The 71,012-nt window shown below is 34.2% G+C and overlaps 2 protein-coding genes and 2 pseudogenes across 2 annotated transcripts; all 4 read left to right on the top strand.

Annotated features, from left to right (window-relative positions):
* Nucleotides 1-10,299: 10,299 nt before the first annotated feature.
* On the top strand, nt 10,300-14,367 carry LOC115986383 (annotated as a pseudogene).
* Nucleotides 14,368-41,812: 27,445 nt separating this feature from the next.
* On the top strand, nt 41,813-43,011 carry LOC115985216 (pentatricopeptide repeat-containing protein At1g12775, mitochondrial-like). Its single transcript, XM_031108182.1, has 3 exons — nt 41,813-42,106; nt 42,212-42,364; nt 42,575-43,011. The coding sequence occupies exons 1-3, from the start codon at nt 41,813-41,815 to the stop codon at nt 42,866-42,868; spliced, it is 741 nt and encodes a 246-aa protein (XP_030964042.1). The 3' UTR covers nt 42,869-43,011.
* A 10,119-nt stretch (nt 43,012-53,130) lies between these two features.
* Nucleotides 53,131-55,608, top strand: LOC115987690 (annotated as a pseudogene).
* Nucleotides 55,609-59,123: 3,515 nt separating this feature from the next.
* On the top strand, nt 59,124-63,097 carry LOC115987691. The gene is made up of 2 exons (XM_031111282.1): nt 59,124-59,399; nt 62,821-63,097. The coding sequence occupies exons 1-2, from the start codon at nt 59,237-59,239 to the stop codon at nt 62,910-62,912; spliced, it is 255 nt and encodes an 84-aa protein (XP_030967142.1). The 5' UTR covers nt 59,124-59,236; the 3' UTR covers nt 62,913-63,097.
* Nucleotides 63,098-71,012: the final 7,915 nt, after the last annotated feature.

Genomic DNA, 71,012 nt, shown 5'->3' with positions numbered 1-71,012 from the left:
ATAATGAGTGCTTTACCAGATTAACTATTCTTTTTAGGTGTGTGTTTCCAACTCCTTTCAATTTCTTTTTGGTCTTTTCCCTTCAGTTTTACAATATCTTCTAATATACTTTGCAAATTGTAGAATGGTAGTGCACACTTAGCTGGAGAAGAAAAAAAAAAAACATTTTGAGACCAACATTTGGCTTAATATCTTCTAATATATAATTGCTCATACAATTGACTTGATAATTATGTGGCTAATGTAGCTTTAAGTCAAAAAACAAATTAGAATCTAGTAAATATAATTTTCAGTTGCTTTTGAGACCAACATTTTAACTTTTTTTTTTTAATGAAAATTAAAATTTGGGTAGTTTATGGCTCAATGTCTTTTAAATATGTAAAGAAATAATTAAAAAAATAATAAAGAAATAATATTTAAATGAGATAAAAAAATTATAGAAAGTCCATTGGAAAGTGTATTTAAAAAAAGTAAGTATGTAAAAAGTAAATGCAACTGAAAATACTCTAAATGTCATGGCCTTTGAGTACTTCTCTTTGTATCAGCCTATTTTGTGTAAATAATGGTGTATTGATTGTGAAGATTGATCCCTGTTGATAAGTGAATGGACCCGGGCCTACAATTTAATCAATTATTCAGGGAAAAAAAAATCGAAGTCCATATGTTTTTTTTTTGGGTTAAAAAGTCCATATGTTTTCTTGGCTTCTTGATATGTACAATTAATTGCTGACTTCTGATTATAGACAACTGATTTATAGATAATGAGTGCTTTACCGGATTGACTATTCTTTTTAGGTTTGTGTTTCCAACTCCTTTCAATTTCTTTTTGGTGTTTTTCCTTTAGTTTTACAATCTATATATATATATATATATATATTAGGTGAAACTGAGAGAAACTCAAATTAAAATTCTAAATTAGACTTCCAATTTTCCACCATGTGTCTTAAATTATTTATTCTCAAAAAGTTTTATTTCTTAATTTTAGAATCAAATGTGAAACCACATCATAAATATTCATCCAAGTGAGTATTAAGTACAAAAACCAAAAAGTCTAAAATAAATGAATCGTAAAAAAAAAAAAAAAAAGTGCATCACAATAATTAAAAAAAATAGACAATTTACATTTTATCCATAATAATATCCTTATAAATTTTTTTAAAGAGCTAACAAAATATAAAAATGACTATTAATAATATTTAAATTATATATATAAGAATTATATTATGCATCTTATTGTATATTTTTAAGTGTATCCATGCATATGCATGGGGTTACAAGCTAATATCTTCTAATATACTTTGCAAATTCTAGAATGGCAGTGCACACTTAGCTAGAAAAAAAAAAAAAAAAACATTTTGAGACCAACATTTGACTTAATATCTTCTAATATATAATTGCTCATACAATTGACTTGATAATTATATGACTATTGTAGCTTTAAGTCAAAAAAAACAAATTAGAATTTGGCAAATGTAATTTCAGTTGCTTTTGAGACCAACATTTTAGCTTTTTTTTTTTTTTTTTAATGAAAAATAAAATTTGGGTAGTTTTTGGCTCAATGTCTTTTTAACGTGTAAAGAAATAATAAATAAATAATGAAGAAATAATATTTAAATGAGATAAAGAAATGATATAAAGTCTGTTAAAAAACTTATTTGAAAAAGTAGATAAGTAAAAGGTAAATGCAATCGTTCACTCTCCAAACAACACAAAAATTTAGAGAAATTACTAGAGATGCTCTAAATGTCATGGCCTTTGAGTACTTCTCTTTGTATCAGCCTATTTTTGTGTAAATAATGATTTCGGGGGTATTTTTGTAATTTTTTAGGTTTCGGGGGTATTTTGGTCTTTTTTAGGTATTGGGGTTATTTTGGTTATTTTTTAGGCTTTAGGGTTATTTTGGCCATTTTTAGGTTTTAGAGGGATTTTGGTAATTTTTAGGTTTCGGGAGTATTTTAGTAATTTTTAGGTTTCAGGAGTATTTTGGTAATTTTGTGGGTTTTGAGGGTATTTTGGTCATTTTTTGGGTTTTAGGGGTATTTTGGTCATTTTGTAGGTTTTGAGGTCATTTTGGTAATTTTTAGGTTTTGGGGGGTATTTTGGTCATTTTTTGGGTTTTGGGGGTATTTTGGTCATTTTCTGGGTTTCAAGGGATATTTAAGTTTTGGGGTTATTTTGGTAATTTTTAGGTTTTGGGGGTATTTTGGTCATTTTGTAGGTTTTGAGGTCATTTTGGTAATTTTTAGGTTTTGGGGGGTATTTTGGTCATTTTTTGGGTTTTGGGGGTATTTTGGTCATTTTTTAGGTTGAGGGGGTATTTTGGTAATTTTAGTGGTTTTGGAGCATTTTAGAGTTGGGTGATTTGTAGAAATGATAGTTGGATCATAATTGGGTACCCAATTAAAACCCAATAAACATTAATGTTAATTGGGTTAATACCCATTTAAACCCAATTAATAATTGGATAGGTTTGGGTCTCATTTAAGTAGGCGGGTTTGGATGGACAAATAGATTTGGGTTGATTTTACCATCCCAAATTGATTGTGAAGGTTGATCCGTATAGAGAAGGAAAATGGGCTATGAAGCCTAATTCATACTGAAGCCCATTTTATGAAGTAAAATAATCTGTTGGACCAGTGTTAAGTTGATAAGTGCATGGATTCGGGCCTACTTGATCAAAGTGGATTGTTTGGGCTTCTTTGATAGCCCAATCAAGACCTCCTAAGAGGAAATAAAATCCTATCCATTTTACTTGAAATAAGTTGAATCTAATTTACTATTTAAATTTTATTTTTTGAATTTAATATTGTATAAAATACTATTTCAATTAAAATTTTGAATAAAATGGCAAAAGAAACATCTTTAAATTTTTAATATTAATTTAAAACTTTTTGTTTGATAATTATCACATGGAAACAAGTTTCCACTAGTACAATAGTTGGGTATTCATATTATCCTTAACAAAACAAGAAATATTTTTAAGGAAAGTTATGAAAACTTTTAGAATTGACATTTAATAACTTATTTGAATAGTAATTTATTTTTTTTTACCATTCATGTTTTATTGACAAGGCAATAAAAGTTACAAATTAGTTGATAAATATATATATATATATATATATTTTTTTTTATGAGAAACAAACACACACACTCAAGGAAGAGAGAACATAATTTTAACATAAAGGTACACTACAAACTCCATTCAAAAGTCATGATAATTTTTAAAGGATGGTGTGACAAGTTATACTACATATAACGCATTTTTTTAAGTAATGTGGGACAATTCTCCTTTTTTTTTTTTAGAAACAAACAAACACACACCCACACACAAGGGAGAGGGAAATGTGTTTTGACCCAAAAACACACTACAAACTCTATTCAAAAGTCATGTTAGTTTTTAAGGGAGGGTGGAATAAATGTTGAGTTAATATGTGTAGTTCACTATATCGATAGACTATCAAGTTACATGAAATATAAGCAATAATTTCATTAATTTACAAAATTTTAAGAAACTTTTAGTCTTGCTTAAATGATACCTAAATTTTTTTTTTTAAAGGTAATTGAACACAATGTTTGTACCTATCGCATTATAATTAAGTGATTCTATATTTGTAAATTGATAAGTCATATGTTACACATGTAATAACATAATATGAATTTATAATCCCAAGAGAAAATGGTTTCGCTACGAGTTATTTTAGTACAACTTAAATAGAGGGAAATGTAAAAAGAAAAAGTAGTATTAAAATTTAAAGAGTAATTCTACCTTACCCCCCTCAAAAAAAGGGGGGTACGGTACCCACTAGTAGGTAACCTAGTATAACAAGCTACCTTTTTCTCACATTTGATAGTTTCATCCTCACATTGTACAGTTCCAACATCATATGTGATAGTTCTTTTGTCACATTCGATGGTTCCCTTACTTTTTTTCTCACATTTGACAGTTTCATCCTCACATTGTGCAGTTCCAACATCACATGTGACAGTTCTTTTGTTACATTTGGTGATTCCCTTATTTTATTTCTCACATTTGACATTTCCATTTTCACATTCTGCAGTTCTAACATCATATGTGACAGTTCTTCTTTCACATTTGACGATTCTATCCTTATATTGTGCAATTCCAACATCACATATGACTGTACTTTTGTCACATTTAGTGCTTTCTTTATTTTTTTTTCTCACATTTGACGGTTTTATCCTCACATTGTTCAGTTCTAACATCACATGTGACAGTTCTTTTGTCACATTTGATGGTTTCCTTATTTTTTTCTTACATTCAGGTGTTGCATCCTCACATTGTACAGTTCCAATATCATATGTGATAGTTCTTTTGTCACATTTGGTGGTTCCCTTATTTTATTTCTCACATTTGACAATTTCATCCTTACATTCCACAGTTCCAACATCACATGTGACAATTCTTTTTTCACATTCGGTGGTTCCCTTATTTTTTTCTCACATTTGATGGTTTCATTCTCACATTGTGCAATTCCAGCAACACAAGTGGCTGTACTTTTGTCATATTTGGTGATTCTTTTATTTTTTTTCTCACATTTGACAATTCCATCCTCACATTGTGCAGTTCCATAATCACATTTGACAGTTCTTTTGTTACATTCGGTGGTTCCCTTATTTGTTTCTCACATTTGACGGTTTCATTCTCACATTGTGCAGTTCCAACATCACATTTGACAGTTATTTTGTTACATTTAGTGGTTCCTTTATTTGTTTCTCAAATTTGATGGTTCCATTATCACATTATGCAATTCCAATATCAAATATGACAGTTCTTTTGTCACATATAGTGGTTCCTTTATTTTTTTTCTCAAAATTGATGGTTCCATTGTCACATTAAGCAATACCAACATCGCATCTCACTCTATTTTTGTCATATTTAGTGGTACCCTTTTTTTATTCTCAAATTTGATAGTTCCATTATTACATTGGGCAGTATCAACATTACTTATGACCGTACTTTTGTCACATTGGTGGTACCCTATTTTTTTCCTTACAATTGACAGTTTAATCGTCATAGTAAGCAGTACCAATATCACATATGACCATAATTTTACATTTGGACTCATCACTGAAGTCACTTTTTTACTTACTAATAACCGTTCATCACAATAGTAATTTTTTTTAAGTTATTAAAAAATTTAGATCTAAAATCTAAAACCAATCCCAAGAAATTAGTCTAACCACAGTAATCACTCTTGTTCACAAAAAAAGAAAAAAAAGAAAAAAAAAAGCTGGAATTATCTTGGTTTCTTCCACAAATATTTGAATATACGAATTAACTTCCTATGTATCTCGCTTGGCAGCTTCCATCACATTTAGGAGCATACCTCCTTATAAAATAACATAGTTGAGGTCACTTTTTTTATGTTTATATTTTTATTATTTATATATACTATAAAACCAAAGATGTATAACCTTATGTGCTCTCTAATTGTTCTTATGCAACATCTGCAACTCAATCACAATTGTGTGTTTATTGTGGTGTCTAAGGTTGGAAATATGGTGACTATACAATTAGCAAGTTATGCAAAAAATCCAATACAAAGATTGTTGACAATTTTAAAATTTTCAGTAAACGCTTGAATTGAAACTATAGATCCAGTATGAAATAGTCATCAATCAAGGCCACTACACTAGGTTTTATATTTTTTAGGCATTTTCATTAGATCCACGTGTGCGGAAGTGTCAAATGACTGTGTCCGACACAGGTATAATCACCCTAACTAAAGTGTCTATGCAATTTTGTTTCATAAAATTATTATTACATTTAGACCCATCTAAAACAAAATAAACATCCCAAAAAATTTCCACAATAACAAAAATTACCAATAGAAAAGCTAAAAACAATTAAACACAATGTAAGTAAGACCTATTTACTAGGATTTGAGACTAAGCCATTCTCATATGGTGCAATTCCAACATCACATTTGACAGTACTTTTGTCACATTTGGTAATTCATTTTTTTCTCACATTTGACAGTTCCATCCTTACATTGTGCGGTTCCAACATCACATGTGAATGTTCTTTTGTCACATTTGGTAGTTCCTTTTTTTTTTTCCTCACATTTGATGGTTCCATTATCACATTCGACAGTACTAACATCATATTTGACAATATTTTTTTCAAATTTAGTGGTTCCCTTATTTTTTTTTTTCACACTTAACAGTTCTGTCCTCACATTGTGCAATACTAATATCACATATGACTTTACTTTTGTCACATTCAGTGGTTTCTTTAGTTTTTTTCATATTTTATGGTTCCATTATCACATTAGGTAATACCAACATCACATTTGATTGTACTTTGTCACATTTAGTGGTATCTTTTTTTTTTTTTGTCACATTTAATAGTTCCATTATTACATTAGGCAGTACCAACATCACTTCTGACCGTACCTTTGTCAGATTCGGTGGTAACCTATTTTTTCTCTCACAGTTGACAATTCTATCGTCACATTGGGCAGTACCAATATCACATCTGATCCTACTTTTATATTTGGGCTTACCACTAAAGTCACTTTTTTACTTATTAATAATCGCTTATCACAATAGCAATTTAAAAAAAAAAATTGTTGCTTTGGCTTTTTCCTCATTTTAAAAGCTATTAACAAAAATTTAGATCTAAAATCTAAAACAATATAAACATCCCAAAAAATTAGCCCAACCACAAGAATTACAAATAGTAAAGTTAAAATATGGTTTTCTGTCCTATGTTACACTTTCTGGTCTAGGCATATCAACTTCCCCCCCCCCCCCTTGGGATCAATTCAAAGATGCAACTTTAGGCCCTAAACTTTTAGATAAAGCTCTGGTGTTGTTGTGCTTGATCGTATGCTAGACAAGGCCAGTATCGTGCCTACGATTCATTATTACAGTGAAAACATGATAAAAGAGCTTCATGCATCAAGTACCCCACAAGAAATCATTAAGTTTAGAGAAAATTGATAATGTGGGGAAAATAAAAAGGAAGATAATAACAAGTTACATTGTGTTTGACAAAACCTCTAACCTAATCTCTCTCTCTCTCTCTCCAATGAGCTTTTGCTCATTGGGGTGACATCATTAAAATACTAAAAATTACACTTTCAAACAAAGGCAATCTCTTAGACATTTGTATTGCAATATTTCCCATCCATCTGGTTATGAACAGCTTTGACAATAGTAACTCTAACAGTAGTGGCAGCTCTACTTGCAACCAAGAGTACGTTAGGGAAGGTTAATAGCATTCTCTGCAATTTTCTCATAGCAACCTGCAATTTTATCACATAAAGGAGTGTGAAAGTGTGTTACAGTATTTACTCGGAACAAATTGGTGGCCATCCCACAACTTATGCCCTGCCACACACAAAACACATACAATTAAAAATTATTTACTCTGAAATTCTTTAAAAGGGTGTCATAATCAACTTCATAGGTAATGCAATTAAGATTGTATAACGAACAGAGAGATTCAATTTCCTTTGTGAAGGGCCAAACAGTTGAAATTCCAAATGAAAAAGACTCAGCTGAAAGATTTAGAGACAAACCTCTCCAAAATATAGGCAGGGCAGATCTTATTTACTTTTCTATTTAAGAGAAACTGCAAAACACAAGTACTGGGGGAGGGATCTTGAGGACAAACTTATGAACTTATGCTTATGCAAAGCCACAATGAGATCACCAAAAAAAAAGGAAAATAAACAACTAAGTGAAGCTCAAGGACAATATCATTTGGTTGTTATAACTTTTCCACCCTCAAGAATGGAGCCAATATCATCAAGGACAAAGCCCTAACGATAAAAATGGTTGGGATGTTAATACTGAGTTACTTCAGGAATCCGTCAATATGAGAGCAATAATCATACTCATTGTGACAAAAACGTTATTCCCAACAAATCAGATGTGTGAATCTGGTTCCAAAATTTGCCAAATATTTAATAAAAATCTCATAATTTCAACACTTTCATCATCTGAAAAATAGACAAGACATAGTGACATAGTCATACCGGCCTTTTGTTATCAAAGAGCAAGATCCTGGAACCAGCTGGACTTTAAACCTGGTATATGCTTTCCATCGTAAACCATATGATACAACCGAGCACAATAAGATTTACTTGAGTAAAATCCACAAATGCAGTGGTCATATGTTAAGCCTATTCTAAATAGGTCTTAAGGTCAAGATAGAGAATTGAAATACTGAAAAAATATCATAAATGATCAAGGGTCTCTCAGGCAATTGCAAGAGATTAAAATAAATAAATAAATAAATGAATAAAAACAAACAAACAAATAAGTGAAACACATGAATGATCCCAGATATTTTCTCTCAATACTTAATCATCTGCAAAAGTCTAAGTTGACAGACAACATGGATTCTCCAAGAGGTATATTCTTGGTGCCTCCTAATTATTAATAACTTCAATAATTGTTGAAGTTCAAAATTGCGTAGTGTCAAACTCGGCAGGACAAACAACTTGGTAATGCATTCTCATGACTACCAGTAATAACACCACAAAAACAGAATAGCACTAGCACAATATAAGAGCCTTAAACAAGAAATAGACAATATGCTTAAAATAATATCACAAGAAACCCCATGGTTTTGTTGATTAAATGCTAGATAACTGTATACAACGACCAAGCTAAAACCAGCCACAAAATTTGTATGTCTTTATATATAAGATCATTTCATTTTCTGCATTTGCCATGACAATGTTGAGCCAATCTAAGTTTATACCCTCCACCTCTAAAACAAAATCAACCAACGAATTGCAAAGCCCGCATTTTGGTGAGCAGAACTCAATCACTGTAGCCTCTTTCCCTGCTGCCAAGGTTGAAGCAAATGCTATTTGCTCTACCTCTGCTTGCTCTTCAGGAGTTAAGTTCAACTTTATCTGACTTTGGTTGGTTCAACATCGAATTGGAACTAAGCCATGGATAAGAGGATTTTGAAACAGAGGTGACGAGATTGAAATTTTATAAGTAAAAGACCTAAGATTTTGCAAGGATTTGAATATCCAAGGACCGTCAAACATGTAGAGATTAGGAATTTTAGGATTAAAAAGAAGAAGAAGAAGGACCCAATATCAAACACAAATTGATAAGATCATAAGACTTAAAAAACCTAAAAGTAAAAAGAATTGAAGAAAGCTCACAGTCACAGGTCAGTGACAGAGATCCACTTGAGAGTGGAGACAGAATCTGGGTCGTCAGGTTTGAAAGAGTTCTTGAAGGAGAGAATGCTGACTCCTCTCTCTTGGGTCACCGGTGAAAGAAGAAGAACTCTTGCTAGGTTTTCAGTTTGGGAGAGAAGAACGCGAGAAAGAAAAGACTGTTGTTTGTTTTTCGATGTGTTTTTGCTTTTATACATTACCCGCTTATTCGGTAACTAGTTTTCATTAAAAATAAATAAATGATCAGGATTAAGACATATAAAATATCCGGTCAAGATTTAAAGGGGTACGGTACCCACTAAAAAAATAGTGGGTACCGTAGAATGACCCAAATTTAAAATATCAATACAAAATATGAGATATTGAGACACAAAAATAAAACAATTTTTTTTTTTCCCCTTTTTTTGGGGCTAAAATGATAATATCATTGAGAAGAAAACCACACAAACAAGTAAACCAACCCTTTTAATTTTTTAAAACATGAGAACAGAGCTTCTTTAATGAATTATTTTCATTATTTTCCAAAAGAAATTTTAAATGGTTCTTCTATCAATTGGTATTTTGAAAACACAAAGAAAAATGGGGTGAGAAAAAGAACACTGATTTTGAAAGTAGTTTTCCTTACCACAAAAACAGGCAGATTCAATTCAAGAAACGGGTCCCATTGCCTCCGTTCGTCTCTGCCGTGACATTTCGTCCCAGAAGTCCCTCCGTTACCCTCTGTTTCTTTTTTGTGTGTAGTGTGTGTATGCATGTTTCTTTTTCTGCTTCTTGCTTTATTTTTGGGGTTTTCTTGGTGAATGATGAAATTGGTTTGTCGTGGTTTTCTTGTTTCTCAAATGGGTTTTTAATTTTGAAATGCTATAATTTCTTAATTTTAATTTCCAAGAAAACATTTTTCTTGGAAATTCAAGAAAAGGGTTTGAAGATTTTCTCTGGTGAGGGGGTTTTCCGTGGCGCCGCTGGCACGGAAGTCGAGGCCTACGTCAGAGAGGAAGACTAATGGTTTTCTTTTTTGGTGCTTTCATATGGTTTAGACTAATGGATTTTTTTTTTTTTTTTGCGCGTTCATATGGTTTAGACTAATGGTTTTTTTTTTTTTTTTTTTGGATTCTGATTTGTTAGAATTGAATTGCAAGTTCCTGTTGATTTGGTTCTTGTTTGTAATGAAAAACTTCTTTTTGGATTTTCTTTGGTCTCTTGCTTTTTGCAACTTCCTGGTTCTTCAATGTTATTGATTTTTATTAACTAGACTTTTGAATTTTGTATAATTTTGAATACCTTTCTTGGTTTTTTATTGTTTTTTTTTTGGGGGTAAAAAAGGGGATTACCGTTAAGTTTTGTTATTCTAGACGTTTGGTTGTCCCTATTGTTGAGGGTTGTTTGATTGAATTAGTCTTACCACGTTATTTTTCTTGTTTTTCAAGTTTTGCTCTGTAAGGCTATATAATATAGCCAAGTTTGCTCTTCAATCAATCAAATAACGGAGATTTCTCCCAAATTTCCTTATATTTTTCATAAGTTTTCCTGGTTCTTAACAATTCCTTCCTTCCTTTTCATCTCTCTAGCTTCATTTTCTTTTTTTCCTTTTCTCCACTGCCGTTCGTTCCACTCTTCTTCCACTTCCATGCCCCCAAAACTCAAGACAGTTCTTCCCTTAAAATAACGATCTCAAGAGCGAAGGCAGAAAAACCCAAACCCAAAAATCGCGATCACTCCACCACCATGATTACTCCTTTCGAAGCTAAGCCGAAACCAAACCCGACCCACTCGAGTTGGTAGCTGAGACTGACTGTCGTCATTGTGAAATGGGTAAATCAACACCCTCTCTTCTTTTTATATGAAATCGATTGATTATTAGAGTAGTAAGCCTTCCATTTCCATTTCGTGCATTTACTTCTTATCATTATTGTTCTACTATTAGAGAAAATGTGAAAACCCCTTATCAGAATCAGAACCGGAATCAGTTGTTGAAATCTGTGAGAGATCACTGCAAATCTGGAACCTTTAAGAATCTTGATCATGCCTTAGGCCTGTTTGATACAATGCTTCACATGCACCCTTTGCCTTCCATTGTCGATTTTACTTAATTGTTGGGTGCCGTTGCAAGAATGAAGCATTACTCTGTAGTCATTACTCTTATTCAACGTATGGAATCATTCGGAATCTCTCCCGATATTTATACTCTCACTGTTTTGATTAATTGCTACTGCCATCTGAACCGGGTCAATTTTGGTTTCTCTGTCTTATCAACAATTTTGAAACTTGGTTATCTGCCTACCCAAACTACTCTAACCACTCTTCTTAAAGGTCTCTGTCTTCAAGGTGATATTTCTGGAGCTGTGAGTTTGGTAGAGGAAATGGAGAACGAAGGGTACCAACCTGATGCAGTTACTTGTGGAACATTACTAAACGGTCTGTGTAAGATTGGCCAGACTGGTGTGGCTATTAGGTTGCTCAGGAAGCTTGAAAAAGGGAATTTTGAACTAAATGTGGTGCTTTATAGCACGGTCATTGACAGTTTATGTAAGGATAGATTGGTAAATGACGCTTTGAACCTTTTATCTGAAATGAGGAGTAAAGGCATTCAACCAAATCTGGTCACTTACAATTCCTTAGTTCAAGGTCTATGCAATTTTGGCCGGAGGAGAGAGGCTGCTACTTTGTTGAATGAGATGGAACAAAGGAAGGTCATGCCAAATGTATAAACATTTAGCATATTGGTGGACACACTTTGCAAGGAAGGGATGTTTACTAAGGCAAAAGAAGTTTTTGATGTGATGATTCAAAGAGGCATTGATCCTAACATATACACTTACAATTCTTTGATTGATGGTTATTGTTTGCAAAACAGACTGGATGAGGCAGTTAAGACGTTTAATTTGATGGTTGAGAAGGGTTGTTCACCCAATGTGTTTAGCTATACTATATTGATAAATGGATATTGCAAAAGTAAAAAAATTGATGAAGCAAAGCGTCTGTTTCACGAAATGTCTAATAAGGGAATGATTCCTAATGTAGTGACTTACAACACTCTTATAGGTGGGTTATGTCGAGTGGAGAGAGTTCGGACTACACTAGAGCTATTCAATACAATGCGAGCTTGTGGCCAACATCCAGATTCCCAAACCTATGGCACCCTGTTAGATGGCTTTTTTAAGAATAGACGAATTGCTGAGGCAATGGCATTGTTTCTGGAGATGGAAGAAAAAAAGTTGGACCACAAGCAATGTTGGGGAACTTATAACTGCAAGAGAAATCTTTAGTGGTCTTTTTGCAAAAGGGTTGCAACCTAATGTTCGGACTTACACTATAATGATCAAAGGATTTTGCAAGAATGAACTAATTGATGAAGCGGGTGAGCTGCTTGAGGAAATGGATAGCAACGGTTGTTCACTTGACGATCGCACATATAACACAATAATTCAAGGGTTATTGCAACATAGCGAGACATCAATGGCAATTAAATATCTCAAAATAATGATTGACAGGGGTTTTTTAGCAAATGCGACCACTGCAACCATGTTTATTGACTTGTTGTTATCGAATCAAGTAGATGAAAATATTCAAGAATTGCTTCCGAAGTTTGTGTGAAGGTTTTTTAGGTTCTCAAGATCAAGGACAACATTCATATTTAACCAATCACAAGTCATTATGTGAGTGATGTATATTTGCTTCAGTAAAATTTAATACTTTTTATGAGATGGTATTTCTTTCCAATTCTGTGCACTAGATTGTTTGTTCCTTTTACTATTTGATCTTTTGTTGTAATTTTGTTGTGCACTCATTTTGTTGCATTAAATCCTTTTTCATGGATAGGTGTTTCAATTTTTTTCTAATGTAATGTTAATGCGAAATATCATACCCCTTTTATAAGTATGCACTCCCTAAACCAGCCCCAAAATTCTTAAACCATTAGTGATTAGGTCTGCACCAAATTAGTTCTTGAATCAGTTTCAGTTTTACAAAAGTAGTTTGGTTGTAATTTGCTTATCAAATTTAGTTTTAAAGCAGGTTATGGGTGCTTGTAAGTTAAACTATTGTTTTAAAACCGCAATAGATTGAGCTGTTAGACTTCTGAAATATCAATAGTTTAAGTTATTGTCTCTTTCACTTTCATACCTCTTAGTTATCTTTTGCCAAAAGGCAGGATTTATTTTGTGTCCAACTTTCATAATTCTGATGTCTTGTTTGCGCTTACTACGATTTAAGTGTTACTAGTGATTCTTGTTCCTTTATTCATTTGAGGGTATGTAGGATAGCTGATCTAAAGTAAGAGTGCCATTATTAGTAAAATTTGTTATTTATTTATTCTTTTTTTTTTTTTCATAACGAGGAACCACACCAAGACAAGGCCCTTTGGACCCACCCCTAGGGACAAATTTAATTATTTTTACATAACACTTGGACAACAGTGAAACAAATAGTATAATTATTTTGGTTCTTTTGGTTACTTCATGCCTCCCTCCCTCCCCCATTAGATAAAGCTATCTTTATATTGGAGTAAACTTATTGTTTTACTTTGTACTGTATGTAATCATATCAGTATGTAATCATATCAAATTATTGACTAATGATTAAGGACTAGGTATTTTCGTTGCAAGTTATTCTTTTACCTGGTGATATTTATTTTCTTGTATTGGCACTAGGTTGTTTGTTGCTATTCTAGTTTTGTTATCTTTCCTTGGAATTATGTTGAGCACTAGTGTTGTAAATTTGAACTTATTTTTGTGAAAATTATCTTGAACTTCAGTTGATGTAACATTGTGAACGTGCAATTAGTTTTATGTATTTGTGAAATGACAGAATAATTTGTTTGCAATTGGTTATGCTTATGGGGTAATTTGGGAGCTCGACATAGGTCAATTGAATATCAGCCAAAGACCATTGATACTAGTAGATTTTCCTTACGTAGTAGTTAATATTAGAGATCATCTTCTTTCTACTACCACTAATATTCCGACCTTTGATGGATTTGGTATACTTGCAATCCCCCTATTACAATTACTTGCCTCATATGTATAGCTTTTTTTTCTCACTAAATTTGTCATTATTGTTTATACACATTTTAGAATAAAGCATAGGTAGGATATACATTCATCCTAAATTGCCAGATCAAATCTATTGATACAATATTATGAAAATGTACAATGAAGAGTCATATCTTACTTTGAAACTGGAATAGAGTTTATGGGTTGGGAAAGAGGGAAAAGGTTGGAAGATTGAAATAAAATGTGAAATGCAATTCCAAATAAAAAATTTCCTATATATATGTGTGTGTGTTGAAATCTTTGGTAAGCAACAGGCTTCTATGCTGAAACCGTTTTTTTTTTTTTTGGGGGGGGGGGGCGGGGGGTGGGGGTGTGGAGATCAGGGCTGTACTGAATGTGTGCAAGGTATTTTGCCTGGTAGAAGATCAAAGAATAAAAGATGGGGAGGGTTAGGTTTTGCTTTCATAGATTGAGACAGCAAAAGGATTGTAGCTGGCTGCCATAGTTGGAAACTCAGGACTAGCAGACAATCATCTGTCTGGCTGTCAAAGAAGCTCTGGAGGTAGCAAGAGATCTATGCTAAAAAACTATTAGGATCTGAAACTTATATTCTAATTTAAGAAGAGGAGTTATCATCTAGACTCTGTAGATTTAGAGACTAAAATACATTACAAGATCAGTGATGTAATGGGCAGTTGCAAAAATCCAACAACAAATAAAAAGGGAACAAAACAAACGAGTTTTGTTTTGATCCTTACCTTCTTCACATACATACATGGATTTACGGAGGTTTATGTATGTATAGAACTATTAATATCACAATATAGTGGTTAGAATTTAGGATTTTGAATTCATTGATATCCAAATAGAAAATAAAGCAAAACCCAATCATAACTCAAGGAAATTTGCGATTTCAACTTGCCTATATCCAGAAAATAAAAAACTAAGGGTCTGTTTGGTTGGGAGGATGGAAAAGTGGGAGAATAGAAAATGGAGAGAGGATGGAAAAGTGGGAGGATAGAAAAGATGTTACTTTCCCTCATTTGCGTTTGGTTGGGAGGGTGGAAAAGTGGAGGGATGGAAAACTTTTTGTTTGATTGAAAATAGGGTGGGTTGGCACATTCTTTTGTCCATAGCTGGTTTTGGTTTTGTCCTTAAATTTTCATTTCCCCTTTCATTTAGAGAATGAAGATAATATTTGATCTACGGAAAATCCCAGTAAGGCAATCAGCAGTCCATATCTGTGGATGCAGTGGTTCATTTGAAGCTTAGCCTTCTGTTTTAGTTTGTTGCTAGTATATATTTGGTTCTTGTACCTGCCACTTATGCCACCGCCAGATGTCCAAGGGTTTGCTGCTCTTTGACAATACCCCCTAATTTTAGTTTCTGAATTTTATTTGGGAATTAAGTAAAAGTTTATAAATGATGAATCTTTCTTTCTTAATGAATGGGATTTTGTGGAATGATGCAGATAAGAAAGTTAATTATGCTGTGAAGGTCCATGGTTTTGAGGTATCACCTTACCCAGTGGTGTCAGGCAGGCCAGCCACCTTTAACTTCTCGGCCTCAACTGGCAATTTCTTCTATCTTTGGTCTTTTTTTGTGTGTGTGTGTGTGTGTGTGTGTGTGTGTGTGTGTGTGTGTTATTGGCATAACTTTCTTTCTATTGGGGTGATTTTGATATAAGTAAGATTGGATTATGTAACTTTATAATGTAACACTTGTTTTGATTTGAACAATGCTCCAAAGATGACATTATAAATCTAATGTATGACATCTAATGCCAGAACAATGCTCCATCTCAGACTCAACCGGAAATTTCTTCTACCTTTGGTCTCCTTTTTTTGTGTGTTATTGGCATAACTTTCTTTCCATTGGTCATGTTTTCTTTTAGGAAATTACTTGACTTGGGTGATTTTGATATAAGTAAGCTTGGATTATGTAACTTTATAGTGTAACACTTGTTTTGATTTGAACAATGCTCCAAAGAAGGCATTATAAATCTAATGCCAGAAAATGCCTCTTGTTACATGTTTTGATGTTCTGAATACTATGAATATGATCAAACCATAGAGTTTATTTGTCCCTTTTGCCTACTGATGTTTTGTATTTGCTGAACATTAATTAATGTATGTGCCATTTGACATATATTTTGCCATTTTTAGTAAGGTGACCTTACCCTTTGTCTTTCTTGCACGTAAAGCCATCTCTTGTGGGAAGGCTGTCATTGAGGTTTCTTAATTTGAGGTGCATGCCCATGCAGAATAGCATGATCTTTATGTGGAGATAACTTGTCCTATTTTAGTCGGAAAGCTTGTGCTCTCATACCCAAAATTTACCTGGATATACATCACCTGTGAGTCTCATTTTACTAGATTTAGGCTCTTTCTCAATGTATTGATATTTAAGGGGTGAACTTTTTAAACATTCTCACTGTGTATGCCATCTTATACAGTGACTCAAACAAAGGGTTAATAAATTCCTATTATTTTAAGAAAGATGATTTGTGAATGTAGTAGATATACAATCTTGTCCTGTAGGCATAAAGCTATCATACTGATAGTGGCCTCCCTATTTTACATAAGTGACCTCCCTGTTTTACCATGTCTCCAGCAAAAAATCACCTGCATTATAGGGTTCTGAAATTCTAAATGTAGCTCAGAGTTGTCTTACTGTCCTGTGCGATGCATCCTGCCACTTACCTCTTTTTGGTGGTTTATTATTATTATTATTATTTTTTGGGGAGGGGGGGAGTTGGGGAGGGGGAGTTGTTTTGATGCTCATTAATTTGTTTGCTTCGTAGTTTTTATTGAAGATATGAAAACATGGTTTTGCATGATGTAGAGTCTAGACAAGATAAAATGCAGGCTTCTTGGAGGTACAAATGCTCAAGAAGTTAGAGCAAATGGTTCTTGATATGCAAGCAAGGTTGTTGCTGGATATCCTAGGGAGAGGAATTGAATCAGCTTTGATAAATTGTTCGTCTTTAGTACCTGAGCCATGGCTGGCATCTGGTGAGATAAAATTTGGCATTGATCTTGAAATAATAGAATTATTCTGTCTATATTGCCACCGTGTAAATTGTTTGTTCAATCTCTGAAGGAAGCTAGAAGCTTGAGTGGTTTATTTATCATCTGAGTTATGCGGTTAGCATGAGCTTTGACAAATTTTATTTGTGGTTTCTATTTCCTTTATTTATGAATTTCTTTACTAGTTAATTGGTTTTTATTTTTATTTTATTTTTATATTATTATTTTTTTAATTTATTTATAATCTTTACAGTTTTACAATTTCACTTAGCACAGATTAACTTTTATTTCTAGAGTACTTTTCTACGACTCTAAACCCTTAAGCTGTGGTATGGGCCTTGTTGTACTTTCTTGTTTGAGATGATTTTAGTGCCTGTGTGGTACCAAGTAAAAGAGAATTTGGTTTAAACCAAACAACTAGTTTGAATTCAATCTTTTCTTATTTTGATCACGAAATATACTCAAGAGATGTATCGAGGAAGAATATTCCATAATTGTACATAGACAGAAATATTCCATAACTTTTATTTCTATAATATTTTTGTGATTTGAATTCTTATGTACTTGATGCTTCTAAAGTTTGTTCTTATTTCTAGAATATTTAATCAATGTCTGGATATATCTCCATACATTGATGTTTTACAGGATCTTCTCTTGCAGCCTACAGGATCTGTACCCTTCTTTCATCCTCTTTGATTTTTCATTTTTGTTTTTAAATATTTGATAATATTGTTTCTTAGCAATATTTGCATTCCAAAATTTGATCTTGATTCAGAATTTGCGAGGAGGAACTATGTGCTGCCTACAGCAACTCACAAATTCTTGCTTGTTATGTAGGAATGTGGAGAACAATCTATTCTCTGGACCTATACCTGCAAAATTGCTGAGTATTCCAAATTTCAAAATCCATAGCACCTAAAATTTGGAATACTCAGCAATTGGAATACTCAGCAATTTTGCAGGTATAGGTCTAGAGAATAGATTGCCTTTTAACATGGATTTGGTTGTGTCGTGTATGCCAAATCCTAACTCTAGTGATGTTAGTTCTTCTCTCACGGTCTGTTTTTAATTAATACAGAACTCAATATTTCTTTCTTTCTTTATTTTTGAATTTTTCCATTTCTTTTTGGATATTAAGCTATTCTGCAATGGTATTGTTTTACCTAACTTGAGACATGGAGTTTGTTAGTTGCTTATATAGAATGCTCAAGTTAGGCTAGGAGGTCAGAAACAGATTTCTTTGTTGTCTCTTTTATTGCTAACCTAGGAAATCACAACTTGTAGATTTCACACTTTTGTGAGGAAGTCTTTTGTCATTCATGTTAAGTGAATTAGAAACTGATTTTTTCTCTTTTTTGTGGTATATGTATTTGCATGAGATCTGTCAACCACCCTCTGTTCACCGAAATTTCAAGTCTGCGAATCTTCTCCTTATGACAAGCTTGAATTACGTGTTTCAGACTGCGGTTTGGCTCCTCTTTTATTGTTTGGTTCTGCGTGCTAGGTAATTTTGTGTGTGTGATGTTTAAATCTCGTTGATATAAAATGCTGCAAATTACTATTTTTGACTGATGTTTGTAAATGTTTATTGAGACCCTGTGTTTGCATTCAACTTTATGTTTTATAGCTGTTTTATTTTGAAATTGACAGGATGCAATTGAACAATTTTATAAAATTTTCAAAAATTGTAATACTCTGTGGCAAAGACGCTGAAAAATTTGAAATTGCTAGATATTGGATCTTTTAGGAATGTAACTTGGGAAATGAAACTGGAGAAAAGAAATCGTTTCCTTTTTGGGAGATTGGAGATACCAATGTCCGGGTTTGAGTACAGGAACAAGTTGATGTTCCTTGCCCTGGGACATTTGGAGCTTCTTTAAAGATGTATGCTTATCTCCATTGATATTTATTATTTGATCACAAATAGAAAATAAATAAATAAATTAGAAGCCCAAAATAGAAAGGGACACAAATCTAACATGGTTCACCATGATTGCCTTTGTCCACATATGAGGGAGAAGACCTCACCCTTCTCTCTCTATCTGATACTAGCGTCATGGACCGTGGTGACTCTAGGCCTCTGGCTTCTGTAAGAACCTTTTTGCATTACTTGATAGAGCCAGGTCCAAAACACAAGACACCTCACAGCAATCTTTCGTATTCTCAAATTTTGGCTTTTACTTTTTAAGGACTAGTCACCACAGCAATCCAAGTTTAAAGAATAAGTCAATGTTCAGTGATGTACATTTTAATTTGTGGGGCTTGCTGACCTGTGGTGTCCCTCAAGAATTGGTGTTCTGTAGAGCTTGGCGGCTTTCACTCCACTTTCACTTCCACATCAGGTGTTTCTTCCTCTTTTCCTGTTTTTGGCTTGTGAGTTTTAAATCTGAACTATATTCAGTTTTACTGGAGAGGGATGATGGCCTTCATTTCAGGCCAGTTGTTTTATGTTGTTAGTTGAAAAGAACTTTTTAAGAAATTGAATATCTATATATATATATTTTTTTATGGTGGCAACAGGTTCAACAGTTGAAAATCTGCCTCAAACGGGTCAAGTGTCAGCTTTCCCACTTGGGAATTTGATGAAACTGACCTGTCTATTCAAGATGCAAAACCGGTAAAATATTTTCCCAAAATGGCAGAGACGATCTCCAATATCCGGTTGGAGATCTCACAGATCTCCAATCAGATAGGACAGAGATCTTGCAATCTCGGATGTTTCTGCTCTCCGTCGCCTTTTTTTGCCGGTTTCAACTGAATCTGACTACCACCCATGGACACTTGCACGTTTGAGAAGTTGTTTCTGCTCAGTCAGTGATGGGTCTCATCCTTCACCACCCGACGACTAACATAATGTGTCTGGGTCCAAACTGACTTGAACCAACCCGTGGACACCCCCTGGATATGAGGACCATTTTGTTCCTTTTAAGCACACAGCCTTTCATTTGACTAATATTATTGTCCCTCCAAAAAATTTTCTTTTCAAGAGCTTTCAGCAGTTACTTATTAGATTGCTTCAATCAAATAGATTTTTCTGAAGATGTTTTTATAGGATTTTTCAGTTTCTTCCACTACTGTATAGTGCAAAGTTATATTTTCTGATGTCTTAGCATATTGTATAGTGATGGTCTTATCCTTCACCACCCAATGACTGACATAATGTGTTTGAGTCCAGATTGACTTGACCTGACCCATAGACACCCCTAGACATGAAGACCATTTTGTTCCTTTCTAAATGCAGAGCCTTTCATTTGAGTAATATTATTGTCCCTCCAAAAAATTTTCTTTTCAAGAGCTTTCAACAGGTGCTTCATAACTTATTAGATAGCTTCAATCAAAAAGATTTTTCTGAAGACGTTTTCATAGGGCTTTTCAGTTTCTTCCACTACTGTATAGTGTAAAGTCATATTTTCTGATGTCTTAGCATATTGTATAGTGATGGGTCTCATCCTTCACCACCCAATGACTGACATAATGTGTCTGAGTACTGACTTGACATGACCCGTGGACACCCTTAGATATGAAGACAATTTTGTTCCTTTCTAAATGCAGAGCCTTTCATTTGAGTAATATTATTGCCCCTCTCCAAAAAATTTTCTTTTCAATAGCTTTCAGCAGGTGGTTCATAACATATTAGATTGCTTCAATCAAAAAGATTTTTCCTGAAGATGTTTTCATAGGCTTTTTCAGTTTCTTCCACTGCTGTATAGTGCAAAGTCATATTTTCTGATGTCTTAGCATATTGTTACTTTTTTGCTTATGGGCAGTTTGGGTAAATTTTTATATCATAAATGCCCACTCTACGTTTTTTTTTTAAGTCATTTTTATATTTGTTTTAAAAATCAGTATAGGTGGCTTTTCTCGAAAACCAGTGCTTCCACAAGCTCAAAGTCAACTTTTGAGGAAAAGTTCCTTTCCTAGCAGTCTCAAACTTCAGGTTTGTTGCCCTTTGCAATCTCTTTTAACAATGTTTGGTTTATGATGCTGCCATGGCCCATGAGACTAGGAATTTTAAATTATGTGGTGCAATTTTTCATATGTAACTTGTAGGTTGTGGTTGTTTGTTTGTTAGTTGCAAGCCTAAAACTAGGTGGTTCAGATCTTGGAAGCTTAATAAATTAGATGATTACTGGCTTAATTTTGAGCTTCAATTGTCCTCTGGTTATAGTTTCTTAATGTTGTACTCATAATTACAAACCCAAGATTCTTTGACTAGGATATAATTGTTTTTCCCCCCGGCTGATAGTTTTCATGTTTTGGCATTCAGCCTTGTTTTTGAGGGTGGTGGACCATATGCAAAGTTGCAAACATAAAGCATATAGTTTTGAAAGTTATATATAGCTAAACCATGTAATTTAAAAGAAAATGAGAAATTGGAGGATGTTTTCCTAGATTTCTGTATTTTAAAATACATTGCTTGTAATTAAAAATAGATCTCCATGTTTACTGTCCTAACATTTTTTTATTCTAAGATTCTATGCAAAACACACAAATAGTTTGCTTTTCATTAGACCACCGCCAAAGTAATAGAATGGGCCGCTTGTTTGCCCTAATCTATAGACATTTTGTGTACTTTATAGTTTATACTTCTTGATATTTCCTAATTATTTTTATTTGTTTAGAATTTACAGAAAGTCCAATTTTTTTTTTCTCCTTTTAGTTTGTGTCCTTTTTTTTTTTTTTTTTCTAAATTTTTTAAATTTGAAAATGCTTTACATATTAATATTCTTGTACAATTTGTGCTCAATTGGGAGGGTTTTTAGTACCATACTTTGCCAAAGTAATATGGTTGGACTATTTAAGTTGCTAGTACACGTGTTGGTCTTTGATACGTTGGAGGTTAGACTTAAGGTTGTTGTGGGAGTCGAGTCTGTAACTCTTGCCAATGGATGGTCTATTGGTCCTCTTCATTGTGTTTTCTCCTAGGTTAGTGTGTTTTCTCCTAGGTTATGAAATAACGTAATGAGTAGGTGAAAAATGGTGTGGAGGAGTTTTGAGAAATTTGGGTTTTAAGAAGTGAGTGGTTGGCTAAGTCAAAATAAAAGATAGACAACACTTTTGAGGCAGTGTGAGTTGGGCTGTGTTTTCCTACGTGGAAAAATTAACTTTATGTTACCACCCGCTCGAAACCATTAGGGAATTAATGAGAAATTGACTACAAAAGTGTCTTCTTAAACATGAATGAAGGTAGTGAAAATCATGATCCCACGTTGGTAAAGTTATAAATATTTTGTGGGTTTGTATACCATAGAGTTGGATATTGGATGGGCCCCAAGGGGCACCTCACTTTTGTGGAAGGGGGATGACCTACTTAAATGGGTCTTTCTCACACAAGCACGCATCACCCTAGGTTGGGTTGGGTAGGGTGTGTGTGCAACTGCGCATGCTATTTGGATTTGTCTAATATTGCTTTTTTTTTTTTTCGAAAAGCATGAATGCTTAACTTGTACCTGTTATGAATTGTTGCAATTTTGTCTATGAATACTTTGTCCTTCATTCATTCTGGTCACTTTTTATTTTCATATTTCGTGCTTAAGAATTTTTGAAAGAGAGAAAAACACAGTCTTGTTAGATGCGCACACATTTGCTATGCTTCTTCTGTTTATAGAAGATTTTTGTATCTAGGGAGATAGTTGTCCAATAGACTCAAAAAACCGCTATGATGGACAAAATCTATCTTAAGGACATGGTAAAAAACACTAGTCTTGATCAGAAACGATTTTTCCATTTTTTTTACTTATTTTGTTTGTATTTATTTACTACATATAGTATTTTTATTGTTGTTTGTTTGTAGAATTGCAAATAATAAATATTTATTGTATTATACCCAACAAGAGTTTTTTTCTTTATAAAGATAAAATTAAGGAATAATAAAGATTTTGATAGAAAAGATAGTTGAAATTATAGTTTTTTGGGATTGCTTTTACATTAGATAGTCATTTTGAGAGTGGAACAAAAGAATCAACAAAAAGATATTTAGCCATGAAGCATTCAATGTTAATATTATCACAATGGTACTAAAATGAGTCATGTGACTTTTGGTGGTAGGCGCCTAGTAATATTAAATAATGAATGACATGAAGCATTTGGTGGTGACACCAAGAGACATTCAATGGTGTGCTATGACACATTCAACAATGCATCATAAGACATTCAATGGCGCACTAGGCTTCAACAAGTGTGATATATTGCAGGAAATTTCTAAACTCTTGAGTATTATTTTACAAATCAATACTTAAGTCTTCGGAGTAAAAAAAAAAAAAAAAAAAAATTGCCGGAGCATATTTAAGTAAAGATAAAAACTTGGTTCATTTGTAATTATATAATGAAGCAAGGGAATTGATTTGAAAACGAGAAAGCGAAATGATGGATGCATACGTGTCTTTAGGTTTTGATGAGATGTTTTGAAAGCTAAGGCTTTTTTTGGTTAGGGGGTAGAAATTGGTGGTAGGATAGAAAAAATTTTAGTTTTCCCTCATATATGTTTAATTAGGAGGATGTAAAAGTGGGGAGATAAGAAAAAATCTTCTTTGTGTGATTGAGGAGAAAAAGAGATGATAGTTTATATAAGTTTACTTTGCATTGGTTGTAGTTGCACATTATAATGAGAGGGATAGAAAAGTTATTGTAACTGGTTGAAGCAGGCCAGCAAATTCTCTCATGTTTCTCTCCAAATCAGTAAGATTATATTTTGTGGTCCTGTGTGGAAAATACCCAGGATCACCATTTTTCTCCCCTCTCAACCAAAAACCAAAAACACTATTTCCTCTCCCATATTTTCCATCCCTCCCCATAATCACTTAGGAAATTATTGCCAAAAACACTATTTCCTCTCCCATATTTTCCATCCCTCCCCATAATCACTTAGGAAATTATTGCCAAAAACACTATTTCCTCTCCCATATTTTCCATCCCTCCCCATAATCACTTAGGAAATTATTGGGTAGTCAAGCTGACCTTGTAGTCTTACCCAATAGAAAAACACCAAGTCATTAAAAAGATATTACATAGGCATTAAGTGCCACATCATATATCCACATTAATTGGATATAGCACTGTTAGCGTCCATTCATATAGCAACAATCAAAAGTAAAAATTTATCTAAATCTCCTTGAGCGGCCAACTTTTCTTGGAAAAACTCAAAAGTTTCAAATCTCTATTCACGGAAACACAATTACTACGGATTTTTTTTTTTTTTTTTCAAAATAACACCAATTTTCAAACAATTTTGTTAGTTAGTATTGTTTTCAAACTATTTAGGAAACTAACATCTCGAATCTTTAAGACTTGAGTTCACTGTAGCAACTTGAGTATCACATGCTTGATTTCTATGAAAATTCACGAAAGTAAACAAGCTAACACACAAAAGAAAACCCAGAAATCAAAACTTGAAACACACAAACATAAAGGGGGAATTTGCAGGCTAGCGCAGTAGGGAGAAAAAATATAATAAGTTAACGCATGTTTGTAAGGATTTTGGAAAATAGCATCTCGAGTTTTAAAAACTCGATATTCATGACAAAAATCGACACTTTCAAACTCGAGTTCTACTGCTGTCTTGTATCAATTTAGCCACATAGATCTCGAGTTTATAAGACTCTAGTTTTAAAAACCAAAATCGAGTCTTACATACTTGATTTTTGTCGGACTTGAAGAAAAACAAAACCTAAAGAACGCAGCACCGAAGAAGACGATCTGGTTGGAGAAGAAGGAAGAAGAATAGAGCGATCTGGTGCTGGTGGACGAAGAGACGAAGAATAGAGCAAGAATGCTAGAGCTCCGATTGGACGCGATCTGGTGTTGGCGGACGATCTGATCTTCAGCAACTAGGTTCTTCTCCGTGTTTTCCTTTTCCTTTGCTTTGGATTTTTGATTAATTGATTCTGAGTTTCTGAAATCTGGGTTTTTTTTTTTCCTTTGTCTCGGTCTCGCCCTCTCTGCTTCAGTGGCTTCATCAATCATCAGGTATTGAACTTAAGTGCTTTTGATTTTTGATTACTTGATTCTGAATTTCTGAAATCTGGGTTTTTTTTTTTTCTTTGGTCTCGGTCTCGCCCTTTCGGGCCGTCCTCTGTGCTATGTTTTTTCTTTTCCTCCGTGGATACTGGAACTCGAGTCTCTAAGACTCAAGTTCCACGTGGAATTTTCGTCCAGCTAGAAGTCTGGAACTCGAGTTTTTAAAACTCGATTTGCTATTGAACTCGAGTTTTAAAAACTCGAGATGCTAGTTTTCCACTTTCTTTCCCGGCTGGTCAATTAACAAAATTCTTCTAATAATAAAGTTAAATGGAAAAAAAAATTCCAAACATAAACAAGCAAAAAAAAGAAAAATTATAAAAACAGAAACCGATTAGATATATGTATATACCTTGGAGTACATAAGCAACCTTGGCAGAATCAGAGTTACGAGGAAGAGCAAAACCATTCTTGTCAAGGGCCAACTTGGCAGCACCAATATTCCCGTCACTTTCCTTTCTTCACTTTTCCAAGATAACCCAACCCATCTTCAAAAGCAGAAAATTTTCCCTCATGAAAAGAAAGTGGTTTTCTTTACCACAAAAACAGGCAGATTCAATTCAAGAAAAGGGTCCATTGCCTCCATTCGTCTCTGCCGTGACATTTCGTGCCAGAAGTCCCTCTGTTACCCTCTGTTTGTTTCTCTGTTTCTTTTTTGTGTGTAGTGTGTGTATGCATGTTTCTCTTTCTGCTTCTTGCTTTATTTTTGTTGTTTTCTTGGTGAATGATGAAATGGGTTTGTCGTGGTTTTCTTTTTTCTCAAATGGGTTTTTAATTTTGAAATGCTTTAATTTTTTAATTTTAATTTCCAAGAAAAGGGTTTGAAGATTTTCTCTGGTGAGGGGGTTTTCCTTGCCGCCGTTGGCACGGAAGTCAAGGCCGATGATGCCTATGTCAGAGAAGAAGACTAATTTTTTTTTTTTTTGGTGCCTTCATATGGTTTAGACTAATGCTTTTTTTTTTTTTTTTTGGATTCTGATTTGTTTGAATTGAATTGCAAGTTCCTGTTGATTTGGTTCTTGTTTGTAATGAAAAACTTCTTTTTGGATTTTCTTTGGTCTCTTGCTTATTGGAATTTCCTGGTTCTTGAATGTTATTGATTTTTATTAATTAGACTTTTAAACTTTGTATAATTTTGAATGCCTTTCTTGGTTTTTTATTCTAATTGGTGTGGAATATCCTTTCAAATGTATACGGACTTGAATTAATTTTCATGTTCCTGTTGTTTTAAAAGATTTTTCATTTATTTTCTATGTTTCTCCTCTGAAGTTTGTGTCATATGGATAATTATGTTTCTATGTTTACAACTGATCTTTTTTCAGACTTGACAGCATGGCATTTAAGTTGATTTGTTTGGTTGTGGTGATGGTGGTTATGAGGGAAGCAATAGTGTTGTTGGTGGAGATGATCTATGGGTTTAAATTGGTAGTGATGGAGATAGGTTCTAGATTTTGATGTTAACATATGGCAGTGGTAGGCTATGAAGCACGGGTGCGTTTCGGGACTCGGGTGCGGGTGCGGGTGCGGGTGCGGGACTCGGCAATTTTTGAAAAAGGTGGGTGCGGGTGCGGCAGGACTCGGCGATTAAAAAATTATTAAAAATATTTTTATAATATATGTTTAATATATTACTAAGCATACTTTTACTTTTTCACATTATATAAACAAATATTTTACTAATAATTTATAAACAAATATTTTACTAATATTTATAAACAAATATTTTACTAATATTTAACCAAATATTTATAAACAAATATTTAACCAAATATTTATAAACAAATATAAATATTTATAAACAAATATTTAACCAAATATTTATAAACAAATATTTATAAACAAATATTTTACTAATATTTATAAACAAATATTTTATTAATAATTTATAAACGGTGCGTTTGCACCTTCTTTTTTTTTTTTTTTTTTTTTTTTTTTTTTTTTGAATTTCGGCCGTTTCGGCCGTTTCGGCCGTTTCGGCCGATACAGGCCGATACGGCCGATACAGGCCGAGTCGGCCCGATTTCGGCCGCGTCGGCGCCGATTTCGGCCGTATCGGCGCCGAACTGAGCCGCGTCGGCCCGCGTCGGGCCGAATCGGTAAATGCCACGTGGCGGGACGCGGCACGACGCGGCACGGACGCGCGGTCTGCGGCGTCCCTCCCGCGTCGCCGCGTCCCGCCGCGTCGGACGCGGGTGCGCGCCCCTGGGAGCCGCGTCCGTGCATCCCAGGTGGTAGGTGAAGTAGATGGGTGGAGTTGGTCAAAACGCAAAGAGCTTTGCTTTGAGAAAAAGAAAAATGAAGTCATATCCAAATTGCAATCCTTTCATGCACCAGACATTGAAAAAGATATATTATGTCCCTTAATATGACATCTTATTTGTCAAAAGGGGATTTGAAGTATGTTGTTTTAAATTTTTCCTGAATTCACTGTATGTTATGGATTTCTCTTAAGATCCACACAAGAGGCATCCAAATTAAAGACCTAAAAGAAGGTGAAAAACCTGATACCTAATATCTGTAACCAATAGGAAATTCAAAGATAAATTTCCATCTATGTGAATTGAAATTGTGTTGATTACATTTCATCAAACATGTGGAGTGCTCAGCATTTATAATATGAATGTATGTATGCATGTAACTTTTAATTTTTCTGTAGTTGGTAAATTGTCAGTTTCTATTTTTGTAATTTGTTCATTTCTTATAAATTTCCTTTCCCACTTGGAAAAGATTTTGTGCTTCCAATGACCAGAAAATAGAGGTCTTTTGAGATTCTAATGCTTTTATTTTGGTGAGTAAATAGTCATTATAAAAATTGAAAGTAAAGCTACCCGAATAAATGGTACATGTACACAGGCAAAGCTACAAGCAGTCTAGAAAGCATTTGATTCTAATGCTTTTATTCTTAAGTATTGGACTTACTGGCTCATTCATTGTGCATTCAAATGACATTAAGGCTGTGTTTGGTTTATGTAAAATATTTTCCGGAAATGCTATTTTCGGGAAAGGAAAATATTTTCAAGTGTTTGGTTGCATTCCAAAAAATGCTTTGAAAAATATTTTCTAGTGTTTGATTGTGTTGTTGAAAATAATATAGAAAACACATTTTCTTCTTGTTCCTCATATTTTCTCAGCTTCCAAACAAATATATAATACCATTTCTCAATAGATAAACACATAAACAAAACCCAACCAAAAAAAATCCATCAAATCCGGTCAAATGCATCAAAACCCAACCATTTCTCAATTGCGATCTCAGTGCGATTGGTGCGATCGGTGCCGTCTTAGTGCGATCTCGACGAAGTCGAATGCGTGATCTGGGCTCTGGGTTCGTCGGCGAAGTCGAAGGGTGCGATCTGGGTGCGATTCGAAGTTGAAGTCGAAGGGTGCGAAGTCGAAGGGCTCTGGGTTCGCCGGCGAAGTCGAAGGTTGTGATCTGGGTGCGATTCGAAGTCGAAGTCGAACGGCGAAGTCGAAGGGTGAGATTCGAAGTCGAAGTCGAAGGGCTCTGGGCTCTGGGTGCGATCTCTCTGGCCGGAGCTTGGCTGGCCGGAGGGGTGTGCTCTCTCCCTCTCTCTTCTTCCTCTCTCTCTCTCTCTCTCTGCGCGTGGGCGCGATCTCACTCTCACTCAGCTCTCTATCTCTATTTTCCAGAAAATGATATTTGAAGGTAAAATAAAAAAGGAAATCATTTTACACCCCAACACACGGTCAACTGAAAAGCATTTCCGGAAAATTTATTTTCCATGCGCAACCAAACACCCGCATTTACGGAAAAGCATTTCCAGAAGTGATTTTCATCCAAAACAAACACAGCCTAATATGCACACATTGGTGCTTAATAACCTACTTGGTGTGTGTGTGTACTTTTCCAGGGGCTGCTGTAACACATGCAGAGTTGGCTGTAGAGGCTGGTTTGCCTAGTGGTGTCTTAAATATACTTCATGGCAGCAATGTAAGGCTTCTAATAATTGTTTATCAGGTTTTGTTCACACTATTAATACCTTCCTTGAGCATGAGTATATGCAATTGATCTTTACATTAAAGCCATCAGTTTTTCCAATTGAATACTTTACAAAATTGTGTACTTCTCTTTGGTCTATCATATGCCTTATGAGGAACATGGTTTTATCTTCATGCTCAACCAAACTTGTTTGATTTTGATGCTTTTATGATGCTATCTGCCTTATCACAAATGGATTTTTTTTTTTTTTTTTTTTTTTCTCTTTTTCTATCATCTTTTAGCTTTTCACTTTCTTGACTTGGGACAGGAAATTGTTAATGCTATTTGTGATGATGATGTTAAAGCTATCTCATTTGCTGGTCTGAATGTGGTAAGTTATTCCTTAGTGTTGACAATGATACCAGTTGCAATTTATCACTTCTATTTGGAGTTTTTTGTTCTTTCTTCATTGATAAAAGAGTATGTCATTTGATCTATGCACATCTGACAATGAGCAACATGGTTGTTTTAGGCTGGTAATCTTGACATTGATGTTGGTCATACCATAGGTCTTTTACTTCAGATTGTTTATCAGTTATTGATTTATTGTTCAAAGGCAGGCACTTACGTATATGCAAGAGCATCAGCAAAAGGGAAGCATATCCAGGTACTATTCATGCATATGCTTTGGTAACAAGCCTAAAGTTTCTCAAGCATTGTGGTTGCTGTTTTATTAATGCAGTAGTTGAAGTCTATGAAAATTGGCTGGCTGAATGTTGTCTTCAGTCCAATGTTGGAGCAAAAAATCATGCAGTTGTCATGCCTGATGCAAGCATGGATGCTACTTCAAATGCACTAGTCGCTGCTGGTTTCGGTGCTGCAGGACAAAAGTTCATGGCACTTAGCACAGTTGTTTTAAGAAAATGTATCTGAACTGTTCTGATCATATAGATTTTAGAGATCAAAACCTTTCTTTCATAGTTTTATCTTTGAAGATTATCCGTCTGGAATTTTTGTTATTTTCCATTTTGTATTGATTATATATATTATTAAATGTTTGTTTCTCCAACTGCAGTTGATAGACAAGTATCCAAGCAAGGCAATTTCCCTGTTCTGGTCTGCCATAAATGCAATTGTGATGAAACGATTGGATTAATATGATGGGCAATTGAGGTTATCAAATCTTTTCGTCTTCTCTGCCCTTATGATTCTCAGGAATCTCTTTACAATATGTTAGTTGAACTCTACAAGGTAAAACTTAAACCAGTTTTATCCAATAAATAGTTTCTTATATTTTACTTGCTATTCTTTGTCATTTGCCGTTTAGCTAGTTACTTATATTTCATCACCTTTGAAAGGTTAGTTGGGGAAATGCTTGTAACAACTATAAAGGTTTAGGGATAAGATACTAGATCTTGTTGGTGCAGAGATGGGAAACATATGATTCATAACATGACGTGATTGCATGTAATTAAGCTTACTGGAAATTATAAGTTGACACCTATTTATCTCTTTTATTAAAAAAAAGTTGACACCAATTTATATTATGCTTACTGTTGTTGTCTGGGATGCACGGACGCGGCTCCCAGGGGCGCGCACCCGCGTCCGACGCGGCGGGACGCGGCGACGCGGGAGGGACGCCGCAGACCGCGCGTCCGTGCCGCGTCGTGCCGCGTCCCGCCACGTGGCATTTACCGATTCGGCCCGACGCGGGCCGACGCGGCTCAGTTCGGCGCCGATACGGCCGAAATCGGCGCCGACGCGGCCGAAATCGGGCCGACTCGGCCTGTATCGGCCGTATCGGCCTGTATCGGCCGAAACGGCCGAAACGGCCGAAACGGCCGAAATTCAAAAAAAAAAAAAAAAAAAAAAAAAAAAAAAGAAGGTGCAAACGCACCGTTTATAAATTATTAATAAAATATTTGTTTAAATATTAGTGTTTATAAATTTGTTTAATATTTAATATTTGTTTATATAAGTTTATAAATATTAAATATTTGTTAAATATTTATAAATATATTGTTTATAAATTATTAGTAAAATATTTGTTTATATAATGTGAAAAAGTAAAAGTATGCTTAGTAATATATTAAACATATATTATAAAAATATTTTTAATAATTTTTTAATCGCCGAGTCCTGCCGCACCCGCACCCACCTTTTTCAAAAATTGCCGAGTCCCGCACCCGCACCCGCACCCGCACCCGAGTCCCGAAACGCACCCGTGCTTCATAGGTTGTTGTAACCTTTTTGGTCTTGATGATTTGTTAAAACTTAAAAGTAAGCAATGAATAACAGAAAATTTGAATCCTGTAGTCATCATTACTAAAAAAGAATACCGAAAATGAAAATTCCAAATGACTGCGATTGTTGAACTTTATTTTATTTTTCATTTTTAATTTCAGAATTGGATACCTTAATGTCTATTGTTGGGAGTGGAATTGATCTTTAAGGTTGTGATTGAATGAAGAATTGAGAAATTTTTAGAATTTCCAAATTGAAGGGATTTAAATTGATGGGAATTTTAATCTCATTGATCTAAATCTCTATTGTTTAGATAAGTATAATTAAGAATTTAGAAATTAGAGTAGTATAATCTTTTCAATGATGATGGTAGGCAGTGATTTGGTGATTATGGTAGTATGGTGGAGGATATTATGGCAAGTGGCACAGGTAGCAACACGTGATGGTGGTGGCATTGGTGGTGGTGGTAGCATTGACTGTGGTGGTGATGGTATTGGCATTAGCAACGGCAGTGGTAATGATGTGAAAAGCAATGGTGGGTTGTTTAAGATAATTATGGTGGTAGAAATTTGAACAACGACAACTTCTTCCACGATTTTTTCATTTGGGGCTTTGTACATTCCTCCATGGAATTTGAACTAGGGGTATGGATATTTGAAAACCAAGTTCACTCTATTGTTAAAGCAAACAAGCGAAAACAATGGTGGAGATTCCAAAATTGCAACCGAGTAAAATCCTACATAAAAATCTCTCATTATTGAAATTCCAACTCTGAAAGTAACTAGACCTAAAAGAACAACCTTCAACACCACTCCCACCATTGTTACATGTTTCAACTCACCATAATACTATCAGCCATACCACTCTGGCCCTACTGCCTTTATCATATGTCTGTACACCACCTCTTAACTGCCACATCAATTCCCTTTTGCCACCACCTCTTAGCAGCCCAATTAGAGAAAATGCATGTGTTGTGCTGCTTCTGCACTTATCTTTCACCATTGCATAATACCAACCCAGCAGAACTCATCCATTAGTTATGTGAATTAATTGAGTTTCAGCTAAAAATGTCTTCTCAGTCCTCACTGAAAAAAATGTCCGGGTCACGGCCACAAGGGGAGCAATTTCTAGTTATATGGGCAGTTCCTCAGCTTCATGATATTGATGAATTAGCAAAGAAGGTTGATCCCTCAATAAAAGGAGCATGTCCTATGAAGTTGTTATTACGTTTTGCTTATATTATTTCCTCATGTGTACAGGGGAGGTATTTCTGCACACTTAGTACACGGGGTGTTTCTGGAAATTTTTAAAGTTCTGTATGAACTATTTGGCGTGCTGTCTGTACTTTCTCCTGGCCTTTGAATTCTCCACTATTGTTTTTGTCTATGAGAAACAGATAATTTTTTTTTTTTTTTTTTTGGCATGAAAATTGCAATACAAGTTAAACGAAACACTTTCATCATAAATGTTTCTCACCTTGAGTTCCTAATAAATATTTTGCATTTAATTTAGCTGTAAATTAAAAACTTCTTTGTTTGCCTAGAGCTATAAGTCACCTAATATCCATTCTTTTGCTGCGAGAGCCAGAATTCAGGCCATCCATGTCTGAAATTGTCCAAAAACTCTTATAAATGATTTAGATGGATCCTTTCAAATGAGGAATTATCTTAATTAGGAAACTAAAGAGGAGCATGCAGTGGTTGCAAATTTGTTATTATAGTTGCTTTCTAGAGGGAAGTATCTACATAACTGAAGCCTCTTAACATAATTTACAACTCATTACTTCTTATTGGCATGAAGGTGCTAATGTAATTGTTTTATAACTATTTTGTGAATGCTGCTTAGCTAGTAATTATTTATTGTGTAGAAATGTTTAAGACTCAATTTTGTGTTCAATTTTATATATTATATATCTATTTGTTTGACTTTGTCCATGTTAAGCTGGCTTGAGCGATATGGCTTGTGTTCAATTTGGTGTTGATGACCAATTTGAGCTATCTGGCTCTTGACTGTAATTGATAAGAATGTGCGCTAAACAATTCTGGTTTTCAAGTCCCTTGAAAGGTTTATATGAGCTAATTTGAATGCTCCTATGAAGTTGTTATCATGTTTTGCTGATATTTTTTTTCCTTATGTGTACAGGTAAGGTATTTCTGCACACCTAGTATACGGGATGGTTCTGGAATTTTTTAAAGATCTGTATGAACTATTTGGTATGCTCTGTACTTTTTCCTGGCCTTTGAATTCTCCACTATTGTTTTTGTCTAGGAGAAACAGATATATATATATCTATATATATATATATATATATTTGCATGAGAATTGCAATTCCCTCTTGGTGCACAAGTAGCATTTTATGTCCCATTGGATTAGATTTGCTAATGAAGTAGCATGGTTTAAAGTCAAAGCAATTGTAAACTCTTTTTCTTAAGTTGGAATTAATCTACTCTATCTTTTTTCTTCTTTAAGGTTGTCAAATATCTACACTTGAATCAAACCCCTTTCTTGTATGTTATTGGTTCAAAGTTTAATATTTCTTTATGATGCTCTAACCTATCAGATTTTATGTTTTGTTAGCCCCTGTAGCCCTCTGTTGATGTTCAGTTGAGACTGGTGGAAATAATAAAGATTTCTCATTATTTATGCATATGTCCACTTGCTTTGATGGTTGTCATGTTCCTAATTAGCTGTTGATTTATATTCATGCATATATATTCATATTCTATTGATTTTGTTTTACATAATAGTATAATTAAGATTGATTTACACATGAAATCATTTATCCTTTCAAATGTTTTATGATGCTTTTGAGTCTAGAGTTTGACAGGACTTGAAATAAATTGAAATTGTAGTCTTTATGAAAATATATTGAAACAATGCCTTAGATGGTCATTATGTACTGAATTAGTTGTTGAATCTAATTAGTTGATTCAGATTCATGCAATGCATATTTATATTCTATTGATGCCATTTCATATAATAGTATATAGTTAAGATTGATTTACACATGATACCATTTCTCCTTTTTAAAGTTATATAATCCTTATGACCTTTTCGATTCATGTGTGCATCTAATCTGCATTATGGATGACAGAATTGGTTGTTGAGACAAGATGCTGGGTGAATTAAATGTCCACTTAGAAGTGATTAGCAAACAGAATCCTACCTCTTGGCAAGATGTGGCAGGTGTCTCGGTCTACTGCAAACATATGAAACACCATTGTGAGGAACCACATCCCCAAGACACTAAATTTAATATGTGGTAGCTGTGTTACAGCATGTCTAACTAATGTTAATGACATTCAAATTGCCATATCTTCCGCTTCAACAATCTTATGTTGTATTTCTTTGATCACTGGGTATATTGTAAACTTCTTTGTGCAAGATTGAAATTAGTTCTTCGACAGTTGGTGACAAAAAATCTAAAGTTATTTTTACTGAAACGTATATTTGAGCCCATCAGTCCATGAAGTGTTTATGGTTTTGTCTAAACAACCTAAGGCCTAAGGGTATTTAAACATGTTCTCATCAGCCTATTATCAAACCTAGCTTGCTAGAGGCATTGTAGATTTTGTGAATTGGATAGAGGAAATTCCTTTTATTATTGCGCATGTTTTAGCTCAAGACATCATGTTTTTATAATCTTCTAAATGAATTTTCAATCTTTTTGCAAATTTAAAAAAAAAAAAAAAAAGTTTCAAGAAATTGAAAATTTTTAATCTGACAAAAACTACATTACCAAAAATTTTAATGTTTACTTTAATTGTTTTAATCATCAATCATAATTTTTTATTTTAATATAAGACTTGCATACTACAGCTTCTTTATCATGTAGCTCAAATTTTAAAATAACAGGAACCAAATTAATTGCTATCAAAATGTAGGGGTCAAATTGACACTGACAACAAAATTTGTATGTACCAAAAAATTACGAAAAATGTTTGTAACTTAATTGTAGTCACTTCTTTCACAAATAGACTAGTTAATACCGTATTATTTCAAGAGAGCTGCACATACATCATAATAGTAGGTCCATCATTGCCTTCGTGAGTAAAAACAACTTAGAAGACAGCCAAACCCCACCTTCTAGCCCAAACATTTAACATAATTTGTTTTAAAAAAAGGCAATGCCCAGTGTTTTAGTCCTAGAAAAGCAGGATCCTAGTTGGATACCATCCTAATTTCAGCATTCTAGTGGCTGCTTTCATGGTTGCCAAGATTAGGGGTGTCCACGGGTTGAGCCGGGTCGGTTTTCGACCCAGCTTGAACCCGACCTGCAGGCGTCGGGTGGACAGAAGAGTGACCCGAAACTGACCGCCGGCGTCGATCGGTCGAGTTGGTTTTGGGTTTGGGTGGAGATCGGGTCTGTTCGGGTGGAGATCAGGTCGTCGTCGGAGCTACAAAATCATCGCCGGAGTTGCAAATCATCGTTGGAATCTGCAAATCATCGTCGGAAAATGTAAAAACTCACCAGATCTGCATCAAAATCGCCGAAATCTGTACCAAAATCGCTGGAATCTACTGGGAATGGCCGGATCTAGCTAAATCTCACTAAATATGGTTGAGAACTCGTTGGATCTCCTCGGATTTGAGTGTGATTTCGCCGGATTTGTATTTTACCTTGGTCGAGTCGGGTGGCTCAAGTTTTGGAGAAGAAAACCTATGACTCAACCCGCCGACGTCGGGCTTTGGGCGTGGAAACCCGAAATCGACCGACGAGAGTGTCGGTTCGGGCTGAACTCAGGTGGAGATCGGGTAGGTTGGTTGGTCCGGCGGGTCACGGTCAGGTCTGGACACCCCTAACCAAGATAGTGGGAAGGGTAAAAGTTTTTTATGTTGGAGTCTTTTGGGGTTGGAAAATGAGTTTGAAATCTATTTCTTGACAACATAATGGAAGATGATTAAAGTTTTGTGCTACTCAATTTGCCACAATTGTGCAGGATATGTGATGAAACCTTTTTGGTGGTAAATAGAAATGTGACAGAGATTGAATGACTGATTCCTATGAAAATATATTGAATTCCATGGCTTCTAGTTGACTCCATGGTTTTGCTGATAAGACACCCTAGAAATGAAGTGCAATTTTTTTTTTTTTTTTTTTTTTTTTGAGATAGTTACAATATGACTACTAATCTTGCAATTCGAATTCTTGCCTTCCTACACCTTTAAGCACTTTGTGCATGGGAGGTGCTAAAATTCAACCCAAAACCTTCACAAGAGCTGGCATTAACAATGTTTACCCGTACAGGGCACGAAGGTTCAAATGCCATAGCCACATAGAGTTACCATGATGAAAAACATTGAAATTAAAATTGGAAAATTCCAAGCCAGCTTTATCATTTTTTTGAAAAGCGAGGACTTGCATGGTATAGTAAATATAATTATGGTGTAGGAGCCAGGAGTTACAAGTAAGCTCAAAATGCTACAAGATGGTATCTATTAACTTTGACAATCAAAAATGAAAATTCAAAGGATAAATATAAATATATATATATATTTATAGAAATGGAAAACATCTATTAAATTTCAAGAAATCACTTTCCAGAACTTTTATTACATATTGTAGTGACTCATTATCCTCACAAATTAAACTTGCTAAAGGATGAAGCTTTTCATATTCAGTAGCAAATTTTCATTTTCCATTATGCTGAACTTCCAAGGGTGTTAAAGTTTTGTTTACCCGGAAAGCTCTAGCCTATATTCTATATTCTACTTCATGTACATATATACGAGCAGTAAATGTCAACAACTTCTTATAGTGAAATTTCTTGATGTTAATTTTTTTTTTCCTGGTTCTGTTATTGATGTTGATTGTAAAGAAACCCAAGAACCATATTTTTAAGCATCTCCACGCTATTTTATTTATTGGTAAGTTACACACAAACATAGTGTGTCTTGAACCCATGACCCACTCCATCTTACTCTAATAAGATGAGATTTTGGTACTACACTTACTATATAATGTTCACTACCTAATTATATAAAGGGTAAAACTCAAGTACACTACATTAAATTTCTATAATGTAGGAGAATCTAAAATAATGTTCATTTTGAGCTACTCTAAAGTGATTCTTTTAGGAACTAATTTTTCTATCACACAACATTTGGCCCCAAATTTATAAATCATTTACATCCTTTAAAATCCCCAAAACGCATTCATTAGACAATAAACACCAACTCCTATTTATAAATAATAACAATTTTTTTTTTTTATAATCAATTTTTAAAGAATAAGAACACCAAATCGAAAGTCATATTTACTGAAACATAAATCTGGCCCCATCAGTCCATGAAGTGATTATAGTTTCATCTAAACAAATTTGTTTTATTATTATTGAGCATGTTTAGCTCATGAGGCAATGGTTTTATTCCATCTAAATTAAAATTTAAAATACAATCTTTCCATTAAAAAAAGAAGTTTCAAGAAATTGAAAAATTTTATTCTATCCAAAATCTTATTACCAAAAATTTTAAGAAATTAAAATAAATTTTATATTTATTTTGATTGTTAAATTCATCTATCATAATTTTGTATTTTTAATAAATGAGGACAATGCATCTAGGCCGCCTATGGACACACCAATCCACGGAGTGAAGTTGAGAGAAAGAGAAGGAAAGTCAAAGAATTGAATTGAATTGAATTTTACTGTTTGAGTTGTTTGGTTTTGTATGTATGTGAACTGAAAAGGAGAATAAGTTTATATCTTGGTTAGCTAAATGGTTAGAATAGGCTCACTAATCACTATATTGAATTTTCATTTGGATTGTAGTGGGGTTGGTCATATTAGATTTGGGAAAACATATTCCTTGGCAATTAGCTACAATGATGGATGCTACATCCCAATTTCTTGTATAATACTATTGAGATATTGTTTTCGTTCATAGCACATTATGGGAGAAATTTGAAACCAAATTTATGTCAATCCTGGGAGAAATGTACCTTCATAACACCAAAAATTATAAATGTATGTGAATGTATCTGGATCTGAGTTTTGCATATAGATATGGAATTGTATGTGTAGTTTTGGGAAAAATTATGGGCTTTTTGCATTTTACATTGCAAATTAAATGTTTTCTTTAGAAAACCATTTGGATTTGTGCTTTGTTCAACATGTATTTTGTTTTGCTTTTGCAAATTTAATGATTTGACTTAGTGATTATTAAGTTGTAATAGACTTTGCCAATCTAAACCTTATGTTTTAAAGAAATGTTTGAAGTTTTGGACTCTAGTTACTAACAAGAAGATATCATTTGTCTTTATAATGTGCAATACACATGACTCACTTAACCCAACCAATCAAATCAATCATGTGTATTACACACGTCATCTTTTTATTGCTACCAAACGTTTTCAGAAAGAAATTGGAGGTATTGTGCATATCAGATTCCTTCAGCCATTCAAAATAGTAAGTTAGGCACGTTTTCAAATAATTAAGAAAACTAACATCTCGAGTTTTAGAAACTCGAGATCCATATTATAACTCGAGTCCAAAAGACTCGTTTTGGATCTCGAGTTTTTAAAACTCGATTTCCATGCAAAAAAATTTCACCTATAGTGGCGTTTTTAAGCCTTACAGTGACGTTTTAAAGCCCTATAGCGGCGTTTTTCTGCAAAAAAAATTTTATAAGTACAGGTTTAGGGGTCCTATAGTGGCGTTTTTAAGATCTATAGTGACGTTTTACAGACCTATAGCGGCGTTTTTTCTCAATTAATGGAAATCAAGTTTTTAAAACTCGATTTTCAGCCTGATTTTTTTCCAACTTTAACGTAATCCACTTACAAATCGAGACTTAAAAACTCGATTTTTATCTTGGAACTCGAGTTTTAGACACTCGAGATGCTAGTTTTCAAAATTGTTTTAAAATGTGACAATTAACTAAATTTTTTAATATTTATTGTTATTTAGAAAAAAAATTCAAAGAAATTGTGCTGTCAACTTTTATTTGATAACCTTTTATCTATTAATTTTATATATTTATTCTTAAACAATAATAAAAGAAATCCTCTAAACCCGTGCTTATGTAAAGGGGGTATGTCACAATATTTAGTAGTAATAAAATATACACTTCCACAAAATAACATTATACTTAATTGAAAGTATTTAAAAACTCTAAAAACTAAGAACACAATAGATATAATTGAGAAATTTAACATGGTCAATAAAATTGTACTTTCATTCAAACTCTCATGCCCATCAATTCTAAAAATAAGTTAAAATGAAACTATCTTTTCCAACTATGCTATTGGTGTGTTTAGAAACTTTTCTTTTTTAATTTGAATATAATAAAAAGTTGAGAGGTGTGTTTTTTGAAAAAAAATATTTAATAACAAAATACCACATATATATATATATATTTTAAATTTGAAATAAGACCCTCTGAATTAACTTTTATATGGCTGCTAAAATTCTAAAGTAACCCAACTTTGAGAAGTATGGAATAACAAAGTTGGCAGGTGAAGTACTTGGAGGGTGACCATAATTATTAAAAAAAATGACAATGACATCCTATAATAATTTTTTAATAATCTATAAACGGTGACCTTAATTATATTATCAATTGAAAAGTAGATGTTAATAAAACTTAAATATAAAATATTAATTAGTTTCCAAAAAAATATATTAACTAGTAATTTTGTACTTCAAAAAGTATGAAAATGGCTTCAATAAAAAAAATTATAATATAGAAAATTAAATAAATATTATTTAAATGATATTCAACAAAAAAAAATAAGTACATATTTATCCCTCAAACTATATGCAGCTAGTCTTGGTGAAAAGTTTCAATTAAAGTTGGTAAAAACACTAGCCATAAAAGAATATATTGATGCACAAATTTATAATTTTACATAAATACAAATTATTCGTAGTCTCTTTTCAAGATAAAAAAATTTATTAGTAAATAGTGGATAGGAGGAAATGTGGTTTGAGCCACAAACATAAAATACCACAAAAGAAACCATTACAATTAAACTTATCATTTGAACCCCACCTCTTTCACAACTTAGTACTTAAAGCATATACCAATTCATAAGTTTCAAGTTTCAACTTATTAATATGTTTTACTATTATAGGTTTTGGATAAAGAGGTCAGTAAATGTGATAGTAAACACACCAAATAAATTAATTATAAAATATTCGTCTTTTTGATAATAATGAAGTTAGGAAATATATATACCCTACATGAGCCTAAATGAGGCTTCTAGTTGCTAAGACTAGCATTCCTCATTTGATAATTAAAAAATATATATTTTTAGATTTTCTCTCAATTTTGACTTTAATTATATATACATAGATTACAATTACATATATATGAGTTCAAATTATATTTGGTGTAAGAGTTATACATTTTTCAAGTCATAGATGAGTTTTACATTTTTTTTTAATTTTAGTTTTTTTTATATACACATAAGTTTACTATTCTTTTTTTTTTCTTTATTGGGTTTTTGGCTTTTTTTTTTTAAATTTTATATTATCCTCATCATTTTTTGCACAACATGAACAAAAATTTCAAAAAGATTTAGATAGAACACTCGTGCAGTAAAACAAAATATGTCTAACCCTACAATTTTTTTTTTTTTTTTTAGGGGTAAAAAAGGGGATTCCTTCCTTCCTTTTCTTCTCTCTAGCTTCATTTTATTTTTTCCTTTTTCTCAATTGCCGTTCATTCCACTCTTCTTCCACTTCCGAGCCCCCAAAACTCAAGACAGCTCTTCACTTAAAATAACGATCTCAAGAGCGAAGCAGAAAAACCCAAACCCAAAAATCACAATCTTGGCCACTCCACCACCATGATTTCTCCTTTCGAAGCAAAGCCGAAACCAAACTCGACCCACCCAAGTTGGTAGCTGAGACTGTGTGTCGTCATTGTGAAATGGGTAAATCAACATCCTCTCTTCTTTTTATATGCAATCATTTGATTATTAGAGTAGTAAGCCTTCCATTTCCATTTCATGCTTTTACTTCTTATCCTTATTGTTCTACTATTAGAGAAAATGCGAAAACCCCATATCAGAATCGGAATCAGTTGTTGAAATCTATGAGAGATCACTGCAAATCTCGAACCATTAAGAATCTTGATCATGCCTTAGGTCTGTTTGATACAATGCTTCACATGCACCCTTTGCCTTCCATTGTGGATTTTAATCACATGTTTGGTTCCATTGCAAGAATGAAGCATTACTCCGTAGTCATTACTCTAATTCAACGAATGGAATCATTTGGAATCTCTCCCGATGTTTATACTCTCAATGTTTTGGTTAATTGCTACTGCCATCTGAACCTGGTCAATTTTGGTTTCTCTGTCTTAGCAACAATTTTGAAACTTGGTTATCTGCCTACCTAACCTACTCTAAACACTCTTCTTAAAGGTCTCTGTCTTCAAGGTAATATTTCTGGAGTTGTGAGGTTGGTAGAGGAAATGGAGAACAAAGGGTACCAACCTAATGCAATTACTTGTGGGACGATAATAAACAGTATGTGTAAGAATGGCCAAACTGGTGTGGCTATTAAGTTGCTCAAGAAGCTTGAAAAAGGGAATTCTGAACTAAATGTGGTGCTCTATAGCATGGTCATTAACAGTTTATGTAAGGACAGATTGGTAACTGAGGATTTGAACCTTTTATCTGAAATGATGAGTAAAGGCATTCAACCAAACATTGTCACTTACAATTCCTTAGTTCAAGGCCTATGCAATTTTGGCCGGTGGAGGGAGGCAAAAGAAGTTTTTGATGTGATGATTCAAAGGGGCATTGATCCTAACATAGTCACTTACAATTCCTTAGTTCAAGGCCTATGCAATTTTGGCCGGTGGAGGGAGGCGACTACTTTGTTGAATGAGATGGGGCAAAGGAAGGTCATGCCAAATGTACGAACATTTAGCATATTGGTGGACACACTTTGCAAGGAAGGGATGTTGACTGAGGCAAAAGAAGTTTTTGATGTGATGATTCAAAGAGGCATTGATCCTAACATTGTCACTTACAATTCCTTAGTTCAAGGCCTATGCAATTTTGGCCAGTGGAGGGAGGCGACTACTTTGTTGAATGAGATGGGGCAAAGGAAGGTCATGCCAGATGTACAAACATTTAGCATATTGGTGGACACACTTTGCAAGGAAGGGATGTTGATTGAGGCAAAAGAAGTTTTTGATGTGATGATTCAAAAAGGCATTGACCCTAACATAGTCACTTACAATTCTTTTATTGATGGTTATTGTTTGCAAAACAAACTGGATGAGGCAGTTAAGACGTTTAATATGATGGTTGAGAAGGGTTGTTCACCCAATGTGGTTAGCTATAACATATTGATCAATGGATATTGCAAAAGTAAAAAAATTGATGAGGCAAAGCGTCTGTTTCATGAAATGTCCAACAAGGGAATGATTCCTAATGTAGTGACTTACAACACTCTTATAGGTGGGTTATGTCGAGTGGAGAGAGTCCAGACTACACTAGAGCTATTCAATACAATGTGAGCTTGTGGCCAACATCCAGATCCCCTAACCTATGCCACCCTGTTAGATGGCTTTTTTAAGAATAGACGAATTGCTGAGGCAATGGCATTGTTTCTGGAGATGGAAGAAAAAAAGTTGGACCACAATATTGTGTTTTACAACATCTTGATTGATTTTTTCTGCAATGTTAGGGAACTTACAACTACAAGAGAAATCTTCTTCAAAGGCATTTTTGAGTATTTTCACGTTTTTCATCAAAAACTTCTTTAGAGTCATTTTCGGGAGAAGCTCGTGACTAAGCTCTTCTCGCGAAAATGGGTTAAGGCAAAATATGAAAACACAAAATTCAGACAGAGACTTTTGCGACTATCTCACGACTGTTTCGCGAGTAAAGTCTACCCACGAAAAGTTTTGTGCTTCAGATGATTTTTCATGAGTAACTTCGCGAGTATGTAACCCGTGAAAAATGCGTGTTTTCAATTTTAAAGGGTTGATGTGACAGATTTTCAAACACACTCTAGTTTCTAGAGATGGTAATTTTTGCCCGACCCACGGGTACCTGGCTCAGCCCAACCCTAATGGGCCAGATTTTATCTGGTTCGATAAGGAATAGGGTCAGGTTTGGATCTTAAAAAAAAAATCGAATTAGGTCCGGGTTTTTATGAAAACTCGGCCCGAAAACGGACCCAACTTGACCTGGTTATATATATAACTACTAATATACCCTCATATATATATATATATATATATATTGTTATAAACCCTAACATTTCTCTTCATTTCATTTTAGCTCACTTGCAGCCCGCCTCTCATCTATACCACTCTCACTCACACAATCTCACTTTCTCACTCACTCACTCACAAATCTCAATCTCACTCACTCTCAATCTCACCTTCGGCTAACTACCCAACCTCTTACCGCCGGTCCAACTCTCGCCGTTGTCCCAAGCTCTGTCAGTGTCACCGTTCATCGCCGGTCTCAGTTTGTTCTGCTTGGGTTCATTACGGTTTGGGACCTTTGGGATCGTAAGGGAGTTTGGGTTCCTTTTTTTTTTTTTTTTTTTTTTTTTGAGAATCTGGTTTGGGTTTGTGATTTCTATGTTAGGATTTGTGTTCGTGATTTTGAAAGTAAAAATAAAAAATCTGAAATTTATGTGTTTATTTTTGGGTTTTTAGTTGCTACTCTGTTCTGATTGAAGAATATGATCTAGGGTTTTTGTTTTTGGGTTTCTGATCTAGGTTAATGAACATGATCTTGGCGTCTTGGGGTTTTTTTTTGGGTTTACGATCAGATTGATCTAGATTGATGAACGTGATCTTGGGGTTTTTTTTTTGGGATTTCTGATCTTGGGCGGGGCCCACGGGGCCCGATGGGGCGGGTTTGGGTTTTTGGAGCAAACCCACGGGTCGGGTTCGGGCATTAAGAAACTTGGCCCTAACCGAACCCGTTGCAATTCCTACTAGTTTCCCTCGTTTTGCCTTCCTCGTGCCTCTCTTAAACCCAAATTGATTTTCACTCAAAATCCCACCAAACTTAAAGTAAAATCTCTGCAAAATCATCTCTAAGATATGTTTTTTAACAATCTTATCTTCTTTTTACTTAGATTATGCAGAAATTTTTCTAGGTTTACTTGATTTGGGTATTTTTGAAAAAGGGGTTGGGAACATTGATTTTGGTCAAAAATTTTTCAAATTCTTGATTGGGCTTTGTCCCATTTAGCTTGTTTGTGACTGTGTTGGCCCCATGTGGCAATTTTAACATGTATTTAGGCAGATTTACCCATGTTCATGCATTGCCCACATGTTATCTATATTGATGCATATCAAGTGTTTGATAAAATGCTCAAGTGGCAATTTTGTGTTGTTTTGGACTCCAATGAGTTCCAAATTTTGGAATTTACCTTGATTGAACTTGTTTATCATGTTTTGATCATAGGTTGGGTGTTTTACACACTTTAAGCCCACTGTGTTTGGCCATGCCTTGCACATGCATCACAATGCACACCACATGCACACTTGATGCACACAAGCACAATTGTCATTTTTTTTTTTGCATTTTAATGATGATTACATGCTTTAGCACGTATACCATGTTCATGTGACATTTTTTTAAATCTTGTACTTATGTTTATGGACTAACTTGACACTAATCAAGTTTGTGCACGTGTTTTATGTTTTGCACTTGTTGTCTCTGTTTTGTGTATTTGTGTAGATGTCTCCATTCAAGAAGTCAGCTGTGAAAGGAGGTAGCAGCAAAGGAAAAGAGCTTGTGATTGATGTTGATAACCTCTCTCCAAGGTCAAAAAGGACTCGATCACTGACGGGAGTCTATGACCCTAACAGGTTTAGATCCTATGCTGCATTTCAAACCTATGAGAACTACTTTAAAGACGCACCGTTATTGGTTGAAAAAGACTGTTGATCGGGCGTCTCTTATTGAAACAAAAATCCCTAAATGGTTTGCCACCAAGGATTGGAACTACCTTCTTTCCAACCTTGATGATGCATACGAGAACATGGTGAAAGAGTTCTATGCTAATGCCATTTTTGAAGGGGATGAGCTCAAATGTTGGGTTAGAGGAAAGAGTTTCAAAGTGACACTTGTCTACCTGGCGGACATCCTACGCATCAACCGGCCGATGTTTCCAAAGCCACCATTATATGATGACTTGAATTCGGAAGAGGAAGTTCTTCAAGAAGCGTTAGGCGATAACTTGGAGTTCTCATCCAATGGGAAATCCATAAATGTGGCATCCCTATCTCCTGAATTGAGGCTCCTTACAACGATCATGTTTCACAACCTTTACCCTTTATCAAGCACTGGGTACATGAATCTCGGTCGAGCTTTGTTCCTCCATGATCTGATCATTGATGAAGAGATTGATGTTTGCTCTCACATTTTCCACATCTTGACCAAAATAGTTGAAAGGACTGCTTCAAGGAAATATCTTCCTTTCTGCCGCCTTATCTTAAAAATTTTAAAGCTCAAAGGCGTGCATCCTTTGGAAGATGAGTACCCATACCCACAACCAAGTCAAATAAACATCCACACTCTCAATGCCAATATAGGTCACACTCGAAAGAGCACCAAGCATGAGAGCCATGCTCCTCAGGGTAGTTCAAGCTCTAGCTCACATACCTATGATGAAAAGCTAGACAACATCATGGCCACTCTCTAAGAGATCAACACTAAAATATCCAAACTAGCTACCATCATGCACTCCCAACACATTCGCTTTGACACAAAGTTCACATCTCTCTAGACTCAATTGGACCAAATTCAAAGGAAGCTAGAAGAACATGGAGACTAGCTATTCTATGACTAAAAGAGGGAGATGGTTATTGATAGGGGGAGTGTAGTGATAAGGGGAGAAGGAGCTAGACTGAAGGGGGAGCATTTGATCAAGTCCAAAAGAGCTTTTATTAGACATTATGTTTCACATCACCTGTTGATATTTTCATTGCTTTCCTTTAAAGCTTTAAGTACATTGGTTTTATATCAGTTTAATATTCAGTACTTTATTTATATCACTACTTTGTAGCCTTTTTTAGTACTTTTAGATGTTGTTAAACTATCTTGAGTACTACACACTTGTACCCTTATTGGATCTTGTATCCTTGATGCAAATACTTCTTGTATTTCACATTGGTTGTGTGTTGGACATGCAATGGATTTTTTGCATTGCTCTTAATTGCATTGCGTGTCCGGATGATCATTTACTAGCTAAATGACCATTGTAGTCACTCTTTATTGATTGACCCTGTTTGATCAAGATATGCTTAATTGTTATATAGTGTTTATTACCTTGATCGCACTTTACTTGTTTATATACGTACCGTGTATTCAACTTGACATAAGCTTAATGAAAATTTTGTTTGTATGCGAGTGTTTCAGGTTACAGGTATATTCATGCAAGTGCTCCACAGCTTCTAAATTAGGTGTGAGTGAGTTTTACCACTGTTCCCAAACATACATTTTAGTCTAGAGTCTGTTTTAGGGGTTTTGTCATGGAATAGCCAAATGAGAGATTGTAAAGTTGTGATTTACAACTATTTTGTGTTGGTTTTAATTTCGTGCTAAATTTGATTGTAATTATGTTCAATCTTATGTACCCTGTATTTTATGTGGGATTTCTTTTTAAGAGTTATGTGTGAAAAGAGTGTGAGGATTCAAGGCAAAGTGAAGAGCAAAGAAGTTTTCGTGGGTATTTCGCGAGAAGCCTTCCCACGAAGTGAAGCATGTGCTCAGCACATGACTAAAATGCGAAGAGTCATGACAGATGGTGACAACTAGTTTTCGTGAGTGTTTCGCGGGTAAGGCCTTCCCGAGAGATACTCACGAAACATTCTGTTTTGCCGATTTGTCATATCTGATTCATTAGGTCTCTATACACACTATATATACTCACATTACCCACATATTGAAAGGACTGCTTTTCAGAGAGAAAACCCTAACCACAACCCTTGAGAGTTAGAGATTGTTATACCCACAATTCTCCATACAATCCATTGTGGTTTTCCTCAACTCCTACCTCTCCATTTCCAAATCCTTGAGAGGCTAATAGCCCAAACACTTACCACACCCATTTTGAGTGTAAAATGAGGTTTTGGTGCTGTTGGGAAGCATTGGAAGAAACCATATGTTTGGTGGATGCAATCGGGTTGAATTGTGTGATTCGAAGAGCTAGAGAAGACAAGGCTTGGCGAAGTCAGTTGGTAGCAGGAGCTTGGATGGCTCAAGTGCATGGGGTAGACTAGGCTTGGAGGGTCTTTTGTTATTCGTGTACTCCAAGTAATTCTTTAGTGGATCGATTTACCGCTTGTAGGGCGACAGAGAGGTTTTTTGCCGAGGTCTTCGGTTTCCTCTTCGATAACACATCGGAGTGTTATTTTGTGTTTGCATTCTTCTTCCCTACTCTTTTAGCTTTCATTTTGCTACTATGTTTTAATGAATATGGCTTAGAATAGTTATATTGTTTATCCGCTCACATTTACTCTATTCCGCACTTAATTTAAGTTAGAGTAAAATCAACCGAGCCATAATATTTAATTTGGGGGTCTAAACAGCTCTTGTATTTTCACACAATTTTGAGCTTTCAACACCTCATCTACAAGGCTTAGAAGGGAATGTAGCAGAAGACTACCTTGCTAGAAATCACCCTTTGCATACATAATAAAACAAAAAGGAAAATAAAAAAGTGTGGAAATGAGCATATGGCAGTATAAGCATAGAATTGACCAATTTGGTCACTTTTTTCTTTCTAAACTAAGATTTTTTTTTTTTTTCTCATTATGATTGAAAGTGGCTTTTTATACCGTGGTTTCACACGCACATGTGCATGTGTTTGTGCTCATGCACAATATCACACCCTACTTTTGGATGTCAGTTCTAAATATTTGTATTATCTGAGATTCTGAACTTGGCAAATTTCTAAAAGCTAAAATATGATGAAGAATGATGGCTTGTCCACCTTGTGGTGGTTCAGTGTTTGGTGTTCATTTCCTAGTAACTATACCTTAAAAAAAAAAATTATGTTTGTAAGTTGAGGTTTAAAGTTTAGCAAAGGTTTGTTTTGGTTCCATATGCTTATGTATTTTCAAGTTCTTGGGATTACACAATCAATTTATGGAGGTCAAATGACTTGGACAACGGTGGTCTATTCTAAGGATATATTGCCACTATACTATCCTATCCAAAAAGATGCTTTGAGCAAATTAGCTATGACTTGGAAAATTTATGTATTTTCATGCTGTCTCATTTACTATCGGGTATTGATATTGATATATATATATATATATATATATATATATGCTGCAGACAAGATTTGGGAAAACATATTCCTCGGCAATTAGCAACAACTAGTGGTTAATCCGTGCTATGCATGAGAACTCAACTTACCTATTTGTGAGTTAGACTAAAATAATTTTATAAAAAATTTAAGAAACTGCACCATTGCATGATTTGCTCTTGTATGACTTCAATTTGTATTTCAATTTGCTGAAGAAGCCATTGCTTGAACGTGCAATAGCTTACAAAAAATTTGTCAGACAATTTCAAATACCGCAAAAAAATAACTCAAAAATTCAGATATTAAAACTTCTAAAAGACCAAAAAAATATTAAAGAATCAAATGATCCATTGTTTAGAAATTATTGAAACAAAACAAAATATATATGACTAAATTATAGAGAAATATAGGAGAAAGATAGGTTACATTCGAAAGAATAATTTTAATTATTGCAAGCTTTTTTATCTTGTAAAAAACAGCTAAAGAGAGTTTGGTAGTTCATGTATGAAAATTACTTTTTAAAACATACATGAAAAACCATAAAATATATATATATATTTTTTAACAAAGTAGAGGAGAAGAAAATAACATAAAAAGAGCTCATATCTCTACTTGACTTTAAAAAAAAATATATATATATATATATATATATATATTGGGGTTTGCTTTGCTTTTATAGTGTTCATGATTAACCTCACAAATTTGGAGATAAATTATCAAATTTTGAATTTAAATTTAAGTTGGACTTATTAGAGAGATAGAGTTTCACTCTTTATTAAGTTTGGATTAAACAAAAGTAATTTTGTTTTAAAAAAAAATGATAATGATGAGTTTGAGTTTCAGTTGGACTTGTTAGAGAAATAGAGTTTCACTTATTGTTAAGTTTGGACTAAACAAAAATAATTTTATTTAAATATTGTGCTAACATGAAAAATTGTGAGAGCTTCAAAGGTTTCGGCTCGCAAATTTGGAGATAAATTATCAATGTTTAAGTTTGAGTTTAAGTTGGCCTTGTTAGAGAGATAGAGTTTCACTCCTTGTTAAGTTTGAATTAAACAAAAATAATTTTATTTAAAAAAAATGATACTAATGAGTTTGAGTTTGAGTTTAAGTTGAACTTGTTTAAGAGATAGAGTTTCATTCCTTGTTATGTTTACAAAAATGATTTTATTTAAATAAAAAGATAATTTTATTTAAATATTATGCTGACGTGGAAAATTGTGAGATTTTCAGAGGTTTCAGTTTTATATATATATATATATTTATTTATTTATGTATATCTATATAGATGATGGATGCTACATCCCAATTTCTTGCCTAATACTATTGAGATATTGTTTTTGTTCATAGCACATTATGGGAGAAATTTGAAACCAAATTTATGTCAATTCTGGAAGAAATGTACCTTAATAACACCAACTATTATATCTGTATATGAATGAATTTGGATTTGGGTTTTGCGTATAGATATGGAATTGCATGTGTAGTTTTGGGAAAAGTTATGGGCTTTTTGCATTTTACATTGCAAATTTAATGTTTTCTTTAGACAACCATTTGGATTTATGCTTTAATTAACATGTATTTTGTTTTGCTTTTGCAGATTTAATGTTTTGACTTAGTGATTATTAAGTTGTAATAGACTTTGCCAATCTAAACCTTATGTTTTAAAGAAAGGTTTGAAGTTTTGGACTCCTGTTACTAATAAGAAGATATCATTAGTCTTTATCATGTGCAATACACATGACTCACTTAACCTAGACATGGCAAGACGGGTCAAAATTTTCTAACCCGACCCAACCTAAAAAATACTTGTCCCAAACCCGATTTTTTTTACCCAAAGCAAAAATGGGTTGACCCGTGACCCAACCCGTGTTTTTGCAGGTCAACCCGACCCGACCTGAATTAGAACCATTGTTTAAAACTTTTTTTTTTGGTTAAAAAAAGAAAAAGAAATTAAGACAATATTGGTTTAATTGTTTGTTATGAGTTTTAAGGAAATAATTGAGACATTTATATAACTACATGCAAATTAATTGAAAAATGAATGATTGAACATTCTGTAATGAGTAAAGATTTTTAGATATCAAATAGCAAAATACATGCCAAGATAATTTGGTTACAGTACAGTTAAAAACATAGATCTAAAATTGTAGACATGTGTGGGAAACATTCACAAGTGTGAAAATAGTGAAACCAAAATATCAAATTAACATAAATTATGAATACTTAGACCTATTTTTTAACAATTTATATCCAAAATAAATGGCTTTCAAAGTAAATTATGATATTTCTTTGAGTGTGTGTTGCTTAACAATGATATGATATTCACAAAAGAGACCATGTATAAATAAGTAAACAATCAAACTTTAATATATATCTCAAGTTGAAATAGGGTGTCAACCACAATTGACAATAGATTATAAAATTAATTTTCAAGATTGTAAATTTTTTATATGTTTTTATTCTTTGTTAAATGAATTATCGAATAAGTCATTTGTAATTTTGTTTTATATTTTGGGATGTTGATATTGTGTAGAAATAAAACTTGTGTATTTGTTTTACTTATCTTTGTGTTATTTTGTTTTAGATAGCAATGTTAGGATTTGTATAATTTTAAAATTATTGAATAAGTATTAATAATTGTAGTTCATTCTTGATATAAGTGGTGAATTCAAAGTAATGCATTTTACATCAAGTAATTTGTTGCATGACTTTCCAAATGGCAAATACATATTGTTTTTTTTTATTAAAAAAAAAAATCATGTGAAAAATACGGGTCAACCCGACCCAACCTGCAACCCGATTGACCCGACCCGAACCCGACTCTACCCGACCGTTTTGCCATGTCTAACTTAACTCGACCAATCAAATCAGTCATGTGTATTACATATGACAGGACACATGTTATCTTTTTATTGCAACCAAAAATTTTTGAAAAGAAATTGTGCTATCAGCTTTTATTTGATAACCTTTTATCAATTAATTTTATATATTTATTTTTAAACAATAATAAAAGAAATCCTGTAAACTCCTGTGTAAAGGGGGTAGGTCACAATATTTAGTTGGAATAAAAAATACACTTCCACAAAATAACATTATACTTAATTGAAAGTATACTATTGGTGTGTTTAGAAACTTTTCTTTTTTTAATTTGAATATAATAAAAAGTTGAGGGGTGTGTTTTTTGAAAAAATATTTAATAAAAAAATACTATATAAATAATTTTTTTAATTAAAATAAGTCCCTCTGAATTAACTTTTATTTGGCTACTAAAATTCTAAAGTAACCCAACATTGAGAAGTATGGAATAGCAAAGTTGGCAGGTGAAGTACTTGGAGGGTGACCATAATTATTAAAAAAAATGACAATGACATCCTATAATAATTTTTAAATAATCTACAAACGGTGACCTTAATTATATTATCAATTGAAAAGTAGATATTAATAAAACTTAAATATAAAATATTAATTAGTTTCCAAAAAAAAGATTAACTATTAATTTTGGACTTCAAAAAGTATGAAAAGCGGCTTCAATAAAAAAAATTATAATATAGAAAATTAAATAAAAAAATATTTTAATGATATTCAACAAAAAAAAAAAGTACATATTTTTCCCTCAATCTGTATACAGCCAGTCTTAGTGAAAAGTTTCAATTAAAATTGGTAAAACCACTGGCCATAAAAGAATATGTTGATGCACAAATTTATAATTTTACATAAATACAAATTATTTGCAATTTCTTTTCAAGATAAAAAAAAATTTATTGGTAAATAGTGGATAGGAGGAAATGTGATTTGACCCACAAACATAAAATACCACAAAAAATAGCATTACAATTAAACTTATCACTTGAACCCTACCTCTTTCACAACTTAGTACTTAAAGTATATATCAATTCATAAGTTTCAAGTTTCAACTTATTCATACGTCTTATTATTATAGGTTCTGGATAAACAGATTAGTGGACGTGATAGTAAATACACCAAATAAATTAATTATAAAATATTTGTCTTTTTGATAACAATGAAGTGGGGCAATATATATACCCTACATGAGCCTAAATGAGACTTCTTGTTACTAGGACTAGCCTTCCTCATTTGATAATTAAAAAATATATATCTTTAAATTTTCTCTTAATTTTGACTTTAATTATATATTTAGATTACAATTATATATATATATGAGTTCAAATTATATCTAGTGTACGAGTTATACATTTTTCAAGTCATAGATGAGTTTTACTCTTTTTTTTTTTTTGAATTTTGAATTTTAGTGTTTTTTTTAATATACACATGAGTTTAATCCTTTTCTTTTCTTTATTGGATTTTTGACTTTTTTTATTTTTTATTTTTTAATTATCCTTTTCATTTTTTGTACAACATGAACAAAAATTTCAAAAAAATTTAGATAAAGTCATAAAACACATGCAGTAAAACAAAATATGTCTAAGCTAACAATTTTATTTTGGGTGTAAAAAAGGGGATTCCTTCCTTCCTTCCTTCCGTTTCTTCTCTCCAGCTTCATTTTCTTTTTTTCCTTTTCTCCACTGCCGTTCGTTCTACTCTTCTTCCACTTCCAGCCCCCAAAACTCAAGACAGTTCTTCCCTTAAAATAAAGATCTCAAGAGCGAAGCAGAAAAATCCAAACCTAAACCCTTAAAATAACGATCTCGGAATCGAAGCAGAAAAACCCAAACCCAAACCCAAAAATCGCGATCTCGGCCTTGCTTCGCTCTCCGATCTGCTACTCCACCACCATGATTTCTCCTTTCGAAGCTAAGCCGAAGCCAAACCCGACCCACCCGAGTTGGTAGCTGAGACTGACTGTCGTCATTGTGAAATGGGTAAATCAACACCCTCTCTTCGTTTGATTATTAGAGTAGTAAGCCTTCAATTTCGTGCTTTTTCTTCTTATCATTATTGTGCTACTATTAGAGAAAATGTGAAAACCCCATATCAGAATCGGAATCAGTTGTTGAAATCTGTGAGAGATCACTGTAAATCTGGGACCTTTAAGAATCTTGATCATGCCTTAGGCCTGTTTGATATAATGCTTCACATGCACCCTCTGCCTTTCATTGGAGATTTTACTCAATTGTTGGGTGCCATTGCAAGAATGAAGCATTACTCCGTAGTCATTACTCTAATTAGAGATATGGAATCATTCGGAATCTCTCCCAATGTTTATACTCTGACTGTTTTGACTAATTGTTTCTGCCACGTGAACCGGGTCGATTTTGGTTTCTCTATCATAGCAACAATTTTGAAACTTGGTTATCAGCCTACCCAAACTACTCTAAACACTCTTGTTAAAGGTCTCTGTCTTCAAGGTAATATTTCTGGAGCTGTGAGTTTGGTAGAGGAAATGGAGAACAAAGGGTACCAACCTAATGCAATTACTTGGAGGACGATAGTAAACGGTCTGTGTAAGATTGGCCAAACTGGTGTGGCTATTAGGTTGCTTATGAAGATGGAGAAAATGGATTTTGAACCTGATGTGGTGCTCCATAGCATGGTCATTGACAGTTTATGTAAGGACAAATTGGTAACTGAGGCTTTGAAACTGTTATCTGAAATGATGAGTAAAGGCATTCAGCCAAATGTTGTCACTTACACTTGCGTAATTCAAGGACTATGCAATTTTGGCCGGTGGAGGGAGGCGACTACTTTGTTGAATGAGATGGGGCAAAGGAAGGTCATGCCAAATGTACGAACATTTAGCATATTGGTGGACACACTTTGCAAGGAAGGGATGTTGACTGAGGCAAAAGAAGTTTTTGATGTGATGATTCAAAGAGGCATTGATCCTAACATTGTCACTTACAATTCCTTAGTTCAAGGCCTATGCAATTTTGGCCAGTGGAGGGAGGCGACTACTTTGTTGAATGAGATGGGGGCAAAGGAAGGTCATGCCAGATGTACAAACATTTAGCATATTGGTGGACACACTTTGCATGGAAGGGATGTTGATTGAGGCAAAAGAAGTTTTTGACGTGATGATTCAAAGAGGCATTGATCCTAACATAGTCACTTACAATTCTTTGATTGATGGTTATTGTTTGCAAAACAGACTGGATGAGGCGGTTAAGACGTTTAATATGATGGTTGAGAAGGGTTGTTCACCCGATGTGTTTAGCTATAACATATTGATCAATGGATATTGCAAAAGTAAAAAAATTGATGAGGCAAAGTGTCTATTTCATGAAATGTCCAACATGGGAATGATTCCTAATATAGTGACTTACAACACTCTTATAGGTGGGTTATGTCGAGTAGAGAGAGTCCAAACTGCACTAGAGCTATTCAATACAATGCGAGCTTGTGGCCAACATCCAGATTCCCAAACCTATGGCACCCTGTTAGATGGATTTTTTAAGAATAGACGAATTGCTGAGGTAATGGCATTGTTTCTGGAGATGGAAGAAAAAAAGTTGGACCACAATATTGTGTTTTACAACATCTTGATTGATGGTTTCTGCAATGTTGGGGAACTTACAACTGCAAGAGAAATCTTTAGCGGTCTTCCTGCAAAAGGATTGCATCCTGATATTTGGACTTACAATATAATGATCAAAGGATTTTGCAAGAACGGGCTAGTTGATGAAGCGAGTGAGCTGTTCGAGAAAATGGATGGCAACGGTTGTTCACCTGACCATCACACATATAACACATTAATCCAAGGGTTTTTGCAACATAGAGAGACATCAAAAGCAATGAAATATCACAAAATAATGGTTGACAAGGGATTTTCAGCAAACGCAACAACTGCTGCCTTGTTTATTGACTTGTGTTGTCCAATCAAGTAGATGAAAATATTCAAGAGCTGCTTCCAAAGTTTGAGTGAAGGTTATTTAGTTTCTCAAGATCAAGGACAACTTTTATATTTTAACCCATCGCTAGTCATTATGTGAGTGATGTATATTTGCTTATAGTAAAATTTAGTACTTTTTATGAGATAGTATTTCTTTCCCATTCTGTGCGCAAGATTGTATGTTCCTTTTACTGTCCAATGTTTTGTTGTGATTTTGTTGTGCACTCATTTTGTTGCATTAAACACTTTCTCATGGATAGGTGTTTCAAATTTTTTCTAATGTAATTTTGATGCAAAATATCATACCCCTTGGAAGAGCATTTGGAAGTAGAAGATTCCTTTTAGAGTGACTTTCTTTGTATGGATTGTTACCTTGGGGAAACGTCTGACAATTGACAATTTATAGGAAAGAAAGGTATGCATTTTGCATTGGTTTTATATGTGCAAGTGTAATAGTGAAACTGTTGACCATCTATTCCTTCATTGTCCGGTTGCTTTGGAGCTATGAGATATGGTTTTTGGTTTATTTTGAGTTTGTTGGGTTATGCCAATGTCTATTGTTGAGCTTCTTGCTTGCTGGCAAGGTCGATTTGGTCTCCATTGTAATGGATATATATGGATTGTTCTTCCTCATTGTTTGATGTGGTGCATTTGGAAGAAAAGAAATAGTAGGTGTTTTGTAATTTTTGAATTTGATATGTACACCCTTGTATACTCCCTGTACTTAGGTATCTCTCTTTTTTATATCAATCAATCTTTATTACTTATCAAAAAAAAATCATACCCCTTGTATAGGTATGCACTCCCTAAACCAACCTGAAAATTCTTAAACCCTTAGTGATCAGGTTTTGCACCAAATTAGTTCTTGAATCAGTTTCAGTTTTACAAAAGTAGTTTGGTTATAATTTGCTTATCAAATTTAGTTTTAGAGCAGGTTATGGGTGCTTGTAAGTTAAAATAATATTGTTTTAAAACCACAATAGATTGACATGTTAGATTTCTGATTAGTTTAAGTTACTGTCTCTTTCATTTTCATACCTTTTACTTGTCTTTTTCCAAAAGGCAAGATCTATTTTGTGTTTCAACCTTCATAATTCTGATGTTCTGTTTGTGCATACTACGATTTGAGTGTTACTAGAGATTCTTGAACCTTTATTAATTTGAGGGTATGTAGGATAGCTGTTCTAAAGTAAGAGTGCCATTATTAGTAAATTTTGTTATTTGTTTATTCTTTTTTTTTTCATAACGAGGAAGCTCACCAGGGCATGGCCCTTTGGACCAACCTCTAGGGACAAATTTAGTTATTTTTACATAACACTTGGACAACAGTGAAACAAATAGTATAATTAGTTTGGTTCTTTTGGTTACTTCATGCCTCCCTCCCTCCCCCATTAGATAAAACTATCTTTATATTGGAGTAAACTTATTGTTTTACTTTGTACTGTATGTAATCATATCAACTTATTGACTAATGATTAAGGACTAAGTATTTTTGTTGCAAGTTATTCTTTTACTTGGTGATATTTATTTTCTTGTATTGGCACTAGGTTGTTTGTTGCTATTCTAATTTTGTTATCTTTCCTTGGAATTATGTTGAGCACTAGTGTTGTAAATTTGAACTTATTTTTTTGAAAATTATCTTAAACTTCAGTTGATGCAACATTGTGAATGTGCAATTAGTTTTATGTATTTGTGAAATGACAGAATAATTTGTTTGCAATTGGTTGTGCTCATGGGGTAATTTGGGAGCTCGACATAGGTCAATTGAATATCAGCCAAAGACCATTGATACTAGTAGATTTTCTTTACTTAGTAGTTAATATTAGAGATCATCTTCTTTCTACTACCACTAATATTCTGACCTTTGATGGATTTGGTATACCTGCAATCACCTTGTTACAATTACTTGCCTCATATGTAGAGCTTTTTTTTCTCACTAAATTTGTCATTATAGTTTATACACATTTTAGAATAAAACATAGGTAGGATATACATTCATCCTAAATTGCCAGATCAAATCTATTGATACAATATTATGAAAATGTACAATGGAGAGTCGTATCTTACTTTGAAATTGGAATAGAGTTTATGGGTTGGGATAGAGGGAAAAGGTTAGAAGATTGAAATAAAATGTGAAATGCAATTCCAAATAAAAAATTTCCTATATATGTGTGTGTGTTGAAATCTTTGGTAAGCAACAGGCTTCTGTGCCGAAACCTTTTCTTTTTTTTTGGGGGGGGGGGGGGGGAGATCAGGGCTGTACTGAATGTGTGCAAGGTATTTTTCCTGGTAGAAGTTCAAAGAATAAAAGATGGGGAGGGTCAGGTTTTGCTTTCATAGATTGAAACGGCAAAAGGATTGTAGCTGGCTGCCATAGTTGGAAACTCAGGACTAGCAGACAATCATCTGTTTGGCTGTCAAAGAAGCTCTGGAGGTAGCAAGAGATCTATGCTAAAAAACTATTAGGATTGGAAACTTATATTCTAATTTAAGAAGAGGAGTTATCATCTAGACTTTGTAGATTAAGAGACTAAAATACATTACAAGATCAGTGATGTAATGGGCTGCTGCAAAAATCCAACAACAAATAAAAAGGGAACAAAACAAACGAGTTTTGTTTTGATCCTTACCTTCTTCACATACATACATGGATTTATGGAGGTTTATGTATGTATAGAACTATTAATATCTCAATCCAGTGGTTAGAATTTAGGATTTGAATTCATTGATGTCCAAATAGAAAATAAATCAAAACCCAATCATAACTCAAGGAAATTTGCGATTTCAACTTGCCTATATCCAGAAAATAAAAAACTAAGGGCCCGTTTGGTTGGGAGGATGGAAAAGTGGGAGGATAGAAAAGATTTTATTTTCCCTCATTTGTGTTTGGTGGGGAGGGTGGAAAAGTGGAGGGATGAAAAACTTTTTTGTTTGATTGAAAATAGAGTTTGTATAAATTCCATAATCCTTGGGAGTATCTAATTAAGTTCCCAAGGATTATGGAATTTGGGAGGAAGTGTTATTTGAGCTAGAGCTCATTTCATTGGTTTAGCAATCAAATTATCAAACTAGGCATTTAGATTTAGTAAAGGGCTCTTGTTTTTCTATTTTTTAGATAAAGAAGAATGTGTGGTGAAAACTAAAAAGTGAAAAACTCACCTGCAATTTTTGAGCTTCAGAGGTCACCATGTCTTTTGATGCCAAATGGTTTATGTACACATGTATTTTAGGTGAGATTGTGTATATAGCCTGTGTACATGAAGTTCCCCTCTATTCCATGATATGTGAGAAAATTCACAAGGAAAGGCATGCTTGTATATACAATTGAAACATAAATCTTTAGTGTTCGCTTTTCTTTACTTCCAAAAATACCCTATTATTTGATTGATTAAAAATGAGTTAGCAATAAGACAAATAAGGATATAATGGTTTTTGGGAAATTTAAAATTCAGTTTCAAATTTTATAAATTGGGGAACACTTTTTATACTTAAACTATACCTACTTGCAGCTACAACTTATATATATATATAAGAACCTCTAAATCCACACATAGTGTGTGTGAATAGGGTTGTTTATTTTACTTTATCAGAATAGGTTCTATCAACCTCCAACATGGTATTTACTAGTTGGCTTGTTAACTTGGTATACCTATTGTGTTAAAACAGATACTTTCTCATGTCATTAGCCTAGGTAACACAAGGATAGGAAGGTCTTCCAAGTCCAATTGCATAATAAAGTAGGGTACATAGCTTCCAACAATTAACCTAGTGAGAAAGTGAAAATGGAAAATGAGCAGCACTGCCAAAAACAATGGCACCAATGTAGGAGCAGAAGGAGGTTTCATGTCCAAAATGGATCACTTCCTCTACAGCGGGGACAAGAAGCACGTCGCGGCTGGCATTGCTGTCTTGACTGTCATCTTTGGCATCCCTTGGTACTTCATGAACCAAGGTTTGTACTTCTTTCTTTTCTACCACTGCATTTTGATTTGGCAACAAAAATAAATAAAAATCATTGTTTGGTTGCTGTGAAAATTGCTGGATTGTTAGGGGTTAGGGAAATATATGGAAAGCATGACTCTTATCACCTCTCCTATTTTTCATCTAATTAGGACTACTTTATATTGGATTGAGAATTTCACTACTCTATATTGGATTAGGTTTTAGAGTCTGTACTTGGGAAAATTGTGATATTTACCTAATAAATATTATAGATGCAATTTTTGTGCTTAGAAATAGTGTCTCAAAAAAGAAGAAGAAAGTTATAAGATTGATGCTATCTATGTTAGTTATTACTCTCAATTGTTGTGCAAATTGTCTACATTTGATTAATTATCTTTGACAAGAAGTACTCTTCCCTAATTATATTTATGGCTGGAAAAATATGCACTGAATAAAAAGTATAAAAACTAGTTTAGTGTTTCGTTGCCAGGAGATGGGTACATTAGATTAGAATCAACAAGAAAATTAAAAAAAAAAAAAAAAAAAAAAAAAAAAAAAAAAACTTTAAAATGCAACAATGGAAGCTCACATTTTAATCTAATATGAGTCTGTGCTTTTTATATTCGATGTTAGTTAAACTGATTTGCATTCATTACCTTTGTTTCTTCGCTTATGTTTTAGCTTACCAGTATAGACATAGATGTTTCTTTATTCCAACATATAATTGCTACTTGCTTTCTAGTAAAATGTAACAACCTTGAAGCTGGTAAGTGGTAACTGCAATCAGTGAGATGCCTTCCCTTGTTTAGTATCTCATATACTTGAGAATTCCTAACATACTAAGCAGTGAGATGTCCATATACATTTGAATCTTATGTTCACTTACGCACTACTAAATTCCTTTGTTATTGAGCATTTAAGCCAAATGGGCTGTTGTGGAACTCGAACAAATGTTGAGCATTTATTGTTGTTGATTAGACTAATATACTGTCCCAAAGTTCTTGTAGATGTTTGCATTTGATTGTAATCTCTTTCTCCTAGACTATTCCTTTTGGTCTCATTGAGCCTTTGGCTCTTATATGCAACTGGGTTGCTATGTTATACAGATGCTATGTATGACATAGTCTGATCCATCCATGCGTGCTCCATATGGCTTAGTGTGATTTGGCTAACGCAATAAGGGTTCATCAATCATCATCTGCTTCAGACTCTTAAAGGCTCTCTGACACTCTTCCAATCAGTGCAATGCCATTATCTTTCTGAACCTCCTTTTAAAGCTTTTTGAATTTAGCAATCCTCTTCGAGAAATTTATGAAAAATCTTCAGTTATAGTTCATGAGCTCTAAAATTGATCTTAGCCGCTCTTTGATGGCTATAGTGCCGGTCCAATATCATAGGAATTGGATCTCCATCTGTCCAGGAGCATTTCTTGTTCGTTATACAGAGGTGAATCTTCCCTTAATACCTTAAAAATGGTCCAGTGGTGGCTACATGGTCATTTAATGGGATAGTTGTAGCCCACAATCAGTAATCACCAATGGTCCAAGTATAGGTAGAGTAGCTTTCTTTATGGAAGATACCAGCATTAGAGGATGCTAGCAGTCCATTGTACAGGTAATAACATTATTGACCACCAAGGGTGAGTGGTCCAATGGTAAAGTCTTCCAATGTGGTCTGGTTGGGGTCAACATCCTGAGTTTGAATCTTTGTGGGGTTGAGGTTAAGGCATTAAGCTATGCCTGAACCCCCCCCTGAGGGAGCTCATGTGTCCTCCAATCCCTCATCCCCCTGACTAGGCTTCTTAGGCTTTGGTTCCTCAACTAGTAGGTGCCGCTATGATCACGCCTAGGCAAGATCTTCTACAAACTGGTTGCTTCCCTTACCCATTTTTCTTGAGCCAAAAAAAAAAAAAAATTAATAACATTACTATATAATCTAGCATTGCCTTCCCTGTGGCTGCAAATTGTCATTATCACAGATTGCCTCCTTTCAAATTGCAATGTTTTTTTCCAGTGTTTGTAGATTGCTGTAAACCATCTTTTAGTCTATACAATTAACAATTACTAATTGAATTTGTACTTTGGACTATAGTTGTTATGTGTTGCTCACATTTTTAAATCAGTATGAATTGTGTTATGCGATTTTGTTTACCTCTTTAATAATTGCTAAGAAGATAAATCAATCATTTATACTAATGTAGGAAAAATTGGGAATTTGAGGTTGTTAAAGTTTAGGAAGTTTTGTGGATCTAGGGTTTAGAATTGCCAAAAAAAGGTTAGGGCTCAAAATTTGAGAGGGTTTGATGAGTTTTTTTTTTTTTTGGCTATATGATAAAGAACATGGGTTTTTAAGATTTCTAATCAATAAGAGGAAGGACTTGAATTGGGGTTCTAAGAAAGAAGGAAAATCGAGAAATTTATAGTGTTCAAGGGCTGTATGAACATTATCTGTGTACAATACCACAAGAAAGAATAAAGGAAAGAGGGAAGAAAAAGGGAGGGGGGAAAAAAGAACAATTAATACTCACTAAATATTTTTATTAATCAGCTACATCTAATTTTTTTTTTCGAATACATTGAACATAAATATGTATAATAACTCTTTCTTGTAGTATTAGGATTCCTAATTTGACTAGTTAACTGAAAAACCTAATAAGGTAGTAGTAACTAATTAAAGACTAACTTGGATTCAAAGCAAATAAAATCTAAGATACCTAGGATGTCCTATAGAATTTTAGACTCAATCAAATTATCAAAATGCCCTTAATTTTTTACAGTTTTATCCTTGAATACAAAATTGACCATATTTTATTAAATAAAAACCCAACTTGTACTTTTAGAATCACATGACTTCTTCTCCAATTGGATTTTATACGTAGATCCCATAAAATAAAATCTTGAATGGACAATTTATGTAGTAGCAATTTAATCTTCCATGACTGCATCATATATGTTCTTCCTATTGAAATTATTGAAGCGCTATTCTATGGCAGCAGTAAACGTAAGGCTTGGAATATATCTGGGACCCATATCAGTTGGCTAATTGTGGTTTAGAAGTATTGGAAACTTGTAATGGTGGCCTCTTTTTTAGTGTTTCATGTAGTGCAGGTCATGCATGCATTATAACCTGCATTGCTTATATGAAAATTAATGAGACTATTGTCATGTTAGTGTTTCTTATTGTTAGTTACAATACTGGCCTAAATTATCTTGTTGTACCATGTGAAAGTATCTTTGACAAATGGAGGTTATAGGTGAACTGGACTTGGTTTGGTTTTAGTGATCCTTGAGGATTGGACCACTGGTTGGTGGGTGCTCTACCTGCATGTTGATTTATTATTCCATTTCTACTGTTCCCGCCCTGCTGGGGGTGTGGGTAGTGCTGCTGTCATTTATCTGCTATATCTAATAAAATTGCTATCCCATTTTTAGAATCTAAACATCAGTCCCATCAAGATTACTTGGGAAAGGCTGATAAAGCACAGAGTGAAAGACTTTCTTCAGGTTCATCTTCTGCCAAATGATTTTTGAGAGCTTTCTGTTGAACTGGGGTGGCTTCCAGCTAGCATTTTGACAGTTTTTGATGATAAATCTATTTGGGGTTGTGTTTCTCTTTCAGCCTTATGTGCAGAATGGCTTCTGTTAGTCCTTGTAGAACTCCCAATTTGGGATGAATTTTTGTTTCTTATCAATTCCCCCTCCCCCACAAAAAAAATTAGTCCACTCAGATTGGAGCTCAAAATTGTTTGGAGATTTTTTTTTTTTTTTAATTAAAAAAAAAATCTGAAAAGGCAGCCCTTTTGCTGCTTAAATTCAAAATTGTATTGCTATTAATTTGGTTTGATTTGCGAGTTGCAATGTGTGACATTTTTATTTTAATCCCCATTGTGGACTGATATATCTACAATGAGGTCCTTGTTAATGTTAAGGTTCGCACTACTACAACTTTCCACAAAGAAAAATTGAAAACTTTTTATGTCAAATTAATGGTGCTTGGTTTAATAACTTATAACCTGGTTTTAATCTAGTACAATAAAATACGTAAACATTTTTGGTTTAAATAACAACATCGAATCCTTTTTTATTATTTTTTTAAAGAAAAGGTTGCTAAGAATGTAGCTTGAAACTCCCACCATTTATCCGCAAGAAGTGACTCGTCGACTTAAGGAGGTTGTAATACGTGGCACTAACATGTTGGTTAAACTTGCCACCTAGGCATTTTATATGGCATCTCCAACTATTTAGCACTTTTTCTTTATTCTTTTTTAATTTTAGTACAAACAGTTTAGCAAATACATGAGAGATTGGAAAATACAGTCAGACTATATTAAGAAACCATAGACACAAATCAGTCTAGAACACCATCCAAATAAAAACACTTTTTAGGATAAAATCACCAAAACAGACTAGCCACTTGGGTGGGTATAATTTCTTATAAGACGGTTTAAAATAATTTCTCTCAAAATATTTGTGGGTTTCACATGTTGAGAGAGAAATAACAGTATAGATAATAGAACACATGGGAGCCGAAAACCCAAGTGTAGTTATATGTTTTTTTGCTAACCCCCAAGTGTAGCTATATATATATATATATATATATAGTATGATACTGTTATATAATAAGAGTATAACTGCTGGATAAATACTTGTAAAATGAAGCACATAGGAGAATAGAAGTGGCATCATTATACTAAGTAATTAATCCTCTATTAGTTATGAAGTTTGAGAGATCACAAAGCCATTTGAGGAGGAACAAGCATGCGAGCAATTATTCAAGAGTTCATAAGCATGTGCGAGTAGTTATTCATGCAAGCGGTTATCAGATCACGTAAAGAGAACATGGACATGCAAGTAGTTATTTTTATTGAAGAAGTTACTTATTTCGAGTTATGAGATGATGTAATAACTACCAATGGTGAGTATATAAATAGGAATCAATTACTCTTTTACAAATACACACATAATTTGACAAACCAGATTTCATACATGATAGGGAATATTTTCACTAGTTAGAAAATTTTTCCTAACACCCTAGAGTCTTTGGTCACCAAAAGCATCATGAACTTACCAAAAGAATTTTCAGTCACCAAAAGTATGGTTGGTCATGAAGGGAGCATGACACCGCGCAACATGCTTCGCCCTGATAGTCGTCAGGTACCAAGGGGTCATCAGGTACCTTCCTTGACACCACCCAACACGCTCCGCCTTAGGGGTCGTTAGGTACCAAGGGGACGTCAGGGACCCAGCGCTCGTCAAGTACCTTCCTTGACACCGCGCGACACGCTCCACCTTATGGGTCGTCAAGTACCAAGAGGTTGTCAGGGACCTAGCGCTCATCAGGTACCTCCTTGACACCACCCGACATGCTCCGCCTTGATGGTCGTTACGTATCAAGGGGTCGTTAGGTACCCTACTCATCGCCCAGAACATGTAGATGACCCACTATACTCGTTGAATCAACAAACTAACTTGCACACAAATAAGGATATTTTCGTCCAATAAAGTCCTCGAGCACTTTGACCCATTAGGATGGAATACTCTGCCACTGACCCATTGATAAGGATAAATTCCAAAGCAGGTAGATCCTATTGATAGAGTTAGTCATTGGCAACGATGTTGTCAAAAGAGATGGTCTAGTTAGCCTGCTAGTTAAAGAGTAGGTAGAAGGAATCATGCCGGAATGGAAAGGCAGAGAGACAGATGAAATCTTTAAGGTGTACGGACTGAAGGGAGACGGGTGTCGAAGTCACGTGGCACCTACGTAGCCTAAGTGGTCTCCAATGATCCTAATATGGAAATGCCTTGCATTCTACGCCCAACCATAATCAGAAGAATCCCTACAAGGAAAGAATCCCACAATATTTGAGTATTAATGAAGATCTTCCCTATAAGGAAATACGCTCTCCACCAAGAAACTAAGGTTGGCTCTACACTACTATAAAAACCCCAAAACCCTCAGAAATCAAGGTACGCACAATTTCTCTAAAGCTTAAACTCTCAAGCATTGTTGGAGTTCTCTTCTGACATAACCTTTGGAGGGTCTTTGGCCGGTACCCCACTAGTACCCTTTGATTGGTTCTTCTCTTTTGTTCTTTAGTTGCACCCATTGACATGTGTGGACGATCAACTAACTGACGATTTTTTGTGCATCATCAATACCCAATCAATGAAAGGATAACTTTATATTTGCAAGTGTGCTCTACTTCACAGTAATTATCTAGGAGTAGTCTTGTAACTTAACTAGGGAGTATTGTAACTTAATGTGACTTTTTGCGATATCAATAATATTGTTACTTTTTTTTATGTTCCTCTTTTCTTGGTTGATTTGTACTTTTGAAAGTCCTATTGGTTTAGGCAATGACAGAGCTCATCCTTTTGGTGCAAAATTCTGTCTCACATATTGTAATGAACTGCTAAATGGCAGATAACTTAGTCGTATATGAGGTGACTGCCCTCCTAGAAATTAAGGGAAAGAGAGAGAGATAATTTGGATTAAAGTTCTGCATGCCTCTTATTTCCTCTTGCTGTCATTAAATACAAACTGGACTGAATTTCAAATACAAAAGATAACTGAATCCTAAGGGAGTTCTATCGCAAGATAACTCCTTATTAAATGATAATGACAATTCTAAGATAACTCCTTATCCTAATCAAATAATAATCTATATTCTATATATTACTAAAAGCTGAAGCATAGCATTTAATGTTGCTACGTCCAGGTTGAGCCACATCAACTGCCATATCATTACCATTTTTTTTTTTTGAATTTGTCCTACAATTTAAAATTATTTTTCTTAAATTCAAAAATACTAATAAAAAGAAAATAATTCACAACCCTTTGCGTTCCATGGTTACAATTTTAGATGGCAACCCTTTGCGTTCTACAGTTACAATTTTAAATAGCAACCCTTTGTGCTCTACGGTTACAATCTCAAACGGCAACCCTTCAGCTTTTTAACACCAGACTTTGGCTTTCTAACTCCTTCATCTCTTCCTCTCCTCACACTATATTAATACTGAAAAGCTGGATGATTCAGTTTAGGTATCTCTAAATCCCAGTTGCTCTTGACCTCTATTCTTGTGGCTGCCTGCATAATAGTTCAATGTAAGGATTAGATTAATAGTGTTGTTCTTTTTTATTACTGTTTTTTTTTTTCTTTTTTAATTTTTTTGCTACCTCTTTTTTGTATTTAGGTTGGGTATTTGTACTGATATATGATTGTTTGTTTCTATATTTAAAATTGATTTGGTTTTTTTTTTTTAAATGTTTAAGACAGTAACATTATTGGTTTATATTGTGTAATCCGTGTGATAGAGTTTTAGTAGTATCCGTGCCTGTAGAAATTCAATTGAATGATGTAATTCGTGTCTGCAGAAATTCAATTTGCTAAGGTATTTTAGTAGTTAGCAAATTGAATTATAGAGTTTAAAATTCAATGCTATACTTAGAACATAATACTTCTCCTTTTTTCTTGGTCTCCTCATTTAAGTGAATCCCTCCTTCATCATTGAAATCGATTTAAAATTCCTTCTATTAGCTTTGATTGTACTCTTGGCTATATCATAAAAGACTATTTTTTGATATAATCTTTTTATGGTAATTATCGTCATTTTTGTTGTTGTTGAATCAAAATAAGATTATGCTAGATCTGCATAATTGGTAGTTGTTGCATCTTCATCATTATCACAAGTTTAAGATAGAGATTACCCTCATCAATAGCTGTTGCATCTTCTTCATTGCCAAACTTGATCATCTTGACAAACCCTTTATTTATCTAATTCTACCACATGTATTTATTTACTTATGGATTCTATTTGATTGTAAGATTTTTATGTCTTTTGATATAAATTAACTAGCTGGTATGCTAGCCAAACCGCTTGCTTCTTCAGTTTTTTTAATCTTTACTTTGCCTCCAACACTATCGTAATTGGTTGTCTCTTTAATGGCATGTTCTGTCTCCATCGCTATATATATATATATATATATATATTGTTTTGTAGGATCCAAGCAAGAAAGAGTTTAAGATGCTTGCTATGTTATTCTCTCAAATTTTTTACAGCATGAACAACTTGCAGTATTGAAGTAATTACTGAATATTTATATCAATAATTATTTGTTAATAGGTGTTTGACAACTTTAGAATATGAAAAGTTTTAGGTTAAATGGGTAACAACTTTAATTTTGTTAATTTTTGCTTTCTAAATTACTAATAGTGATTTATCATGTTAAATTGGTAGTTTATTTGTATATTAATTAGCTACAATGTTGTAATGTTATTTATTTTTTCTTTCTAATTTTTGAGGTTTAATTCAAATAATTTTGACTAAGAGTGCGTTTGGATTGGGCGTTTTCTGCCCAATCCTGCGTTTGCGTTTTTCCATTTTGCTTTTTTTTTTTTTTTTTTTTTTTCACGCGTTTTGGGTGTTGCGGCTACTGTTCATGCACTGTTTAATGAACAGTAGCCGCAAATTTTGACTTTTCAAAATTTTTTGGACCAATCACAGCACATCGTGTACTGTTCACGGACCCACAAATTTCACTTTTCAGCAACTTTTTCATTAAAAATGGGTCCCACGATACTATTCACACATTTAAAAATTATTTCGCTACAGTGTTTTTCAGTTTTCAGTTTCAGTTTTCAGTTTTCAGCTGTATCCAAACGCACCCTAAGTCCTCTGAAATCAAATTCAATACAAAAGAAATTTTTTTAGGGACTCTGTAAGGCTAAGGAGAGCTTGAAGATAATATAAGTTTTGACCTCATATAATATACTTATATTGTGAGCTTCATTTGCTACAAGTAGTATTGTAGTAACTTAGATATAAAACTCTAGATGTAACACAAACTGCAAAGGATAACGACATTCACTACTATTTGTCTTTTAATTTAAATGGTATTTTGCATAATTGCTTTGCATTCATTAGATTTTATTTTCAGTAATTTTTCCGTGCATCGCACGGGTTAGGCAACTAGTTTAAATAACAATTCAAACGATACTAATCTTGAGGCATTATTCTTATTAGAATTCTTTCTCTAGCTAGCCACCTTCTGTTACAGCTACACCACTTGACTCCACATGGTCTTGGGACATAACATTCCGTTCCCCTAGAAGACGGATCTTGTCCTCAAGATTCAAATGAGGAAATTGTTGCTGGAGGTCCGAAAAAGATTCCCAAGTAGCGTCTTCCTCTGCTGTTCTGGACCAACGCACCAGTGCATCTTGAAGGACCTTCTTCCCCACTTTACGCCAGCGAAAATCCAATATCCTAATAGGTTTGAGCTACAAGTGACCATCATCTTTCATTAGGGGCAGTTCCATAGCAACAAGGTCCAAAGCACCCAATTTCTTCTTAAGCTGAGAAACATGAAAGACCGGATGAATCCAAGAATGATCTGGAAGTGCCAACCGATAAGCTACCTTGCCCAAACGTTCCACAATCTGATATGGGCCATAGAACCGCGGGGAAAGCTTCATGTGTCCATGAGTGCGAATAGACATCTGACGGAAAGGTTGAAGGCGAAGATATACATAATCACCAACCATAAATTCTAGCTCGCGTCGATGTTGATCTGCATTAAGTTTCATCCGATGCTGGGCTGTCACCAAATTTTCCTTCAAAAGCTTCAGTATCTCATTCCGTCCTTTCAATGATGCCTCCACCTGTGCAACCGCTGTAGTGCCATTTTCGTAGTTATGAATGGTGGCTGGTGCTCGACCGTAAACCGCCTCAAAAGGAGTCATACGAGTGGTAGTATGGTAACTGGTGTTATACCAATATTCAGCCCATGGCAGCCATTGCAGCCACTACTTCTGCTTGGAGCTGGCAAAACAACGCAAATATGTCTCAAGGTAGCGATTAAGAACTTTCGTTTGTCCATCAGTCTGCGGATGATAGGCAGAACTCATGCGTAATTCAGAGCCTTGTAGCCGGAAGAACTTCGACCAAAATTGGCTTGTGAATATAGGATCCCTGTCAGAAACAATGAGCGTGGCATGCCATGGAGGCGCACGACTTCTTTGAGAAAGATCTCTGCCACTCCCTTTGCTATGTAAGGGTGTTTCAAGGCAATGAAGTGACCATATTTGGATAAGCGATCCACCACCACAAGGATCACAGAAAAGCCATTTGAAGATGGAAGACCCTCAATAAAATCCATGGACACATCCTCCCACACACGATCTGGGATTGGTAACGGTTGCAGTAGTCCGGTCGGAGCTAAGGAGTCATGTTTATTGCGTTGGCAAACATCACAACGCTGCACATAATCATGAAATTCACGGAGCAAGGCATTCTTGAACCGAGAGTTTTGAGGCAAAACCAAACGACCCTTAAACCACAACTGCTCACCTCGAACTTCATAACCATGGTAACTGGATGGATTCTTGGACAAAGCTTCTCGCATGGCTGTTACTTTCGAATCAGCTTGGGCTTCACGACGAATATCAGCCAACCAAATGGACTGTGGGTAGGTGATGGACACGAGTTTGCCATGTAAACGAGAAAGAGCATTGGCTGCCATATTCTCACGACCAGGGCGATATTCAATGTCATAGTCATATCTCATTAAATTCACAATCCATTTTTGTTGGTCCATAGTGGAAATACGCTGCTCCAAGAGGTATTTCAAACTCCGATGATCAGTTCGAATGTGAAACCTCTGTCCCACCAAATAGTTTCTCCACTGGTTGACAGAAAGAACAATGACCATGAGTTCTTTTTCATAAGTTGATCTGCTCAAAGCTTTTCCAGTGATGGCCTTGCTGTAATAAGCCACCGGTCTGCCCTCTTGCATAAGAGCAGCACCTAGACCAGTGCCTGAGGCGTCGACTTCTACCACGAACTGTTTGGAAAAATCAGGCAGCATGAGTATTGGGGCTTGGACCATGGCTTGTTTGAGGGTGTGAAAGGCCTTCTCAGCTACATCAAACCAGCAGAAACCATCTTTCTTTAGCAATTGCGTGAAATTTTAGGGAGTGCATATATATCCATTTTAGGGACAGTAAAAATCTTTATTACTCATTTTTATGTTTGTTTTAAAAATCAGTATAGGTGGCTTTTCTCGAAAACCAGTGCTTCCACAAGCTCAAAGTCAACTTTTGAGGAAAAGTTCCTTTCCTAGCAGTCTCAAACTTCAGGTTTGTTGCCCTTTGCAATCTCTTATAACAATGTTTGGTTTATGATGCTGCCATGGCCCATGAGACTAGGAATTTTAAATTATGTGGTGCAATTTTTCATATGTAACTTGTAGGTTGTGGTTGTTTGTTTGTTAGTTGCAAGCTTAAAACTAGGTGGTTCAGATCTTGGAAGCTTAATAAATTAGATGATTACTGGCTTAATTTTGAGCTTCAATTGTCCTCTGGTTATAGTTTCTTAATGTTGTACTCATAATTACAAACCCAAGATTCTTTGACTAGGATATAATTGTTTTTCCCCCCTGCTGATAGTTTTCATGTTTTGGCATTCAGCCTTGTTTTTGAGGGTGGTGGACCATATGCAAAGTTGCAAACATAAAGCATATAGTTTTGAAAGTTATATATAGCTAAACCATGTAATTTAAAAGAAAATGAGAAATTGGAGGATGTTTTCCTAGGTTTCTGTATTTTAAAATACATTGCTTGTAA

Source organism: Quercus lobata, chromosome 4 (assembly GCF_001633185.2).
Source record: "Quercus lobata isolate SW786 chromosome 4, ValleyOak3.0 Primary Assembly, whole genome shotgun sequence".
NCBI lineage: Eukaryota > Viridiplantae > Streptophyta > Magnoliopsida > Fagales > Fagaceae > Quercus > Quercus lobata.
Note: the sequence above shows the minus strand (reverse complement) of the source record. Positions and strands in the feature narration are given on the sequence as shown.

Bases quoted from the DNA above. Each gene is read 5' to 3' on its own strand.
- LOC115985216 (XM_031108182.1), top strand. From the start codon at position 41,813: ATGGAGAACAAAGGGTACCAACCTAATGCAATTACTTGTGGGACGATA. The intron at 42,107-42,211 runs GCAAAAGAAGTT...CGGTGGAGGGAG, and splicing joins ATTTTGGCCGGTGGAGGGAG to GCGACTACTTTGTTGAATGA. The intron at 42,365-42,574 runs ATTGTCACTTAC...ATTGACCCTAAC, and splicing joins AAAGAGGCATTGATCCTAAC to ATAGTCACTTACAATTCTTT.
- LOC115987691 (XM_031111282.1), top strand. From the start codon at position 59,237: ATGAGCAGCACTGCCAAAAACAATGGCACCAATGTAGGAGCAGAAGGA. The intron at 59,400-62,820 runs GTTTGTACTTCT...TCCCATTTTTAG, and splicing joins TTGGTACTTCATGAACCAAG to AATCTAAACATCAGTCCCAT.